We start from the raw sequence: 72089 nt of genomic DNA on the forward strand, positions 1-72089 counted from the left end.
AGGGGTGGCTTATGCAGCCGTCGGACCATCCTTTTCGGAATCCGGCGTGCTGCACCCAGAAACAAGTATATTTACGGCTGAGGGTTATGCACTATTGTCCGCTGTGAAGCATATACGGAAATCAAACATACAAAAATCAATTATATTCACAGACTCGTTAAGCGTCGTAAATGCATTAAGATCCCTTTTCAGATTCAGAAATCCGATAATAATTGAGCTATATTCCGTTCTGTGTACAGCGTATATGTCCAACCAGCATATTACTATTTGCTGGGTACCTGGCCATAGAAGTATCGAGGGCAATGTGTTAGCTGACCAAATGGCCACGTCAATTATAATGCGCGCTATTAACCCCACCGCTACTGTCCCTGCAACAGATCTAAAACCCTTTCTACGAAAGAAACTGCGAAACCACTGGCAACGCTTGTGGGACACAGAAACAAATAATAAGCTTCATTTGATTAAGCCGCGGTTGGGTTACTGGCCCTCCGCTACAAGAACACGGCGAACTGATGTCATTCTGTCGCCCCAGAATAGGACACACTTATGGTACTCATAACTTTCTTCTGACTGGCGATGAACCTCCTACTTGTGGTAGATGTGGTGACAGGCTAACCGTCCTCCACGTCCTCCTGGAGTGTGCGGAAGCTGAAAGGGAGAGAAAGAAATATTTTGCTTTAGCATACCGCTATAATCTTCCTTTACATCCGATTATGTTTCTCGGTGAAGAGCCGCTTTTTAATACAAAATCAGTTTTAAGCTTTTTAAAGGAAGTAGTACTGAATGTGTTTAGTCCAACATTGAATGTTTTTAGCCCAACAGGTTCATAGCACATCCTCTGTTCAGAGGATGCTGCTGTGATAGCAGATTTCAATGAGCCCAGGCCTACATGCTCTTGTTTTAAGGGCTCTGTCGAGGCACTGGTGCTCCATGCCAAGTTTTTATTTGACATACTTATCACTTTTAAATCATTTTATGTCTCCATAGCTCACATCATTTGTCATTGCCATAATTTTACCATATGTATATTTTTACACACCTACAGCGACTGTTTTTTTAGGCCCATTTACAGCCACGTCACATTTGTTTTATCTACACTGCACATCCAACAATTCATTATCATTGCTCTGGCGCTCTTTGGCCATATCTGGCCCTTGCGCCAATAAACACCACTAATCATCAATCATCACAAATAGAGATTGCTCGCCACAGACGACAATATGCGGCTCTACTAACCCTTGATTTAGCCAAGGCATATGATAGTGTTGAACATGCTATTCTTATCAATGCATGCCCTAAAAGACTTAAACTTCCCACAACCCGCGTGTACACGATTGTATGACAAGGGTATGGAGTAGACAACACCGGTGATACATGATACATAATCATAAATATGACCAACATTGCATGTATTTTGCTGGACATATATGTGATTCGCGACTTGTCTATGTACTTTGGCATATGAAGTGGATAACTAGTTCCTGGCAGAAATAACCAGTCGGACGTCATATCTTGATGTCACCTTTTTTAGGCCGTGGGTAAAACCGTGAACATATGGAAGAACAGCAAATTTCTTATTCTTCGCCTTCTCATCCTAGAGCCAACCAACACCAGGGCCTCCTTTTATTTATTTATTTATTTATTTATTTATTTGTACCCTCAAGGCCTACAGGCATTTCAGAGGGGAGTGGGTTATAAGGTTATACAAAAAACTAAAAAGCAGCAACAAAAGTAGTAAGCAGATAAGTACAAACATACATGGGCCCTAATCATACAATGTTAGCTAGTGCTGCACGAAACTGATGGTTGTCTTCGATTGCGGCGGTCAGTCCGGGAAGGCGGTTCCAATCTTGTGACGTCCGAGGAATAAATGACTGATAGAAGGCATTGGTGTTGCATGGTATTGTTCCTACTTTGTGTCGGTGATCCATACGAGAAAGAATATATGAAGGAGGAGTAATTAACTCACTGAATAGGGGCGAATTATGGTAGTAGATTTTGTGAAAGAGAGAGAGGCGAGAGTGTTTGCGGCGCGAAGTTAGAGTGGGTAATTGAAGCAAGTTTTTCATGGACGTGACACTTGCCGCACGGGTGAAATTACCGAGAATGAAACGTGCTGCGTTGTTCTGCACGAGCTCGAATGATGTCACCAGATAGTCGTGGCTCGGGTCTCAAATGGATGATGCATATTCGAGTTTAGAACGAACCAATGATTTATACAAAAGTGTTTTTAAAGAGGTAGGGGCAGAAAAGAAGTTGCGGCGAAGGTAGCCAAGCAGGCGATTAGCATTATTAATAACGGTATTAATATGAAGCGACCAGGTAAGATCAGTTGTTATGTGAATTCCAAGGTATCGGTACGACGTCACAGGTTCAAGAAGTGTGTTGTTAAGGTAATAGGAACCCGTCGAAAGGGCTGTTCTTGAAATGCGTAAGACTTTGCATTTAGTTGTATTAAGTTCCATTAACCATTGCTCACACCAGTTAGAAATTGCATTAATGTCCGATTGCAGTGCCGTAACGTCGTTATCGTTGTTAATTTCTCGAAAAATAACGCAGTCATCTGCAAACAAGTGAATATTAGAGAGAACACAGCTAGGTAGGTCATTAACGTATATCAAAAACAAAAGTGGTCCCAAGACAGAGCCCTGGGGAACGCCGGAATGAACAGAACTGGGTGAAGAGTCATAGTTATTGGCTGTGACGAACTGGAAACGATTAGAAAGGAAATACTCAATCCATGCAAACAACTTAGGATCTAGATTTAACTTGCTTAGTTTGTAAAGGAGTAGTTTGTGAGACACTTTGTCAAAAGCCTTGGAGAAGTCGAGGAAGATACAATCAGCGGATGAACGGCGATCTAAAATTAAGTGTAGCTTGTGGGTTAATGAAAGCAATTGGGTCTCGCACGAGAACTTCTTTCGAAAACCATGTTGCGTGGGTGAGAAGAAAGAGTGAAATTCAAGAAATTTGACCAGATGGGAAAAAATTACATGTTCGAGAATTTTGCATGGAATGCTTGTTAGTGATATGGGTCGGAAATTGTTAGGCGTGTGTTTGTTACCGGACTTATGGAGTGGCACCACCTTCCCGACTTCCCAATCCGCCGGCAGGATGCTCGTGTCGAGGGTCTGCTGGAATATTTTGCACAAAATAATAGAGGAATACACAACAGTACATTTTAAGAACTTCTTATTAATAAGGTCAACACCGGGGCTCGATGAGGGTTTCAGTGACTGGATTATTTTACTTACACCACCTGGGTCAGTAACAATGGGGTCCATGGAGAGATAATTACAGTTCTGTAGTTCAGATATTGAGGGGTTAGAAGAAACAACAAAGTTCTGGCAAAAAACTGCATTGAGTAGGGAAGAACATTCGCTACTGGGTATAATGGAACCATCTGGCCCAGTCAATGTAATACTATTCGTTTTAGAAGGAGTGATCACACGCCAAAATTTTTTAGGGTCGTTAATAAGCATAGAAGGAAGGGTGCGCTGAAGAAAGTGTGATTTGGCAAGTTTTACTGCTGCAATGTATGCTTTGTTGGCGGTTGTGTATGCGTTCCATCGGTAATCACTCGGGGATTTTTTAGCCAGACGATAGCAGCGCTTTTTTCGATTAGACAGCCTGTTTAACTGCTTGTTGTACCAAGTCGCCTCCGGGTTAGAATTTATTGTGCGCAGAGAGATGTATTTGTCAGTTAGTTGGTGAACTTTATTTTTAAATAGGTTCAAGTTTTCTTGAACGGTACGCGTATCAAAATGCAACAAGAAAATGTCCAGAAAGCAAGCTAGTTCGTTGTTAATAGTTTCAAAGTCTGCTCTTGAGTAGTCACGAATTTGCTTAGTTGAGGTCGTAGCCCTGCTTAGTGGAACGTTTATATTAAATGAAAGGAGCGAGTGGTCGCTCAGACCGGGTAAGTATGAAATCGGGGAAGCAAAATTAGCGTGCGTAGTTAATATCAAATCTAGTTTGTTCGCGGTCTCTTGCGTGGTTCTAGTCGGTTCAGAAACGAGCTGGGAAAAAGAAAATAATGAACAAAGATTGAGAAATTCTGTTGTTTGAGATGAAAGTGGTTTAGATGCGGGGGTTTCCGAGGACCAAGAAATATGTGGGAAGTTAAAATCACCCATAAGGAATATAGGAGCAGTGGGGTGTCGTGTAGAAACAATATTCAGCGCATCGTGTAGTTCAGACACAAACGTTGGGGGATATGAAGGTGGACGGTAACAAACGCCCATAACAAATTTCCGGTGCCCAATGTCAACGCAAGACCATACAGATTCTAAATCAGTGTGAACGTGAATTAAGTGAGATGGATAAGACTTTTTGACAGCAAGTAATACGCCACCGCCTTGACGCAAGGTGCGATCGCAGCGATAAATGTTAAAACAGGACACGTCGAAGATTTCACTATCATGAATGTGTGTGTGCAACCATGTTTCAGTGAGTGCTACGATGTCTGCGCTAACGGTGTTAATGACAGAGTTAAGGGATTCCCGTTTGCTTGTTACACTGCGAGTATTTGCTAGAATTACGGAGACACATGGCATCGGTGCTCTAGCTCCCCTCGCGTGTTCCTAGCTGGTAGGCCTGCCGGACAACGCAGACGCACTCGCCAAAAGCGGTGCGGCAGACGTGGCATTGGGAAGTGGCGCAGTAGGTGGCGCCCGTTTTATTTCTTTTACGCTGTCAGACACGGTATCGTACATGAAGCACCGGTCATCTATTATTAGTTTGTTATAGCGCAATTGGAATTAGGGAGAGTGGGGTTGGCCTTTGCCGAATTCTACAAGTTTCTTTCTAGCCTGCCTAGTTGCGACTGAGTAATCTTCCGATACTGCAATGTCTTTAGCTTTTAAAACAGCGCGGTCGGAAAGAATCGCTTCCTTCATCTTGAAGCTGCGAAATTTAATGATGACCGGAAGAGTTTTGGAGCTGGAAAAGGTGCCTATGCGGTGAACGTGATCGACATCGTTTTCAGTAATGGCTTTTCCTGTCGCACTTGATAGTGCAGCTATCGTCTTCTCCTCTGTGTCTTGCCACGATTCCCGCGAGTCCGGGATGCCATGAACGAGCAGGTTACTTCTCCGTGACCTGTCCTCTAGGTCGTCCAGGTGAGATTGCAAGACGTCCTGCTGCGACATCAAGCGTTCTGCAGCGTCGCTGACAGCCGCCAGGTCACCACTCATCTGCTCTATCACTTCCGACTTTGATTCTAAGCATTCAAGACGGCCGAAAATGTCAACCAGCTTTGTTTCTATTGCCTGCTGGCCGGACTTGATTTCTCTGATATCTGTTTGAAGATCCGCTTGCCCCTTAGTTAATGCGATTGTCCGTTCGTTGATGTCTTTGAGTATCTGAAGCATTGTGTTCATTTGCTCCGAGTTCGCATCCTGAGGTTCGTCGGGAGCTGTGGATTGGTTTCGGGGTTTAGAAGGACCAGGGTTAGTCTCTATGTTGCCTGACAGAAGCAGCAACAGCGCGACATCAACGCAATCGAGCAATGTTTCACAAAGCACTTGTGGGCATGGGAGCAGTATCAAAAAGCGATTGTTAGATCGCTGTGCGAAAAGTGAGAATTGATTACGCACCTGCGGGGCGTAGAGAAGAATTTTCGGCATGGTTTCACGAACGCTGCTCCCATGCCCACTAAAGGCAAGTGTGCTGCGTGGCTTGTTTATATCCGTGCGCCACAGTGCTGCCGCCGTCACTTTGGCCGTGTTCCGGGTGAACGTCGAGTTGCTTAGTCGAAGGTTGATACCGTCGCAGCCACGATTGTAGATATCCAGCACGTCATCGCCAGTTGAAGCTTGAAAGGCCTGCCCAGGATCGATGCGCGTAGGACGAAATGGCCAGACGAAAAAGACGGTCAGCAAAACCTGCGGGGCGTAGAGAAGAATTTTCGGCATGGTTTCATGAACGCTGCTCCCATGCCCTTTATGAACTTTTCGCAGACCTTTAACCATACATCCCGTGGGAAGCCCGCTTGTCTCAGTTTTTACACCTGCCCCGTAAAACATTTTTCAACTAAGTGAGCGCAAAATTTCTTCAGTGCAAAGCTAAAACTAGAGAGCGCAATCACATTTTTAACCAGTTTCGTATGGCTCAATTTATAGTTCAGCCGAGGTTATTATGTATTCTATTTTTGGATCTTCACCTACAGTTCTCGCCCACGCACAAGTGTTGGTGCTATTCTGTGAACCCTGGGAAACCAAAACTTGCACAGTTCTTGTCTCAGGAACTGCGTCGTATAGTTTTCTTCCTCGTAAGGCTCGAGCTGTGTACGCATAGGAGAAGGCAAGCGGCAGCGTGGAGAGGGCGAGCAAAGACGTCCCGACCGAGAGTGTTGGTTGTTCTGGTAGCAGGCTGGCATTGGAGTGAAGAACCATAATGTGCATTGGTGTCAAGCGGGAAGAAGGGCTAACGGCAGTTTTCATCAGTGATATGCGTCCGCCGGCGGCAATACTTTGCGACGTGCCCGGGGTACCGACATATGTAACATATCGGGCGATTGTCAAGGGTGTGCCACGGGTAGGCGGTGTTAGTGCTGGTCCACTGAACTGGATGTGGGGGATAGCTCGCTTGAGGCTGGAACAGAGGTGCGGGCGCCTTGCGAGTTGGCATGGCTGCAGCTGCGGCGTAGGTGAGTGGAGCAGCCACAAGATTATGCTTGCGGGCAGCTAGTAGGGCCTCGGCGACCTCTTCTTGAATGGCGCCACGTAGAGACGACGCTAAAGTTGTGATAGGTTCTGGTTTGAAGGGCACCAAGGAAAGCTGTCATGCGACTTCTTTGCGGACAAACGCTTTTATTTCAGCTGTTAGTGACGCTTGGTCATGGCCATTAGTCAAACTAGACAGTGATACCAAATCGTGCACTGGAGGACATCTTGTCAGAGCTCGCTGCTTCCGCAATTCATCGTAGCTTTTGCACAAGCTAATTACGTCGTTAACTGTGGTCGGGTATTTTGCCAAGAGCAATTGAAAAGCGTCGTCGTCAATCCGTTTCAGGTTGTGCTTACATTTTTCAGCTTGCTTCATTGTGGCGTTCACTCGTCTGCACAAATCGACGACGTCTTCCATGTAGCTCGTGAAGTTTTCACCCCTTCCTTGTGCGCGTGTGCGTAAGCGCTGCTCGGCACGAAGTTTTCGGACGGCAGATCAATCGAAGAATGCTCCAATCGACGCTTTAAATTGTGGCCACGTTCGGACGTCTGCCTCGTGGTTTCTAAGCCAAAGGCTGGCTACACCCGCGAGGTAGAATGACAAGTGTGTCAACTTCTTCGCATCCGTACATCTGTTCAAAGCGCTCACCCGTTCAAAAGTCGGGAGCCAATCTTTAATGTCCTTGTCATCTGTTCCGCTGAAGATTGGAGGCTTCCGCTGAGGAACACTGCGTGGACAGGTGGACGGTGAGTATGGAAGCGTCTGCTGATGGGCGTCCGGCATAGCAGAAGGTAGCCGTTGAGAACAGAGTTTCAGGATGGTAGCGGGAAGGTATAGGGGACGGTACCCAGCGCGGCTCCACCAAATATAAAGGAGATTTATTGAGCGGAAAGGTTGTTGCTAGTAAGGCGATGCACCAGCCGCAGTTCACAAGCTTGAGCATCTGCTGCACGCTCGATGCTGCTGCCTCTGAGCCAGAGTACTTCCGCTTATATATATATATATATATATATATATATATATATATATATTGTTAGGGCATTTCTTAGCCGGCTCCCAGTGAGCATACACAATGGTGACAGTCACGGCCAAGCATGGACTCCCCGCCTAGCAGCGTCCTTTTTGGGTAGACCCACTAGAAACCACTTGAGAGATTGACTCTTTATTTCAGTGTTCGGATGATTCTCTACAATTACCCTGGGGTCGAAAAGGGAGCCGCTTGGTGACCTAACAGCTTGTCACTATGAGCAGCGGGTAAGCCTTCAGGCGCTCCACGTTGACTATGCCACAGCCGCAAAATATATATATATATATGTATATATATATATATATTGTTAGGGCATTTCTTAGCCGGCACCCAGTGAGCATACATAATGGCGACAGTAGTCACGGCCAAGCATGGACTCCCCGCCTAGCAGCGTCCTTTTTGGGTAGACCCACTAGAAAGCACTTGAGAGATCGACTCTTTATTTCAGTGTTCGGAGGCTTCTCTACAATTACCCTGGGGTCGAAAAGGGAGCCGCTTGGCGACCTAACAGCTTGTCACTATGAGCAGCGGGTAAGCCTTCAGGCGCTCCACGTTGACTATGCCACGCCCGCAATATATATATATATATATATATATATATATATATATATATATATATATATATATATATATATATATATATATATATATATTGTTAGGGCATTTCTTAGCCGGCCCCCAGTGAGCATACACAATGGCGACAGTAGTCACGGCCAAGCATGGACTCCCGCCTAGCAGCGTCCTTTTTGGGTAGACCCACTAGAAAGCACTTGAGAGATCGACTCATTATTTCAGTGTTCGGAGGCTTCTCTACAATTACCCTGGGGTCGAAAAGGGAGCCGCTTGGCGACCTAGCAGCTTGTCACTATGAGCAGCGAGTAAGCCTTCAGGCGCTCTACGTTGACTATGCCACGCCCACAATATATATATATATATATATATATATATATATATATATATTGTTAGGGCATTTCTTAGCCGGCGCCCAGTGAGCATACACAATGGCGACAGTAGTCACGGCCAAGCATGGACTCCCCGCCTAGCAGCGTCCTTTTTGGGTAGACCCACTAGAAAGCACTTGAGAGATCGACTCATTATTTCAGTGTTCGGAGGCTTCTCTACAATTACCCTGGGGTCGAAAAAGCAGCCGCCTGGCGACTTAACAGCTTGTCACTATGAATGGGTAAGCCTTCAGGCGCTCCACGTTGACTATGCGACGCCCGCAGTATTGCCACGCTCCATTTCTCAAGCTTTTGTTATCGTCCCAAAACACCACACGATTCTACGCGCAAACCGCGCCTGCAGTTTTCGAGAAGGTTCCGGACTGTAGTAGATCATTTCGATAAGAATAAGATCACGCCCACCGTGCGAACGGTACAGATTGTTCTGGAACCTACGCCACCGCCAGCGAGAACGCTAGACCATTCGACGGCAAGAGCATAACTGCCGACGCGCTTCGCCGCTTGTCAGTTGTTGATCGAAGGCCGACGCTCCGTTCGCCGCTATCAGTCCGAGACTGCTATCTGCGCGAGACTGCTGCTGTAATTGGACTTTACTTTTACCAGGCACAGGTTCGCCCAAATAAACAGTTAAATCCCAACACGAAGTCTCCTGTCTTCGGCCACGTCACGACTCCGTGACATCTGGTGGAGGTGCTGCTTCGTTCATGTACCGGACACCCCCGTCAAACCGTGAACCCAGCCCACGTCGCGGAGAACATACCGGCGCCAATCACGAGCAGCGAACAAGCCGCCGACAACAAGAGCTACCACCGGAGTACGGGCTTCTACAAGACAAGGCGCGGAAGACCAAGGCCATGACCGCGACTGCAGTGACAATGACAACCGCAGCGTCCCAGCCGACGATGGTCATTCATCAACCCAGGGAACCACCAATTTTCTATGGGTCATCGTTCGAAGACCCGGAGTCCTGGCTAGAAACATACGACCGTGTGGCCGCCCTCAACCACTGGGACCATGACGAAAAGCTGCGTCGTGTGCTCTTCTATTTGGAAGACATCGCAAGGACCTGGCTCGAAAATCGGGAGTCCACGCTCCGAACGTGGGATGTTTTCTGCGGCGCATTCCTGCAAACGTTCGCGAGCGTCGCTCGCAAAGAGAGGGCCGCTGCTTTATTAGAGACCCGGGTTCAGCTACCAAATGAAAATGTCGCCATTTTCACAGAAAAATGACCCGACTATTCCGTCACGCTGACCCAGACATGCCTGAGGAGAAAAAAGTTAGTTTCCTCATGCGAGGGGTCAAACAGGAGCTCTTCGCGAGACTGATGAGAAACCCACCGAAACCGTCCAAGAATTTGTAGCCGAAGCGACCACTATCGAAAAGACCCTGGACATGCGCACCAGACAGTATAATTGTCGCCTGACTGCAGACTGCGCTGCTGCTCAAGCCAGTAACTCCGGAGACCTGCGTGAAATGATCCGAGCGATCGTGCGGGAAGAGCTGCGCAAGCTGTTGTCTCCGGCGCAGCCTCAAGTGGATTCAATCACCGACATTGTGCGAGAAGAAGTTCGGCAATCGCTTCAAATTCCCCACGCACCGCTGCCAGAGCCGGAAGCTATGAGCTACGCCGCTGCACTGCGCCACAATGCTCCTCCCCGTCCACGCCAAAATGCCGCCCCATCGCACTTCCGTCGACAGACGCCACCACCGCCACCACCCCCACCGACGTCATACCGTTCGCCAGCGGCCCAGCGCAGTGCACCGAGGAAGACTGACGTCTGGCACACCCCTGATCATCGCCCGCTCTGCTACCATTGTGGCGAGGCCGGACACACATACCGCCGTTGCCAGTACCGACAGATGGGACTGCGTGGCTTCGCCGTCAATGCACCCCGTCCACAGCCAGGAGAACGACCGCGTGACATCGCCGACTATCTGACAGGAACTCGGTGGACACCACGAAGCCCTTCGCGTTCGCCGTCGCCCAGCCGCCGCACGTCACCGCACCACCGGCAGTACTCTGGCCCAACGCGGGGCCAGTCTCCCAGCCCGTATCCGGGAAACTAAGGGCAGGAACCGGTGGAGGTGCGGTTGCTGTGCGACGAACTACCGAAGATCCTCCGACGACGACGACGCCGCGACGGAGCTTTCCGAACACAACGCCAACCAGGCAAAGCCCTGACGGCGAAAGCTCACTTACCGAAGGTGGCCTGACGACGCAACATGGAAGCAGCAGAACAAGCCGACGCAGCCGTGACCCGACGCCACGCCCTAACTGTAATGCGAGACGGCGAACTAGCGACCTCGACGTTCTTATCGACGGCCACAGTGTGACCGCTCTCGTCGATACTGGAGCCGACTATTCTGTCATCAGTGGGTCGTTCGCCGCGAAGTTAAAGAAAGTTAGGACAGCTTGGAAAGGCCCTGAAATCCGCACAGCCAGAGGTCATCTCGTAACGCCTGCAGGAATGTGCACAGCGAGAGTCACCATTAACGGCCGTATTTATCCTACAAACTTCGTAGTCCTACAGCGTTGCTTGAGAGATGTCATCCTCAAGCAACGGCGGTTGATCCTTGGCAAGGACTTCTTATGCCTCCATGGTGCTGTCATCAACCTAAAAACAAAGTCGATAACGTTATCCACAGAAGAAGCACTACCGCCGCGCACGCCGTCATGACACCATGCCTTGAATGTGCTGGAAGAACAAGTCACCATTCCGCCTCGCTCAAGCGTCATTATTTCAGTCGGCGCTCCTAAATCACCTGACTTGGAAGGTGTCGTTGAAGGCAGTCAGCATCTGTTGGTCACCTGAAATATTTGCGTCGCAAGAGGAATTGCAGAGCTGCGGGGAGGCAAAGCAACGGTTATGCTCACGAATTTCAGCAATGAGTACAAACATGTGAACAAAGGAACAACGGTCGCATACATAGAAGAAATTGTCGAAGCCACCAGTGATTTCGCCCTCGCCGATTCTGCGGAACCTTCTCAGAGGAACCAAGCCCCTCCCATAGCTTTCGACGTCAATCCCAGACTTCTAAACCATCAGCAAGAACAGCTCAAGGCCCTGCTCCTGCAATACGAAGATTGCTTTTCATCGTCATCGAAAATTCGGCAGACCCCAATCACGAAACATCGCATCATAACCGAAGAAAATGCCAGACCACTCCGTCAGAGTCCGTACAGGGTTTCGACGCGAGAACGTGAGGCCATGAAGAGACAAGTTGATGAAATGCTGCGGGATGACATTATCCAGCCGTCCAAGAGTCCATGGGCATCACCCGTGGGGTTAGTGAAGAAAAAGGATGGGACCCTACGTTTCTGCGTCGATTACCGCCGCCTGAACAAAATCACAAGAAAGGACGTGTATCCTCTCCCACGAATAGACGACGCACTTGATCGGCTCCATAATGCCAAGTACTTTTCGTCAATGGACCTTAAGACTGGCTATTGGCAAATCAAAGTCGATGAAAGAGACTGAGAGAAGACGGCGTTTATAACACCGGACGGCCTCTTAGAGTTTAAGGTGATGCTCTTCGGCCTTTGCTCAGCGCCTGCAACTTTTGAACGCGTTATGGGTACAGTACTGGCAGGATTGAAGTGGCAGACTTGCCTTGTGTACTTGGACGACGTCGTCGTGTTTTCCTCGAGTTTCGACGAGCATCTTCGGCGCCTTGAAGCTGTACTTCAAGCCATCAAGACTTCCGGACTCACACTGAAGCCAGAAAAGTGCAGATTTGCGTATGAGGAGCTCTTGTTTCTGGGGCACGTTATCAGCAAGTCTGGGGTTCGTCCCAATCCACGGAACACAGCCACCATCGCCGACTTCCCGCCGCCCACTGACAAGAAAGCCGTGCGCCGATTTCTGGGCCTGTGCGCCTATCATAGGCGGTTCGTGAAAAACTTCGCCCGCATCGCCGATCCTCTCACTAACCTTACCAAGGCCGACGTGGAGTTCAAGTGGGAAACGCCACAGGAACACGCTTTCCAGGAGCTTAAACATCGCCTCCAAACGCCTCCGTTACTTGCCAATTTCGACGAATCCGCCGAGACAGAAATACATACTGACGCAAGTAGCCTAGGTCTTGGCGCCGTTCTTGTGCAGAGGGCTGACGGACTTGAAAGGGTTATTAGTTACGCCAGCCGATCGCTATCCAAAGCAGAAGCAAATTATTCCACAACAGAAAAGGAGTGCCTCGCCATCATCTGGGCTACGTCGAAATTTCGCCCCTACCTCTAGGACAGGCCCTTCAAAGTTGTGAGCGACCACCACGCCTTGTGTTGGCTAGCCACTTTGAAGGACCCTTCAGGTCGCCTCGCACGATGGAGCCTGAGACTTCAAGAATATGACATTACTGTCATTTACAAGTCCGGCAAAAAACACTCCGACGCCGGCTGTCTCTCTCGTGCGCCTGTCGACCAACCGCTACCCGACGACCCGGATGACGTCTACTTCTTGGGAACGATAACTACCGACGACTTCGCTGAACGAAAGCGGGCCGACCCAGAACCTAAGGCCCTAATATAATACTTCGAAGGCAGGACCACTGAAGTCTCGAAGGTATTCAAGCGCGCACTTGCGTCGTTCTCTCTACGAAACGGTCTTCTACAAAAGAAAAACTTTTCACCGCTTCGAGCTAAGTACCTCCTTGTGGTGCCTTCAGCTCTGCGACCAGAACTCCTGCAGGCCCTGCACGACGATCCGACGGCAGGGCACCTCGGTGTTTCTCGCACGCTCGCCAGGATACGACAAAGGTACTACTGGCCACGTCTTACCACCAACGTCACACGTTATGTGAGGACATGCCGGGACTGTCAGCGACGCAAGGTACCGCCGACAAGGCCAGCGGGACTTCTGCAGCCAATTGATCCACCTTGCAGACCTTTCCAGCAGATTGGTATGGACCTACTGGGGCCGTTCCCGACGTCGGCTTTCGGAAACATGTGGATCGTGGTAGCTACCGACTACCTCACCCGCTACGCCGAGACAAAAGCCCTGCCAAAAGGCAGTGCATCCGAGGAAGCTAAGTTTTTCGTCGAAAATATCGTCCTACGTCACGGCGCCCCGGAGGTCCTTATCACCGACAGAGGAACGGCATTCACTGCCGACTTAACTCAAGTGATCTTGGCATACAGCCAAACAAACCACCACCGGACGACAGCGTACCACCCACAGACCAACGGCCTCACCGAGCGGCTTAACTAGACGATCGCCGACATGCTGTAAATGTACGTCGATGTCGAACACAAGACGTGGGATGCCATTCTTCCGTATGTGACCTTCGCATACAACACGGCGGTGCAGGAGACGACGCAGATTCGCCATACAAATTGGTCTAAGGAAGGAGCCTGGCAACGACGCTCGATGCCATGTTACCCAACGTCACCGACGAAGAACACCTCGATGTGAGCGAATACCTTCAACGCGCCGAGGAATCCCGACAACTTGCGCGTCTCCGTATCAAGAATCATCAGACGACCGACAGCCACCGTTACAACATTTGACGACGCTTCGTGGAATACCAGCCCGGTGAACGTGTTTGGATGTGGACGCCGATACGCCGACGTGGACTAAGTGAAAAGCTTCTGCGACGGTACTTCGGACCGTACTGGGTGGTTCGACGTCTCAGCCCACTTGATTAAGAGGTTGTCACCGACAGCATCACGAACTCTCAACGACGCCGATCGCGACCTGAAGTCGTCCATGTCGCGTGCCTCAAGCCGTTTCATGTGCGTTAACAAACTGAAACAGTGTTTTTTGTATTATATTTGTATCATAATTTATTCAGTGTAGTTTCTTGCACTATTATTGTACTTTCAACATTAGTTAAAGCATCGGGACGATGCCTTTTTTCGGAGGGGGGCAATGCCACGCTCCATTTCCCAAGTTTTTGTTATCGTCCCAAAACACCACACGATTCTCAGCGCAAACCACGCCTGCAGTTTTCGAGAAGCTTCCGGACTGTAGTAGATCATTTCGATAAGATCACGCCCACCGTGCGAACGGTACAGATTGTTCTGGAACCTACGCCACCGCCAGCGATAACGCTAGAACATTCGACGGCAAGAGTATAAATGCCGACACGCTTCGCCGCTTGTCAGTTGTTGATCGAAGGCCGACGCTCCGTTCGCCGCTATCAGTCCGAGACTGCTACCTGTGCGAGACTGCTGCTGTAATTGGACTTTCCTTTTACCAGGCACAGGTTTGCCAAATAAACAGTTAAATCCCAACACGAAGTCTCTTGTCTTCGGCCACGTCACGACTCCGTGACATCTGGTGGGGGTGCTGGGTAGAACAAGTTACCATTCCGCCTCGCTCAAGCGTCGGCCTTCGATCAACAACTGACAAGCGGCGAAGCGCGTCGGCATTTATAGTCTTGCCGTCGAATGTTCTAGCGTTATCGCTGGCGGTGGCGTAGGTTCCAGAACAATCTGTACCGTTCACACGGTGGGCGTGATCTTATCGAAATGATCTACTACAGTCCGGAACCTTCTCGAAAACTGCAGGCGCGGTTTGCGCTGAGAATCGTGTGGTGTTTGGGGACGATAACAAAAACTTGGGAAATGGAGCGTGGCAATATATATATATATATATATATATATATATATATATATATATATATATATATATATATATATATATATATATATATATATATATATTTATATATATATATATATATATATATATATATATATTGTTAGGGTATTTCTTAGCCGGCACCCAGTGAGCGTACACAATGGCGACAGTCACGGCCAAGCATGGACTCCCCGCCTAGCAGCGTCCTTTTTGTGTAGACCCACTAGAAAGCACTTGAGAGATCGACTCATTATTTCAGTGTTCCCAGGCTTCTTTACGATTCCCTGGGGTCGAAAAAGGAGCCGCCTGGCGACCTAACAGCTTGTCACTATGAGTGGGTAAGCCTTCAGGCGCTCCACGTTGACTATGCCACGCCCGCAACGGCGCATGTCCGAAGATTGTTCAATTGGTTCGATAAGATAGTTGACTGGAGATACGCGCTCATACGACACGGTAGGGGTCTTCGTATTTTGGGAGTAGTTTGGGAAAAAGGCCAGTTAAGAGGTCCAAATTGAGAACCATACAAGGGCACAAGGAAGGAAGTTGGGCTGAGAATTGGCAGAGCTATTATGAATACTCTTCTGCCGCTCTTGCTCATGCGTCGTAAAAGTTTTGGCAAGCTCGCGACAGTCTTCAGCAAGCCTGGCTGTCTCAGAAATAGGTGCACACTCAGATGGATCCGGCGAGTACGGGAGTATCGTTTCAATGGTGTATGACGGTGCCTTCCGTGCAGCAAGAAGAAAGGTGAAAGACCAGTCGTGTTCTGAGTGGTGGTGTTGTAGGTGTAGGTGACGAATGGCAGTATAATATCTCAATTCATGTGGTTGGCGGCGACGTACATCGAAAGCATGTCACCGAGGGTAAGGGTAAAGCGTTCAGTGAGACCATTCGTCTGCGGGTGGTAAGCAGTAGTTTTGCGGTAAACAGAATGGCACTCCGTGAGAATGGCTTCGACGACTTCTGACAAGAAGACATGGCCTCGATTGCTGAGAAGCTCCTGGCGTGGACATAGGACGAGCAAAGGTGATTCATACGTGCGCAGTATGAATCGATGCAGTAGCAAGGACGCAACATCACGCGCAGTAGCCAGAAGGAGAGTGGCGGCTTCGGCGTATCGCGTTAAATGACCTACGACAACAGAGGCCCAGCGGTTACCAGCTGACGTCAGAGGAAGTGGTCCATAAAAATCAATACTTACGCGCCCAAACAAATGGTCAGGGCTAGGTAACGGTAGCAGACTGGCTGGCGACATGTTGTGCTGACGATTTGCAGCATTGGCAAGCGAGGCAGGAGCGAACGAACTGCTGCACGTACTGGTACATCCCGAGCCAGAAGTAGCGTTGTCGAATGCGATGGTAGGTTTTATATACCCCAGAGTGCGCGCATTGCGGATCAGAATGGAAGGATTCTCATATCTCCGACCGCAAACTGCGGGGTATCACGAGTAACCACTGCCTGCCTTCGGCGTCATAATTGCGTCGGTGTAGGAAGCCGTCACAAATGGCGAAATGGTGAGCTGAACGACGCAAGGAACGCGTGGATGGTGTTGCAGACAGATCAGAGAGCAAGTAGATCAGCGGGGCTATGCAATTATCTTTTCGCTGTTCGGTTGCGATGATGTCAACATCGATGGCAAAAACAGCAATCGAGGGTACTGAGCAGGGCACGTCGTCTTCAGGCAGAGGAGAGCGCGAGAGGGCGTCGGCGTCAGCATGCTGGCGTCCGTTGCGTTACAGCACATGGATGTCGTAGTCTTGTAAGCGAGAAGCCCAACGGGCGAGATGGCCTGAGGGATTTTTCAATGATGACAGCAGCATAGTGCATGATGGTCGGTGACGACATCGAATGGGTGACCATACACATAAGGTCGAAACCTTGTAAGGACCCAGACGATCGCCAAGCACTCTTTTTCAGTGACGGTGTAGTTTGTCTCGGCTTTCGTGAGCGTACGGCTTGCATATGCCACGACATACTCAGGGAATCTGAATTTGCGCTGCACCAGGACTTTGCCGAGACCTACACCGCTGGCGTCCGTGTGTACCTCCGTTGGGGCCGTAGGGTCGTAGTGGCCTAAAATGGGATTAGACGTCAACAAATGGTGTAGCTTGGCGAGTGCATCGTCGCACTCAGACGACCACGAATTGAGGGGCCCGTTACTTCCAAGGAGCTTCATCAGCGGTGACATGATCATGGCAAAGTTTCGTATGAAGCGTCCGAAGTATGAGCACAGGCCCACAAAACTACGCAGTTCTTTGACCGACGCAGGTTTGGGGAATTCCGCCACCGCCTGAAGCTTGGCTGGGTCAGAAATAATGCCATCCTTGGACACGACGTACCCTAGAATGGTGAGTGTCCGTGCTGCAAAGCGGCACTTCTTCAGATTTAGTTGCAAGACCAGATTCCTCATACGTGCAAAAACTTTTTTCAGATGTTAGAGATGTGTGCAGAAATCTGGAGTGAAGACAACAACGTCATCGAGGTAACACAAGCACGTGTGCCATTTCGAGTTTCGCAAAACGGTGTCCATCATGCGCTCAAAGGACACAAGTGCATTACATAGACCAAACGGCATGACGTTGAATTTGTACAAGCCGTCAGGTGTGATGAAGGCAGTCTTCGGTCGAGCGACATCAGCCATGGGTACTTGCCAGTACCCCGAGCGCAGATCGGCAGAAGAAAAAAAATTCGGCTCCTTGAAGGCTGTCAATTGCGTCATCGATGCGCGGCAGAGGGTAAACATCCTTGCGAGGGGTCTTATTGAGCCGTCTGTAGTCCACACAGAGCCGCACAGAACCATCTTTCTTCGCAACAAGAACAACAGGAGGCGCCCACAGACTGTCCAAGGGCCGAATAACGTCGTGTTGGAGCATATCGTCAACCTGTTCGTTAATTTCTCCGACGTTCAGCAGGCGACACGCGGTATGGACGTTGCCGTAATGGTAGATGGGCACCACCATTACGGCAACATTACGGATGGGTGTCAATACGATGCGCAACAGTGAATGCGTGATCGAGAGAACTTCGCCTAACATCGAAAGAACGATATTCTTGCAACATTTCTAGAAGCAGGGAAGGCTGTACCGACGTAAACTTTTGAGCAATGTAGGGGCCAAATACATCAGGAGAGACGTATCAGAAGTGGAAACAGCAGTGATGGTACGGAAATTGGGACAACGCGAGTCATCCGGTACGCCCAGGACTTGTGCGTCGTCGACTGGTTCCACTCTGCTGAGACATTCCGCTCGAACCAAGGTAACAGTGTACGGGGATGGGTTGGTTACAAGAATAGCGGTGTTGCCTTGGGTGATTTTCATGGCCGCAAAAGGTACTAGCAGCCCTTTCCTTCTGCAAGCACGGTCGCATGGCGAAACGAGTGCAATTGTGTTGGAGAGACTGGCGCAGTAGACTGATACAACCGTCGTCGAGCTTGGAGGCACTACGGTATCGTCTTTCAAGAGAATCTTCCGCAGAGTCGAGGGGCTTTCTTCTGGTGTCAAATGCGAGAAGGGTGAGATTTGAATTTCGGTGGTGGCACAATGAATGACGGTGTTGTGGCGGGAGAGAAAATCCTTTCCCAGGATGTCATGAGAGCATGCAGGAATGGTGACGAAGTGGGTGACATACAGAACGTCCTGAATGACAACGCGAGCTATGCACCCTGCTATAGGATGAATATCATGCGAACTAGCAGTACGAAGGGGCAACCCAGAAATTGGCGTCGTCACTTTTCGAAGCAAGCGGCAAAGGTTTTTGTCCATAACTGATACGGCAGCTCCAGTGTCAATAAGAGCAGATGCATGAACACCGTCTACAAGCACGTCAATAACATTAGGGCTTTCACAATGCGATAGCGTCGCAGTCCCCGAGGCAGGGACTGCGACGTATGTGACGAGAGTGCTGCAATCCTCTTCGATGCCCTTGAAGCTACGATCACGTACCCCGCACCTCCACCGATTCGTTATGGCGTTTATTAGCCAGTACACAGCGAGCATACACAATGGGGACAGTCACGGCCAAGCACGGACTCCCCGCACAAGCGGCGTCCTTTTTGGGTAGACCCACTAAAAAACACTTGAGAGTTCGACCTATTGCAGTGTTCAGAGGTTTTTCTCCAATATAAATAAATAAATAAATAAATAAATAAATATATATATATATATATATATATATATATATATCATCAGCACCAGCCTGACTACGTCCACTGCAGGACAAAGGCCTCTCCCATGTTGCGTTGCGCCAGTTAACCCGGTCCTGTGCTTGCTGCTGCCAATTTATACACGCAAACTTCTTAATCTCATCTGCCCACCTAACCTTCTGTCTCCCCCTAACTCGCTTGCCTTCTCTGGAAATCCAGTTAGTTACCCTTAGTGACCAGTGGTTATCCTGTCTACGCGCTACATGCCTGGCCCATGTCCTTTTTTTCTTGATTTCAACTATCATATTCTTAACCCCCGTTTGTTCCCTAATCCACTCTGCTCTCTTATTGTCTTTTAAGGTTACACCTACCATTTTTCTTTCCGTTGCTCGCTGCGTCGTCCTCAATTTAAGCTGAACCCTCTTTGTAAGATTCCAGGTTTCTGCTCCGTAGCTAAGTACCGGCAAGATACAGCTGTTATATACCTTCCTCTTGAGGGATAATGGCAATCTACCTGTCATAATTTGAGAGTGTTTGCCAAATGTGCTCCACCCCATTCTCATTCTTCTAGTTACTTCAATCTCGTGGTTCTGCTCCGCGGTTATTACCTGCCTTTAGTAGACATAGTCTTTTACAACTTGAAGTGCACTATTACCTTACTCGAAGCGCTGCTCTTTTCCGAGGTTGTTGTACATTACTTTAGTTTTCTGCAGATTCATTTTAAGACCCACCTTTCTGCTCTCTTTGTCTAACTCTGTAATCATGAGTGTCAAATCGTTCCTGAGTTACTCAGCAATGCAATGTCATCGGCGAATCGTAGGTTCCTAAGGTACTCTCCATTAACTGTTATCCCTAACTGTTCCCATTTTGGGCTTCTGGAAATTTCCTGTAAGCACGCGGTAAATAGCATTGGGGAGATTGTGTCGCCCTGCCTTACACCCTTCTTGATTGGTATTCTGCTGCTTTCCTTACGAAGGAGTATAGTAGCAGTTGATCCCCTGTAGATTTCTTCGAGGATGTTTATATATACTTCATCGACGCCCTGATTCCGCAGTATCTGCATGACGGCTGATATTTCTACTGGATCAAACGCCTTCTCGTAATCTATGAAGGCTCTCTAAAGTGGTTGGTTATATTCTGAGAATTTCTCTATTACTTGACTGATAGTATGAATGTGGTCGATTGTTGAGTAGCCTGTTCGAACTCTTTCTTGTTCCTTTGGTTGATTGAATTCTAAAGTTTTCTTTACTCTGTTAGCAATTACCTTTGTAAATAGCTTGTATACTACAGAGAGCAAGCTAATCGGTTTGTAAATCTTCAGGTCCTTGTCATCTCCTTTCTTATGTATTAAGATGATGTTAGCGTTCTTCCAAGAGTCTGGTACTCTTCCCGTCAGGAGACGCCTCGTAAACAGGGTGGCTAGTTTTTCCAACACAATCTGTCCTCCATCTTTCAGCTGATCTGATGTTACCTGATCCTCACCAGCAGCTTTGCCTCCTTGCATGCTCTCCAAAGCTTTTCTAATATCATTACTGGTTGGGTGTCATCTGGGTTACTGATACTTTTTATAGTATTAATGTCGTGGTTGTCCCGGCTACTGTACAGATCTCTGTAAAACTCCTCCGCTATTTTAACCACCCCATCCATATTGGTAGTTATTTTGCCTTCTTTGTACTTTAGTGCATACATCCGATTTTTGCCTATCCCAAGTTTCCTCTTCACTGCTTTGACGCTTCCTGCGTTTTTCAGAGCGTGTTCAATTCTCTCCATGTTATACCTTCTTACATCGGACACCTTACGCCTATTATTCAACTTCGGAAGCACAGCTAGTTCTATTTTGTCTGTTGTACTTGAGAATTTCATGATTTGACGCTTTTTAATGAGATTCTTCGTTTCCTAGGAAAGCTTGCCAGTGTCCTGTTTAACTACCCTGCCTCCAACTTTCACTGCACACTCCGTAATGATACTCGTCAGATTATCATTCATTGTATGTATGCTAAGGTTGGTTTCCTCACTAAGAGCCGAGTACCTGTTCTGAAGCGAGACTCTGAATTCCTGTACTTCCCCTCTCAGTGCTAGCTCATTCATTGGCTTCTTGCGTATCAGTTTCTGTCGTTCCTTCCTCAAGTCTAGGCGAATTCCAGACCGTACCATTCTATGGTCACTACATCGTACCTTGCCAACCACTTCCACGTCTTACACGATGCCTGGGTGTGCACTCTTTATACAGTCTATTTCGTTCTTATTTTCGCCATTAGGGCTCCTCCATGCCCACTTGCGGTTTCCTCGTTTTCGGTAGAAGGTATTAAAAATCCGTAAATTATTGCGTTCTGCGAATTCTACTAGTAGCTCTCCTCTGGCGTTTCTAGTACCGATGCCATAATCTCCTACTGCCTGGTCTCCAGCCTGCTTCTTCCCTACCTTTGCATTAAAGTCTCCCATCAGTATAGTATACTGTGTTTTTACCTTACTCATTGCCGATTCCACGTCTTGGAACTGAAGCGTCATCACGGCTGGATGTAGGAGCATAAGCCTGTACCATTTTTATCTTGTATCTTTCATTAAGTTTAATTACGATACCTACCACGCTTTCATTAATGCTATAGTATTCCTCCATGTTGCCAGCTATGTTTCTGTGAATTAGGAACCCCACTCCCAGTTCTCGTTTGTTAGTCAAGCCCCGATAACAAAGGACGTGCCCATTCTGTAGCACGTCCTCATCTGTCCTCCTAACCTCACTGAGCCCTATTATAGCCCATTTAACACCCTCTAGCTCCTCGAATAGTACAGCTAGACTTCCCTCACTAGATAAGGTTCTAGCGTTAAACGTTGCCAAGTTCAGGTTAAAATGGCGGCCTGTCCGGATCCAGAGATTCTTAGCACCCTCTGCGGCGTTGCAGACCTGACCACCGCCGTGGTCAGTTGCTTCGCAGCTGCTGGGGACTGAGGGCCGTGAGTTGTTTGACGTATGCATGTGGGAGGTAGTGGCCACATACTGCACCGGGGTGGCCAATCCTTCTCTGGTGAGCTCTGGTGAGGAAGTGCGTTCCCGGTGGTGGTTACCGGTGAGGCCGCAGCCCAGGCCTCGTAATGCAGTTCCATCACCACGCGGATTTTTTTTATCTGGTTGCGAGCTGCGCGGCACCGGGATTTAAACCACGGGCCTTTTGCATGCGAGGCGGATGCTCGAACCCCTACGCCATCGCTTCCCGGGACAACCACGACCTTAATATAAGAACTAGCAGTAAGCCAGATGACACCCCAACACTACTGATAGAAGAAGTTATAAAAACCTTGGAGAGGAGAGCACGCAAAAAGGCAAAGCTGCTCGTTTGGATGAGGTAACATCAGATCTGATGAAAAATGGAGGACAGATTGTGTTAGAAAAACTAGCGACCCTGTTTACGAGGTGTCTCTTGACGGGAAGAGTACCAGAATCTTGGAACAATGCTAACATCATCCTAATACATAAGAAAGGAGATGACAAGGACCTGAAGAATTACAGGCCCATCAACTTGCTCTCTGTAGTATACAAGCTATTTACAAAGTAATTGCTAGGCCCATCAACTTGCTCTCTGTAATATACAAGCTATTTGCAAAGGTAATTGCTAACAGTATTAAGACAACAGAAATAAATCAACGAAAGGAACAAACACGACTTCGGACAGGCTATACTCAACAATTGACCACATTTATACTATCAATGAGGTAATAGAGAAATGGTCAGAATATAGCCAACCACTATACATGCCTTTCATAGATTACGAGAAGGCGTTTGATTAAGTAGAAATATCAGCAGTCCTGCAGACCCTGCGGAATCAGGGCGTCAACGAAGCATATATAAACATCCTAGAGGAAATCTTCAGGGGATTGACTCCCACTATAGTGCTTCCTAAAGAAAGTGACAAAATACCAATCAAGAAGGGTATGAGGCAAGGGGATACAATCTCCCCAATGCTATTTACCGCCTGCTTACAGGTGGTTTTCAGAGGCTTAGAATTGGAACAGTTAGGCATAGGATTTAATGAAGAGTACCTTAGTAACCTGCGCTTCGCCGATGACATTGCATTGCTGAGTAACTCAGGGGACGAATTGCAACTCATGATTACGGAGATAGACAAGAAAAGCAGAAAAGTAGGTCTTAAATTTAATCTGTAGAAACGAAAGTAATGTACAACAACCTCGGAAGAGAACAGCGCTTCGAGATAGGTAATAGTGCACTTGAAGTTGTAAAAGACCATGTCTACTTAGGACAGGATATAACTGGGGAGCCGAGTCACGAGATTGAAGTAACTAGTAGTATAAGAATGGGGTGAAGCACATTTGGCAAGCACTCTCAAATCATGACGGGTAGATTGCCACTACCCTCAAGTGTAAGGTGCATCTTGCTGGTATTTAGCTATGGAACAGAAACATGGAGACTTACAAAGAGGGTTCAGCTTAAATGGAGGACGACGCAGCGAGCAATGGAAAGGAAAATGACAAGTGTAACCGTAAGAGGCAAGAAGAGAGCAGAGTGGATCAGGGAGCAAACCGTGGTTAAGGATGCCATAGTTGAAATCAAGAAAAGTAGATGGACATGGGCCAGAAATGAAGCGCGTTGGCAGGATAACCGCTGCTCAATAAAAGAAACTCACTGAATTCCCAGAGAAGGCAAGCGGGTAAGGAGGAGACAGAAAGTTTGGTGGGAAGATGAGATCATGAAGTCTGCCGGTATAAAGTGGCAGCAGGAAGCACAGGACTGAAGTGACTAGTGGAACCTAGGAGAGGCCTTTGTCCTGCAGTGGACATAGTCAGGCTAATGATGATGATGATGAACATGCGAAAACCATGATATGACTGCGAGAGGTGCCATAGTGGGGTTTCCAGAAATTTGACCACTTTGATTTTTTAAGATGCACCTAAATCAAAGCGCATGGGCCTCAAGCATTTTCACCTACATTAAAAATACGACAGGGATTAGATCCTGCTACCTGCGGGTCAGCAATAGAGCATTATAGCCACTGGACGACCCTGGCAGGTAGTAAAAAAGACGATTTTGGTAAAGTCAGCATGCGCTACTTTTCGTCCAGCTGCAAGGAAGCAACTTCAACTATATAAGTCATATTGCTGAAAATCTGACAGCATGGTAGAGTGATTCCGTTTTCTCACTTTGCCTACTCCTTGCTTATATATATATATATATATATATATATATATATATATATATATATATATATATATATATATATATATATATATATATATATATATATATTATATATATATATATACGTTGTGACGGGGCGAGGTTTAGGTTTACAGGATAGCGTCCACCGAGAATCGGCAGCCGAACAAGATGTCCGAGTTGCCTCTCGCGCAAGCGCCTAACGCACAGGCATCTTCTTCATCTTCGCCAAGTGGCACGCTTGCTCCTGTCGATGATGCACCGTAACATCACTCCCCTGCGGCGGAGGCGCCGTCACGGCGCTTAGTACGGCGGCGACGAACGAGGAGGGTGATACGGCTTGAGTCTGGAAACGTGTAAAACGTATGCCTGGAGTGGGGTGGTCGAAGAGGCACTGTTTAGGGGTGCGATCTCGTAGCTCACGTCACTAAGTTATCGTAACACTTTGTAGGGGCCATTGTAGTGTGATAGTAGCTTCTCTGATAAGCCGACTTGGCGGTTTGGTGTTCAGAGAAGTACCAGAGACCCCGGCGAGAAGTGATGCGCCGTGATGAAGAATGACTTCATACAAGAGAAAGTCAGTGACGTCAGTGGAACAGCTTGTCGGCAGTTCTTTAGTGATGGCAAAGCGTGTGGCGTAGTCTGTGGCAACTGCAACCCATTTATTTCCGGAGGTGGACGTAAGAAACGGGCCCAACAGGTCAAGGCCAACACGGAAGAATGGTTCCGTCGGTATGTCAATGGGCTGTAGGAGGCCAGACGGTAGCACAGAGGGACGCTTGCGGCGTTGGCAGCGGTCGCAAGCAGTGACGTAGCGAACCACAGAATGATACAGTCCGGGCCAGAGAAAGCGACGTCGCACACAATCATAGGTACGAAAGACGCCTAGGTGACCGGCTGTAGGTACGTCATGTAGTTGTTCGAGAACGCTGGTACGCAGGTGATGGGGAAGCACGAGTAGTAACTCCGGGCCATCAGCATTGAAGCAGCGATGGTACAGAATGTTGTCGTGCAGTTCGAACAGGCGAACGGAAGGGTCTGTTGGAGCAGAGGTCAGACGCTCAATGATGGAGAGTAACGATGGGTCACGTCGTTGTTCGGTGGAGATATTACCCAAAGCGTGGATGAAGAGAACGCAGGGGTCTGAATCAAGGTCTGTCAAGTCGGGCGTTTCAACCGGATAACGTGACAAACAGTCTGCGTCTGTGTGCAGGCGTCCCGACTTGTAGTGGGCCACGAATGAGTATTCTTGCAGACGGAGCGCCCAGCGACCAAGACGTCCAGATGGGTCCTTTAGCGATGACAGCCAGCAAAGAGCGTGATGGTCCGTAACTACGGAAAACGTTCGGCCATACAGGTAAGGCCTGAATTTCGCCATGGCCCACACTAAAGCTAGGCATTCACGATCAGTGATGGAGAACTTCCGTTCGGCAGGTGAAAGAAGACGACTGGCGTAAGCAATCACGCGGTCCTTCCCGTGCTGTCGTTGGCCAAGGACCGCTCCAATTCCATGGCCACTGGCATCGGTCAGAAGCTCTGTAGGTGATGCAGGGTCGAAATGGGCCAGTATTGGTGGCGTAGTCAGCAGATGGATAAGAGAAAAGGCGTCCGCTTGCTCTATGCCCCATGCGCAGGAAACGTCCTTCTTTAAGAGATCAGTAAGCGGTCGAGCGATGTCGGCGAAGTTGCGGACAAATCGACAAATATAGGAACATAGCCCTACAAAACTTCGGACGTCCTTGGTTGAGCGTGGTTCAGTAAATTGTTGTACTGCTCGCACCTTTTCGGGATCTGGTTGAACACCATCGGCACTGACAAGGTGGCCGAGTATGGTGATTCGGCGACGTCCGAAATGGCATTTTGCAGAATTGAGCTGGAGAGCAGCTCTTCGAAAAACATCCATAATGGCTGACAGACGTGTTATATGGCTGTCAAAAGTAGGCGAAAAGACGATGACATCGTCCAAGTAACATAAGAAGATGGACCGCTTATATCCTCGGAGAAGGGAGTTTATCATGCGCTCGAAAGTTGCCGGCGCATTACACAGTCGAAACGGCATGACTTTGAACTGGCAGAGGCCGTTGGGCGTAACGAAAGCGGTTTTTTCACGATCCATTGAGTCGACGGAAATTTGCTAATAGCCGGACCGAAGGTTGATAGACGAAAAGTATTGGGCACCATGGAGGCAATCGAGGGCGTCATCAATCCGAGGCAAAGGGTAGACATCTTTGTGGGTCACTTTGTTTAAATGGCGATAGTCCACGCAAAAGCGCCGACTGCCATCCTTCTTCTCAACGAGCCCGACTGGGGAGGCCCAGGGGCTGGATGAGGGTTCTATTACGTCTTTAGTAATCATTTTGTCCACTTTATTCTGAATTACTTGGCGTTTCTTGTGAGATACGCGATATGGACGCCGCCGTATAGGACTGGCATCACCAGTGTTGATCCGGTGAGTCACTGCAGTTGTTTGGCTGAGAGGGCGGTGGTCAAAGTCGAAAACGTCTGTATATGATGTTAGCAGACTACGGAGGCTGGCAGCTTGCACTGCAGTGAGGTCGGGAGCAATCATCTTGTTAATGTCATCTGCAGGCAGAGTGTAATTGCGGCCAATACAGGGGGGTGTAGTATCGGTGTCCAAACCAGTAACGTTGCAGCTGTTGAGTGGAGATAGGGTGGCTAAATACATGTCTTGCGAAATAACTTGAGTCAAAAGACTCACGTTGAGTAGTAGTATAACCACTGTATTTATAGCGACGGCGACAACAGTGTGAGCAAAGACAACGTCTCGGGCCATCAGTACGTCGACTATAGGAGTGACGAGGTAGTCACCATCGGGCACATGACGTGAGCACGACAAAGTGACATATGTAGCAGCTTGCCGAGGCAAGCGAACGTGGCGACGAGAGTATAATCGGGGAGAATAGTCAGCTGGAAAATCGGCAAACTGCGGCAGTTCAAGCTGAAGAGCACCAGTGGCACAATCGATGAGCACAGAATGACGTGACAGGAAGCCCAAACCAAGTATTGGGTCATGAGGACACATTTCAATGATGGCAAACTGAACTAATGTAGGATGACCGGCAATGAACACACGGGCCATGCACATCCCTTGAACGTCAGGGGTCCTCCCATCAGCGACACGAAGTTTGTGGGAAGCGGCAGGCGTGAGCACTTTATGTAGGCGTCGGCGAAGGTTCGTGCTCATTACAGAAATGTGCGCTCCACTATCTATAAGGGTAGAAATAGCCACACCGTCAACGTCAACGTCTAACAAATTTTGTCTTTTCGGAAGCGTCAAGAGAGGATTTGTGGAGGGAGTCGAAAATGCAGTGACACCTCCGGGCGCGGCATCGTTTAGTTTTCCGTGTAAGCAGGAGCCGGGTTGAATGGGGACGACGGCCTTTGAGTCTGCGGTGAGCGAGACGACTCGCGACGTCCTGGAGGCGAACGCGACTGACGATCATGCGGTGACGGAGATCGGCTATGAACGTTCTGTAATTGTTTGGCGGAGAAGGCTGCGCGGCAGACGCGAAGCGGGTGCTGTCCTGTCGGTAGTGAGGTTGAGATGAAGTCCAAGGTGGCGAGGACCAGCGGTAATTGCAGTAACGGACAACATGACCGATACGGTGGCAATGAAAACAAATTGGTCGATTGTCGACGGTTCTCCACGCAGCAGGGTCGCGAGATCGGGCCGTAAACTGCTGCTCGTGATAGGACGAGGGTGGACGTCATGAAACTCGCTGCGGGCTGGGCAAAGCGCACACCGAGGGAATACCTATGCTGGCGAGTTCTTGGCGGAAGATGGCTTGAACCATGTTAGCATTGAGTGGGGTGGTGTCACTTGCACCGGTGTGAGCCGGAGCAGAGGCAATGGCTTCAAGTTCGCGCCGTACAATTCGGGTCACCTGATCCGATGAATCTAGAGGTGGTGGCTGTCTCCTTGCACGGTCTTCGCAAGATGATGTTGCAGCCGTATTCGTAAGGCGGGTAAACACGCTGTTAATTCGCCGGCTCTCCACTTGCTCAAAGCGCCGACATTCTTTTATAATGGCGTCCACCCAAGAAAAATTTTTGCAGATGAGGAGGTTGAATGCGTCATCCGCAATCCCCTTAAGAATATGTCCGACCTTTTCAGCCTCCGGCATCTCGGCATTGGCTTTGCGACCCAACGATAACACATCTTCTATATATGAGACGTAAGACTCGGTCGAGGTCTGCGCCCGAGACGCGAGCATTTCGTTCATGGCCATTTTTCTTCCAATCGGCTTTCCGAAGAGGTCCAACATTTTCCGAAGAGGTCCAACATATAATTACATGCCCATGGATCCAGTAATTATTGAGGTACCTGGAATATTGAAACTAATAGATAAGTTACCGTTCCACTCCGCTCCTGGCTATGATGGCATTAATAGCAAATTTCTTAAAAGCACTAACGTAGCTAGTTCAATGATACTAAGTCAAATATTTCAACAATCATTGAGTACTTGTCAACTTCCAAAGGAATGGAAAATAGGGAAGGTGGTTCCAATCTATAAATCTGGCCCCAGAAACTCGCCTCTTAATTACCGACCCATATCACTAACAAGTAATTGCTGCAAATTATTAGAAAATGTAATCTTCTGGAACCTTGCTAACTTTCTAGAGTCTAACTCATACTTTGCTAAAGCGCAACATGGTTTTAGAAAACAGTATTCCTGCGAGACACAGCTTGCTTCGTTTACTCATAATCTGCATCAAATTCTGGATCGATCATCTTGCGCTGACAGTATTTTTTTGGATTTTAGCAAAGCATTTGACAAGGTTTGCCATAAATTACTGCTCTTAAAACTAAGCTTGCTAAATATTGACACTAACCTTCTTAAATGGATAGAACATTTTCTCTCTAATCGTTTCCATTTCGTAACTGCTAACGACCATCATTCACCGCTCACTGAAGTACAATCCGGTATGCCTCAAGGTTCAGTGTTGGGACCTTTATTATCTCTTGTATATATTAATGATCTAACTTCTTAAATAACTTCTAACATACATCTGTTCGCAGATGACTGTGTTATTTACCGCGAAATCAGCAATGTTGATGATACTAAAACACTTCAAACTGACCTAAATAATATAGCTAATTGGTGTAATATCTGGTTAATGGAACTTAATATTAAGAAATGTAAGATAATGCACGTATCAAGAACTAACTCGAATCATAACACCTACCACCTAAACAACGTTCCTTTAGATTCCGTCCTGTCTTATAAATATCTTGGCGTGCACATCACAAATAACTTAAGTTGGACAACTCATGTAGAGTACGTGATTAACAATGCTAATCGCATGCTCGGCTACTTACGACGTAACTTCTCCAAAGCACCCTTTTCCTTGAAACTAGTACTCTATAAGTCTCTCATACGCCCCAAACTCGAATATGCACCCGCCATATGGGATCCCAGTCATGCTAATCTCATCACATCTCTTGAACTAGTACAAAATAACTCTGCTAGGTTCATCCTCTCTAACTACAACCGCACTGCAAGTATGACTTTAATGAAAAATAATTTATCACTTATTCCATTGGCTCACCGACGAAAAATTGCCCGTCTTTCACTGTTTCATAAAATTTTCTATCACCCTACACTTCATAATGACCTGATACTCCAGCTTCTGTACATCTCAAACCGTGTTGATCATCGCAATAAGGTAGGAATCGCATCATGTCACACTAGGTCTTTCTTTCAGTCATTTATTCCCCGCACATCTCATGATTGGAACCGCCTTCCCCCGAATGTCGCAACCATTACTGACTTCAAACTTTTCCACGAAACATTAGCTAACATTGTATAACCAAGAAAATCTGTTACCTATGCTTATTGCTTCTGTTTTTGTATATTTAGTAATAACTATTTTTTATACACTCTGCAGAAATGTTAATAATATCTGTCTTTTATTGTATTGTTTTATTTGTAATTATTGTATAGTTTTTTTGTATTTATTGCACTGTTTTATTTGTATTTTTTATGCATTTACCCACTCCCCTCTTAAATGCCTTCTTGGCCCTGAGGGTATTATAAATAAATAAATAAATAAATAAATAAATAAATAAAATAAAACATTTTCTCCCTGCACACTGCCACACTCTCAAGTTTTGTTTCATGGTTCTCATACCACGATTTGGCGGTTCCCCTAAGATAGAATAACAGGTTTGCCAGCATAAGACTCGGGCCCCATCGGTTTCGAGTACTCACACGTTCGTACTCTGCCAGCCAATCTTCAACGTCAACTTCATCTGGATCGCCAGAACCGCTGAACGTGCCAGGATCCCGCGGGGGCTCGAGCACGAAGGTTGTGGTCGCAGAAGGAGATGTAGTTACCGCATCATCTCCGGCCGCAGGAACACCAGGAGCAGATGCAGACGCTGTACTCTCCGTCATCGTTGTGGAATGACCCTTCAAACGTCGGCCGCTGCGAAGTTTCGTTGCGAGGCGGTTGCCCAGCACTTCCACCAAATGTGACGGGGCGAGGTCTTGGCTTACAGGACAGCGTCCACCGAGAATCGGCAGCCGAACAAGATGTCTGAGTTGCCTCTCGCGCAAACGCCTAACGCACAGGCGTCTTCTTCATCTTCGCTAAGTGCCACGCTTGCTCTTGTCGATGATGCACCGTAACAATATATATATTTACATATATATATATATATATATATATATATATATATATATATATATATATATATATATATATATATATATATATATATATATATATATATATATATATATATATATATATTTATTTATTTATTTATTTATTTATTTATTTATTTATATATTATGCTTTGCTGATGTTGCCCAGGTTTTGTTGATTTGGCCCCTCGTGCCTTTTTCTCCTCCCTCCTCGCCCTTCTTTACTTTTTATTGTTTTTTGTATATATTGCCTAGGTCTTGAAACAAAGCTTCAGTTGATAGTCTGGGCCTGTCTGTCCTTTTTCTCTTCTTTGTCTTTCCGTGTTTTCTTTTTTTGCCCTGTACACTTATTTATTTATTTTATACAATACTGCAGACCAATTTAATGGTCCAAGCAGGACGGGCAGAAAAAAGAATGTTCACGCACATACAATGCAATGCAATGTAACAAAAACAATGAAGCAACAAAACGCAGAATTCACTTGGAACTACAAAATAAACACGCCACGGTGAAACCAACTTTTCGCACAAACATGGCAGGGTTTCCAATAATAATAATAATAATAATGGTTTTTATTTCCACCAATACACAGTTGATGGAGGGGGTGAGAATAAAAGCGATTATCCGCTTGACTAAGTTCTCACCCCCCAATGTACATAAGGCAGTGGCGGTGGCGGCAACAGAACACCACAGCTGACAAGAATACACAACATTAACAAAATTAGAATTGATAAAGCCTTCAAACTAAAAAAGAAGAAAAAAAAAAAAACCCACACAGACACAGTGCAATAAACATATATAGTAATATAAATCAAAAGTCGCAATATGTAAAGCACGAATACATTAAACATATTATTTACATGCAGCGGTGACTGCATTTTCATCCTTTGTGTTTTTGTTTATTGTTTTCCCTAATTGTTATCTACGAACTTTGAAGATAAGGTCTTAATTGTCAGGAGTGTTAATAAGATATTGGCGAAGTTGAGAAAGGGTGATATCTGCTATGTTAACACCTGATGAATATAACCTGTTTAATTGTAACGGTAGCTGATAAGTAATTTTTTGTTGTCCATAGTTAGTTCTTATGCGAGGAAGCATCCAAGGTGGTTGATGACGGTGAGGGTACTTTGATTGATAACGTATCATGGAAGCGATATCTGTAATAGTAAATGAACGTTTTTTTTGTTCGATCTTATAGCGGCGTAAAAGCCTGTAAATGTATAGGTGGTAAACATTGATGATTTCATGTTCACTAAACAAGTGATCTGTTGTATGTCTGTGAGGAAGGTTGTAAATTAGACGGAGGATTTTATTATGGAGTGATGAAATTTTTCTTAAATTAGTTTTAGTCGTTGTCGCCCACACTAACGTGCAGTAGTTCAAGTGTGAAAGGAATAAAGCGTGGTATATAGCAAGCTTTGCCTTTAAAGGTAAAACAGATTTATGTCGCCAAAGTATACCAACCGCTCTCGATGCTTTTAATAAAATGTTGTGGACATGATCATTCCATTGCAAATGTAGTGTGAAATAAACTCCTAGTGATTTTATTGACCTGACAATTTCAACTGGCTGGGATTTATACAGCAAATGTACTAAAGTATCAGATTTTTTATTAATAGAATTAAAAATTATAGCTTTAGTTTTATTTACATTAACTGACAGTGCATTTTCCTTTGTCCAAACTTCTAGCTTACCTAATACATTGTTACCACGGGAAGATAGCTCATTGTGTGTATCAGCTGACAAAAGGATTGTAGTGTCATCCGCATAAATAATAAACCTGGATTGATCATCAATGTTCGCAATATCATTAATATAAATGTTAAAGAGAAGAGGCCCAAGTATACTGCCCTGTGGCACACCGGCTGTAATATCACGCGTTTTGGACTGAAAATTGCTGATTTGAACGTACTGCTTCCGATGAGATAAATAAGATTTTATTAAATCTAAAGCGTGCCCTCTAATACCACATAAATCCAATTTTCTAAATAAGATACTGTGTACTATGCAGTCAAATGCTTTGGTAAAATCTACAAAAATGCCTAACACGAACTTATTTTTTTCTAATTTATCAAGAATATATTCTTTTTGATGAATCAAAGCAATTTCCGTAGAACGGTTTTTTCTAAATCCATACTGAGAATCATTGATAATATTGTTAGATTGTAAAAACTTGTCCATGCGTTTCAGTATGATTTTTTCCAGACATTTAGAAAAAACAGGAAGGATACTAATTGGCCTATAATTGCTAAAGTCATTTTTGTCTCCCTTTTTGTAAAGCACAATTACTTTTGCTATTTGCATAGCCGAAGGAAATGTAGCGGTTTGCAGGCACAAATTAAAGATATGTGTAAGCGGCACACAGATTAATTCAATGACATATTTTACTGGACGAATTTGTATGTTGTTTAAATCACATGACGTACTGTTTGAAAGCTCAAGAAACGTTTGCGTTACTTCACTCTCACCTACTGGTTCAAGAAAAAGAGTAGATGAACATCTGGCAGTAGGGGTGTCTTGTGAGTTATGTGGTGTAGAATGATCCCTTGCGAAGTACAAACTAAATGCCTCAGCTAATTTTTCCCCTGTGTAATCTTCTCCTTTATGAGTGATCTTGTCGAAATGCGTATCCTCAATGAAATTAGCGTCCAGAGAACGGATTTGTTTCCATAGTTTATCAGGATGCCGAAATGAATTTTCGAATTGTTTTTCATAATATCGCTTTTTGGCATTTCGGATGTCACTGGTCAACTTGTTTCTGTAGCTTTTAAACTCTTGAAACAGCTGTGTGCTTTTGGAGGCAATGTATGTGTTATAGAGTTTATTCTTCTGTTTAATGCGTGTATGAAGTTCATTACATATCCAAGGTTTTCTTATCTTTTTCATAGTACGTTTCTTTTTTAGCGGAAAGTGCCTATTATAAACACCGCAGAATTTACTAAGAAACTTTTCATAAGCTGCCTCTGCATTAGTTTCATTGAACACATCACTCCATGACATAAGTGACATTTCACTGTGAAAATTTTCAAGAGCATTAGGTGTGACGTACTGAACCATTGGGGTACATGTGTGTTTAGATCTAGGCTGCTTTTTCTGAAAAAACAAATAAATGCCCATGTGGTCACTTAAATCGCAACAGATTACCCCTGAATGTATAACAGAATTGTTAATATTAGTAATAAACAGGTCAATCAGTGTTTCTGAGTTAGTAGTTATACGAGTAGGAAGCTTAGTAACAATACTGAAGCCAAAACTTCTTAACAGCACATCAAAATCAATTGCATGGGCAGAATTAGACATCATGTCTATATTAAAATCACCGCCCATAATGACATCATAGTGATGCGCAGAAGTAAAAAAATATATGATTCAATGTACTCAAAAAATACGTCAACATCTCCACTGGGTGGTCGGTAGAACACTGAATAAACGGTATTATTTGCCAATACAGAAACAACCTCAACAGCAGATGACATGCAACAAAGTTCCGGGATCAATTCACATTCGATTTTCTTATTAACGAAAATGCAAACACCTCCACCACGACCCACATTACGATTGACGGCAAATGTGGAAAATGATGGCAAACAAAAGCTACTGCTCAGCCATGACTCAGATACCATGACGAAATCAAAAGACAGGTTAAAACTGTCTAACAAAATTTGCAGTTCATCAGCCTTATTGTTCAGTGATCGTACATTCAAATGAAAACATTTCACTGATGAGCCCAACCAATCGGTAGGCATGACGCTGCGAATGTTGCAAGGCAACACGAATCTATTGTTAGCCATTTTGACGTGATGTTCACATATTATGTGCTGACGTGCCTAACCACAGTAAAATTAGCCAGCTGACTCGCGTCCCTGACAACATGGGACGGTTCGCCATCTTTCCTGCGGATGAAGATTTTCCCGTTTGCATACCACACGTAACGGAAGCCATTATCGCGAGCCCATTGCTTCACAGTCCACAATAGTGTTCTTGCCCTGCGCGTTAGGTTTTCCGAAAAGTATATGTTTGCATCCTTTTCCTTTAGTAATCGCCTTTTCTGCAGCCACATATCCCTCAGCTTTTGGCTTTGAAAACGTATGATAATGGCGGGGGTCTTATTTGCCTTCGCCGGAAGGCGATGATAAGCTTCAAGGTCGTGATCGCTGACCTCAGGAACTTGGATCATCCTGGCTATCTCGTTTATCTTTTGAAGTAGATTCTCGTGCTCGTTGAAAAGTTTCCCATGAATTTCCAAGTTTCGGCTCCTGCTACGCATTTCCAGGTCATTCAAGTCAGAGTTTATCTGGTGTAGTTCCTCGTCAGGCCTTGCTCGTTCCAACTGTTCAGTTCTCTTACGGAGCTGCTCAATTTGTTTATCTTGGCTGTCCAATCGCTTCAGAATGGTATCGAAATGATCAGACATTGTTTGCACTGCCTGTTCAATGCTGTTCATCTTTTCATTTAGTGGCATTAGAAAATCAAGTTTTTGACTTAACTCCGCAAAAGCAACAGCAAAGTTAAAATCCTGACGAGCCGCAGCAGCGGCACCTGCACCGACGCATGGCGCACCAGTTTTACACGTGGAACACACATAGTTTTTGCGAGAATTGGTGCCACTTCTCGTCTTATCAAGCGGCTCAGTCAGTCCAGAGCACTGTTCGATGTGATAAGAATTACCACACTTTTTGCATTTCACTTTAGCATCAGTAGTTTCTAGGGTAAGCATGCAAGCAAGGCATATGTCCTCCCCAGAAACACTCATCTCTCATACACCTCGAAAAGCATGACTACGACGACAAGTTTGGCAGCAGCAGCAACCAGCAGAAAAATAGGAAAAGGAAAACACTGTGTGAATGTGTGAAGACAAACCTGTGAAAAATGCAGATGAACACGTCAGAACGGGCGTCTATCGCCGGTCACCGCTACTGCCAAACTGCCGATAACAGGTGGGGCAGGGGCGTCTCAGATCATGACGCAATCCCAATGTTTGCGATGCCAGATTCCGTCGGCCGCCGAGTCCTGGACATCCAAAAGAAGAATAATGTAGCAGTTGCCGGCGTTGCAAGGTACCACGCTCGTCAGTGCGGCAGAACCAGCTATCCAGAGAATAGGACCACCGGTATCAGCGGCAGGACAGGGACGAACCTGTGAAAAATGCAGATGAACACGTCAGAACGGGCGTCTATCGCCGGTCAGCGCTACTGCCAAACTGCCGATAACAGGTGGGGCAGGGGCGTCTCAGATCATGACGCAATCCCAATGTTTGCGATGCCAGATTCCGTCGGCCGCCGAGTCCTGTGAAAAATGCAGATGAACACGTCAGAACGGGCGTCTATCGCCGGTCACCGCTACTCCAATTGGATTGGACCAATTAAATTGGTCCAATCCAAATAAAACTAGAAAATCACGCACAACTTCAAGAAACATTGCTAAAAACCCGAACGTCAGTAATTAAAAGTTTCTAAAATGATCGTGTAGGGCTGTTATAAAATTTCCACTAAAAATTCTTTCTGGCAATTTATTCCAGTCATCTACCTTGCGTGGAAAATATGAAAACTTAAAGGTATTTGTTCGGGCAAAGAATGGGGATAAACTGTGGCTATGTGTGTGTCGTGTTTTCCTCGTGGTGTACGGACTAATGAATGGAGTGGGTGATAATCCAGTCTTACACTTAATTAGAGATTCCATAAAAGCTAAGCGGGCAATTTGGCGTCTAATGTGTAGTGGTTGGATTTTATTGAGTGCCATGATACCTGACGGAGAATCACTTCTTTTATATTTATTATAAATAAAACGAACAGCCCTCCTCTGAACCTTCTCCAATTCGTTAATGTTTTTGTTCGTGTGCGGGTCCCAAACAACCACTGCATACTCCAGTTTAGGCCTAATTATGAAATTATACGCTAAAAGCTTAACGTTACTAGGTGTACCTCGAAGTTTATGCCGTAAAAGACCAAGTTTTTTTAGCGCTGAAGAAGTTACCTGCTGAACGTGGTCGTTCCAATCTAATCTGGAGTTCAATACGATACCTAGGTATTTACCTAGGTTACCTACAGTAATTTACCTAGTATACCTATAGTACTTATGGATCAGTACCACTTGCCCAAGTAGCCATTCTTCTGAAGTTCATTTCTTGTACATCGGGCTCTTTCCCTTGTGTTAATTTTACTATTAATGATCTGGTCGTCCTGACTTCGCTCATCGCTGTCGGTGTTGTGAAGGCTCGCATGGCTTCTTGACACATCAGGCATGACACATGCCCTACCGAGCTACAAGCCTTGTGTGGGTGGATGCAGCCGTCTCCTGGCCACTCGAGGTGGTTATGCCGCATCTTCAGAATCAGAATCATTTTATTTTTCCCGGTAAACAAGGGAGAGCATACATGATTAGTATATACAGAAAGCGGTCCAATAGTAAGAACTAAATTGGGACCCCTCGGAGTGGTGGCGTCTGGTCCAGTACTATAAGAATTGCCTGAGTGTATGGTGTAGTGTGAGGAGTGGTACACCGACCCACTAGTTCCACAGGAATCGACTCCACAGACATTGACGTGCTACGGCTGACCTATTTACCGAGGTGCTCTGGAATATTGTCCGCTCGACATTGCTTACACATGAAAGGGCTTCTGCTTCAAACGGACATGTTGTCACGTTGGGGAATGTGCTTCTTGCGGACAATCACAGGCAGGTTTTTGAGCTAGGACCCAAGTTTTCTTTTGAGCCTCGTCTGTTCAATGAAGAAAAGGCCAGTCTTTTGCGTGATATTTCTCACCATGTACCACCACTGAGCTATCACTGCGGCCTTTGATAGCTCAATGGCTAGAGCATCGAACGCGTTATTCGAAGGTCGTAGGTTCGATTCCTGCTCATGGCTGGTTATTTTTTCAGCCACTTTTCTTTCTTCTTATAGACATTCTATTTGTTCTAATAACTTCCCCTATACATTCCTTGGCATTACTTTCTATTAGCTCCCATTCATATTGTGTCAAAACACGAAAAAAACGAGCCCTTAGGTGTACACTTCTTTCCCTTATATATATATATATATATATATATATATATATATATATATATATATATATATATATATATATATATATATATATATATATATTTAGGAATGAAGGAGCACACTTACGAAAATTTGATAATTGTTTACTCTACGTTTCGGCCGTGGCACGGCCTTCGTCAGGATTGACGAGCGCGTATCCTGACGAAGGCTGTGCCACGGCCGAAACGTAGAGTAAACAATTATCAAATTTTCGTAAGTGTGTTCCTTTATTCCTAAGTAGATTTGCTCCGGACCCACAGAATTTCTTTTTTGAATCATATATATATATATATATATATATATATATATATATATTGTAGGGAAGCTGCCGAACACTGAAATGAACTCTCAAGTGCTTTCTAGTGGGCCTACCCAAAAAGGACCCCACTCGCGCTGAGGGTTCGTGCTTAGCTGTTACTGTCGCCATTGTCTATGCTCGCTGTGTGCCAGCTAATAAACGCCCTAACAAACTGGTGGAGAGTGCTACGAATCCTTTCCATGCCATCGGAACAACAATCACGTACCCTGCCATCTACCATGTCCCACAACGCTTCTCAGCAAACGCCTCCTCCCATGCCATTCCCATGTCCCGGTGTCCCCAGGATCCGTGATCCACCCATCTTCACGGGCGCCGATGGCACTGACGTGGAGGGCTGGCTCGCCATTTACGAGCGCGTGAGCGTCCCCAACAAATGGGACGAGGACGGTGAGTTGACAAACTTGGTGTTCTACCTTGCGGGAGTTGCAAGTTTGTGGCACAAGAACCACGCGTCCGATTTCGCAACCTGGTCCGATTTCAAGACCGCTATCACCAACGTTTCTGGCCGCCCTGAAGTTCGTAAGCTGCAAGCCGAGCAGCGCTTACGCGAACGCGCTCAGCAGGCCCGTGAATTATTCACCAGTTGCTTCGAACATGTCCTGGACTTGTGCAAGAAATCCAACAGCAGCATGTCCGAATCTGACAAGATCCGGAACGCCATGAAAGGTATTGACGATGATGCCTTCACGATGCTGCTTGCTAAAAACCCAGGCACAGTGGCTGAGGTCAACACGCTGTGCCAAAGCTACGAGGAGCTCCGCCGGCAGCGTTTGATGACCCGTCGCTTCACACCACGAGATGCAAGGCTTGCTGGAGAATGTCACGAGCTTGCCAAGACTTTTATGACGCGTGAGCAAGAGCGGCAAAATGGTATTCGTGATGGCTCCGCCACTTCTGAGCCCATGTTTCTTCCTGGTTCTCTTGTATGGCTCTCATGCCCGACTTCTGTAGCTGACCTTTCTTCCAAACCACTCCCGAAATACGAAGGTCCCTACCGTGTGGTCGAGCGCACATCTCCGGTCAACTATGTGATCGAACCAATTGAAGAATCTTCGGACATGCGCCGTCGCGGGCGCGACATAGGTAACGTTAAGCGCCTGAAGGCTTACTATGACCCGCTCATAGTGACAAGCTGTTAGGTCGCCAGGCGGCTCCCTCTTCGACCCCGGGGTTATTGTAGAGTAGCCGCCAAACACTGAAATGGGTCGAACTCTTAAGTGCTTTCTAATGGGTCTACCCAAAAAGGACGCCGCTCGCGCTGAGAGTCCATGCTAGGCTGTTACTGTCGCCATTGTGTATGCTCTCTGGGTGCCGGCTAATGAACGCCGTAACAATATATATATATATATATATATATATATATATATATATATATATATATATATATATATATATATTCATATATATAATAAAGGTGATTTATTGAGCAGAAATGTTGATGCTTGGAAGGCGATGCACCAGCCGCAATTTCCGAGCGCTAGCTGCTGCTGCTGCCTCTGCGCCGGAGTACTTCTTCTTATTTACAATAGCCCCACGGAAAAAAAAAAGAGCCATATTGGCGACTTAGTCCTGTGCAGGCGGCGTTGAACCGTGGTACTGCTTGAGCCTCTGGACGTGTACAACCTCGCGGTTGCGACGTCGCATGTCTGACGGTGGCGTAAGAGGCTCAATGAGGTAACTTACTGGCGAAGTTTGTTCGAGAATACGATGTGGCCCATCGTACTTTGGCAGAAGTTTGGAAGAGAGCCCAGGTGTGCGATGCGGCACTGACAGCCACACAAGAGCACCCGGAAGAAAAGCGGGAGTTGAGGTCTGGGCATCATGAATTGCTTTTTGCCTGTTTTGGTCATCACAGGTAAAGCGACAAGCTAACTGGCGACATTCTTTTGCGTGTCTGGCGGCGTCCAAGATTGGTAGGCACACGGACGCGTCCAGTCGATAGGGCCGAATGGTGTCAATGGTGTGGGAGGGGTGACGGCCGTAGAAGAGGTAAAAAGTGGAGAAGCCTGTTGTCGCTTGCGTTGCCGTATTATAGGCGTATGTAATGAATGGGAGGACTAAGTCCCAGTTAGAGTGATCAGGCGTCACACACATAGATAGCATGTATCCGAGAGTACGATTAAAGCGCTCGGTAGCCCCATCGGTTTGAGGGTGGTAAGCGGTACATGTGCGATGTACAATAGCACACTCAGCAAGCAATTTTTCAATGACCTCGGACAAGAAGGCGCGGCCGTGGTCACTGAGGAGTTCTTGAGGGCCTCCATGACACAACACAAAATGACGCAGTAGGAAAGTGGCAACCTCCTGTGCTGTAGCCGTTTGAAGAGCAGTGGTCTCAGCATAGCGCGTTAGGTGATCGATAGCAACTATTATCCACCTTTTGCCAGTCGGAGTCAATAAAAGTGGCCCATAAATATCCATTAAAACCCGTTCGCAGGGTTGGGAAGGGCATGGTAAAGGCTGCAGCTCACCGGTGGAGGTGTGTGGTAAAGATTTTCGGCGCTGACATTCGGCACAAGAGCGGACGAAGTTGTGAACGAAGGTATACATACCACGCCAGTAGTAGCGATGTCGAAGCCTTTCGTAGGTCTTGAAGACTCCTGCGTGGCCACATTGTGGGTCAGCGTGGAAAGAGGAACAATTCTGCGACTTCGGGGTGCGTGGAACGACGAGCAGCCGCTTGCGTCCCTCTGGTGCGTAGTTGCGTCGATAGGGAAGCGTGTCACGTATCGAGAAGTGTGGAGCTTGGCGCTGGAGCGTTCGCGTCTTTGGGAGTTCAGAAGTGTCGGATAGATGATTGAGAAGAGACGCAGTCCACGGGTCATTGCGTTGTTCGATAGCAATGGTGTCAAAGTCAAGCGATTACAATGTGGAATTGCAAGCGGAGTCAGCTGTGGCATTCTGGGACAGGGGGGAACGGGAAAAGGCGTCGGTGTCAGCATGTTTCCGTCCTGACTGATAAACCACGCGTATGTCATAATCTTGAATTTTCAACGCCCAGCGAGCGAGGCGGCCAGATGGGTCTTTTAACGTCGAAAGCGAGCACAGCGCGTGGTGGTCGGTCACGACGTCAAAAGAACGACCATACAGATATGGGCGAAACTTTCCAAGGGCCCACACAATGGCCAACCACTCCTTTTCTGTGACGCTGTAGTTGCTCTCAGCCTTGGTAAGTGTGCGGCTAGCGTATGCCACGACGTATTCCTGATGCTCCGGTTTACGCTGTGCGAGCACAGCACTCAGTCCTACACCACTTCCGTCGGTGTGGATTTCAGTTGGAGCTTCAGGATCGAAATGGCGTAGAATGGGTGGCGTCGTGCGAAGCCGTCGCAAGGTGGTGAAAGCCTCGTCGCAGGCAGGGGACCACGATAAGAGGTCTTTACAGTTGCTGAGAAGTTGCGTGAGATGTGATATAATAGACGCGAAGTTTCGGACGAATCGCCGGAAATACGAACACAAGCCGATGAAATTTCGAAGTTCTTTGATGATGGCAGGTTTAGGAAACGCCGTAACAGCTTGAAATTTCTCGGGATCCGGGAGGATGCCTTCCTTGGAAACAACGTGGCTCAAAATGTTCAGTGGACGCATGGCAAACCGACATTTTTTGTGGTTTAATTGCAAACCGGCGTTAGTCAAGCAAGTAAGGACGTGCTGAAGGCGACGTAAGTGTGTGTCAAAGTTAGGGGCGAAGACCACGATATCATCGAGGTAACACAAGCATATCTTCCATTTTAGTCCACGCAGGGTGTTGTCCGTCATTCGTTCGAACGTTGCAGTTGCATTGCAAAGTCTGAAGGGCATGACGGTGGATTCATATAAGTCGTCTGGCGTGACAAAAGCGGTTCTGGGGCGATCGGCCTCCGCCATAGGCACCTGCCAGTAGCCTGACCGCAAGTCTAACGAGGAAAAGAACTCGGCACCCTGTAAACTATCCAAAGCATCGTCAATGCGTGGTAGCGGATAGACATTCTTCAGCGTGATCTTGTTCAATCGCCGGAAATCGACACAGAAACGAATAGAACCGTCTTTCCTTTTGACGAGGATCACCGGAGACGCCCATGGGCTCTGTGAAGGTCGAATGACGCCTCTGCGAAACATGTCGTCTACTTGGTCAGCAATGACGTGGCGTTCTGTAGCGGACACGCGATATGGTCGTTGTCGCAGCGGTAAGTGGGGCCCAGTGTCGATGTGGTGTTCTACTGCTAAGGCACGGCCGAGAGATGTTTGTTCAACGTCGAAAGAATGGCGGTAGCACTCAAGAATGGTTAGGAGTTGCGAACGCTGTGAAGATGTCAAATATACAGCTATGAATGGTTGAAATAGGTTCGCCGACGTTCAGTCAGCCGCTGAGACGACAGCCAGTTCACAGACGGAGGTGGAAGGCAGCTCATTGGGGACGGATATAATTCTGGAAGAACTGATTGTCTCGGCGTGGCCAAGGCACTCGTGACAAAGTAGGACTAAAGACGACGACTCATGATTATAAATTGGCATTGTGGTTGAGGCTTCTACAAGGTCGAGAGGAGCAAAAGGCAGTGGGAGGGCTCTTCGGGCGACGAATATTGTAGATGGTGTGAAGAAGACCGTGCCGTCTGATAAGGCGCTGCATGAAAGTGGCACGAACGCAAAAGAGCATGGAGGGATGTAGGTGTCATCGCTAACGACAAGTTTAGCGTCATCGCTAACGACAAGTCAACTCGAACGAGTACATCAAGAAAGTTTATTTCAGTGTTAGAGTAGGTGTGTGTAAAATAAATGCTGAGGTGTACCTGGTTGAATGCCTGTATGAATTTAAGGAGCTCGTTTTCCGAATGTGTCCAAATTATGAATATATCATCTATAACACTGAAATAAACTTTCTTAATGTACTCGTTCGAGTTGACGATGGTGCGTTGGTAACTAACGTATACAGAAAACCTACGCACAGGCAACAATACCTGCACTTCAAAAGCTGCCACCCGCGACATTGCAAGACCAGCATTCCCTATTCCCAAGCACACAGATTCCGACGAATCTGTTCCCGCACCGAGGACTTCCACAAAAACAGCACACATATGCGCGAAGTACTCCTTAATCAAGAATACCCGCCAGCTATCATTGATGACGCCATCAAAAAAGCTGAAAATCTGGACCGCCAGATTCTTCTCAACCACCAGAGAAACGCCGACCAACACCACAACAAAAACTTGCTATTAACTTTCACGAGCAACCCACCGAACATAAACAAGGTCCTAAGAAAACACTTTAACATATTGGAACAGAGCGTGCGACTATCCAAAATTTTCACTTCTCCTCTTTGTGTTGTATACAGAAGGCCGAAAAATATAAAGGATCATTTAATAAATTCAAAGATAGGTGTGAAACCTCAAATTGGGTGTCACCCTTGCGGAAAAAGCAGATGCAAGGTATGCAAACACATGCAGACAACGACAGTGGCGAAAAGCACCCACTCGGATTTTAAGCACAGGATAAGAGGTGCACTGGACTGTGACTCAGACAACGTCATATACCTCCTGTAATGTGGGGTATGTAACAAGCAATACGCGGGCCAGACAGACACTCCGTTTAGAATTAGATTCAACAACCATCGGGCACATGTACGATCTCTGCCAGGCCTTCCACTTTCAAAACACTGCACAATAAAAGACCACAGCTTTGATGACATCAGGGTTACACTACTAGAAAACAACTTTCGAACAATCAGAGAACGGGAACAACGGGAATCTTATGTTATCTACAAATTTAACACGATAAAATACGGAATAAATGAACACCCAGGCACTCTGTCTGCGTTACGACCGCTAAAAGACGCAAACGCTTCTCTCTAATCAGTCCAGTTTCATTACGACAATAATATTACCCGCTAACAAAGCTTTTGGCCTATGCATCTGACAACATAGAAATGATTTGCCTCATCAAGCACAGCCAGAACGCACAGAAAAGTGGTCCCGGATGTCGTACGGTCCCCCCCCCCCCCTTTTTTTTTTCTTCGTCAAGTTTCAACGCACATTTTGTTCCTTCACTGACAAGGAGCTGACAGCTAGGTGGTTTCGTTAACTTTTTCCTACATGCGCGCATATCTTCCCAGTGCGCCACAACTGTGTGGTGACTGTCCCGGAGTCGTACAGTCTCCCCCCCCCCCCCCTGTTCTTTTTTTTCTTCTTTAATTCTTTAACGCACATTCTGTTCCTTCACTGACAAGGAGCCAATGCATATAATGAATATCGATGGCGGTTCCTCAATCACCGGCTTTTTCGTTCCTCCCGACGCCACCAGCACGCACTCCAAGCGCTTAAGCTCTCCCCATTAACTTGTCATACACTTCAAAGAGGAACGAGCCGCCAGCGGACTACACGGAAAGGTGAAATATAAGAACGGCGGCTCCCTGCCCACTTAGCGAAGAGTGGCTGCGGGGGAGGTATTGTTGACAATGATGACAATGCTCATCTACCTCGGCCCTACTCTGTTGAAATGCTGCCCCTTTCTAATTACGCCGTGTCGGTCTTGCTTCTTCTCCTAGACTTTCTATATTTTATTTAATGTTTGTCCTCCCAATTCGCTTTTTTCCCTCTCTCTCTCTCTTTTGACCCCTTCCCTCCTGTCTCGACAGGCTATAAAAGGACAAGGAACATGTGTAAATAGTATTATGCCTTGAAAAAGAGGCGGTTCTCGTCCAAACGTCGGCACAATAAACAGTTGTTATGGGAAAGCGCATCTACTTACACACACACACACACACACACACACACACACACACACACACACATATATATATATATATATATATATATATATATATATATATATATATATATATATATATATATATATATATATATATATATATATATTGTATTGATGTTGAAGGACTAGGGGTATAACAAAACGTATTTATTAAAGGGCGAACCTGTGCCCACAACTCAAAGGGACTATGGTCGTAGCACGTTACAGCAGAACGGCAAGATGTCTTCCTCTTCTACTTCTTCAAGAAGAGTCCCAAGCGCGTGGCACACATCAGCAGGGGCCAGCTGGGTTCTCGTGCTATCATCATCGTCTCTGCGCAACACTAGACGGCGCCCATGTATGTCTCTGTGCGCGTGGTGATGGGCGCGTTATTTGAATGCAGTCACTATGTCGTGGCATAATCCCCCTCCTCACACGCATCGTCCCGATGCGTCAGGCAATGAATAGATTCGTGGTAGGCGTAGGCGTCACTGGTCTTCCGGTGATCTCTCATAGTACGGCTTCATCCGGACTACATGTACAACCTCTGTAGGGTTGCGGCGTTTTGAGCTCCCGTGTATAGCGGATCTGACTTGGTAAGTTACATCGCTTACACGATGGAGTACTTCGTAAGGCCCGAAGTAGTGGCTAAAAAGTTTTTCAGAAAGTCCGCGGCGACGCACTGGGGTCCATATTCATACTTTGTCACCTGGTTGAAAATGCGCTTCGGTACGACGCTGATTGTACTGATAGGAGTCGATACGTTGTTGGCGGCGTATTCTGTATCTCGCCATCTGTCGTGCTTCCTCGGCTCTTTGCAGAAAGTCGTCTAGGCCAGGTGGATTGCTGCTTTCATCATTCAGTGGTAACATGGCATCCAGTGGAGTGGTGACTCTTCGGCCGAATACAAGTTCAAATGGTGTCACTCGCGTTGTTTCTTGAACGGCTGTATTATATGCGAACGTGATGTAGGGCAATATTTCATCCCACAGTTTATGTTCGACGTCGATATACATTGAAAGCATATCAGTCAGAGTTCTGTTCAAGCGCTCCGTTAGGCCATTTGTTTGAGAATGGTATGCTGTAGTTCTTCTCTGGTATGTGTGGGTCATTCGCATCAGACATTTCATTAGGTCTGCAGTAAAAGCTGGGCCACGATCTGTAATTACCACGCTGGGTGCACCATGTCTGAGGACTATGTTGTTGATGAAGAACTTGGCAACTTCAAGAGATGTTGCAGTGTACAGCGAGTCAGTCTCAGCATAGCGAGTGAGATAGTCTGTGGCAACGACTATCCACTTCTTGTGTGCAGTCGATGTCGGAAACGGGCCTAGGAGATCCATACCAACTTGTTGGAATGGGGCATGCGGTGGTTCTATTGGCTGGAGGAGGCCTGCAGGTTTCACGGATGGAGTTTTGCGTCTTTGACACTCACGGCAAGTTTTCACATAGCGCTGAACTGATGATAACAGTTTTGGCCAGTAGTATTTTAGGTGAATTCTGGCGAATGTACGGCTGACACCCATGTGCCCAGATGTTGGCTCATCGTGACATGCGTGCAGAATCTCGTTTCGTAAAGGTGCAGGTACAACGAGTAAAAACTTGTCACCATGAGGCTTGAAGTTCCTCTTGTAAAGGACCCCTTCCCGAAGACAGAACGAAGGGAGCCCTCTGGATGAAGTGCGCGGGATTTTAACGTTGAGTCCTTGGAGACGCTGTATAAGCGGCAGCAAATCGGGGTCATTTTGTTGTTGTTCAGCGATTTCTGATGCCTGGACGACGCCTAGAAACGGGAAGTCTTCTTCCTCCGGCTCACTCGTCTCCACTGGTGCGCGTGACAGGCAGTCGGCATCGCTGTGCTTTTTCCCAGATTTGTATACCACAGTAACATCGTTTTCTTGTAGCCTAAGGCTCCATCTTGCTAGTCGGCCAGAGGGATCCTTAAGATTCGCCAGCCAATACAGGCAATGGTGGTCACTTACTGCTCGGAATGGTCTACCGTAGAGGTACGGCCGAAATTTACTTATGGCCCAAATGACCGCGAGACACTCTTTTTCGGTTGCAGAGTAATTTGTCTCAGCTTTCGAAAGCTTGCGGCTGGCATACGCTAGCACTTTTTCTTGGCCGTTTCGCCGCTGGACTAGAATGGCCCCGAGGCCGACGTTACTCGCATCGGTGTGAACTTCAGTTTCGGCAGTATCATCGAAGTGGGCGAGGATTGGAGAGGCTTGCAGGCGTGTTCCTAACTCATCAAATGCTTCCTGTTGTTCACTTTCCCACCTAAAGGGCACCTCGTCTTTTGTCAGATTAGTAAGTGGTTCAGCAATGTTCGAAAAATTTTCCACAAATCGCCGATAGTACGCGCATAAACCCAGGAAGCGACGTACTGACTTCCTGTCTTTGGGTGTCGGAAACTTCGCGATGGCAGCTGTCTTTTCGGGATCTGGCCGAACGCCGTCGGAGCTGACGACGTGTCCGAGGAATCGAAGCTCTTCAAAAGCGAAGTGGCATTTTTCTGGCTTGATAGTCAAGTCTGCTAAACGAATGGCTTCTAATACTGTGCGGAGTCGCTCTAGATGTTGGTCGAATGTAGCGGAAAATACGACAACGTCATCCAAGTACACCAAGCAGGACTGCCATTTCAGTCCCGCGAGGACAGCGTCCATCATTCTCTGAAACGTAGCTGGCGCTGTGCACAGGCCGAATGGAAGCGCTTTAAATTCGTAGAGTCCGTCTGGGGTTATGAATGCCGTCTTTTCACGGTCGCGCTCATCCACCTCAATTTGCCAATATCCGCTCTTGAGATCAAGGGAGGAGAAGTATTTCGCACTCCGTAGTCGATCGAGTGTATCATCGATACGTGGCAGAGGGTATACATCCCGTTTCGTTACGCTGTTCAGTTTCCGATAGTCGACGCAGAATCGAAGGCTGTTATCTTTCTTTTTAACAAGCACTACGGGAGACGCCCATGGACTGCTGGAAGGCTGGATCACGTCATCTGAAAGCATCTCCTCCACTTGTTTCTTGATGACGTCTCTTTCCTTTTGCGATACTCGATATGGGTGTTGGTAAATCGGTCTCGTGGCTTCTTCTGTTATAATCCTGTGTTTTGCAATAGCCGTTCGTCGCACCTTAGAGGACGTTGAAAAGCAGTCCGAAAACTCTTTTATAAGGGCAAACAATCGTTTCTTTTGATATTCTGGGAGCCTATGGTTGACGTTAACTGATGCGTCGACGTTGCAGGTCTCTTGTGGAGTGGTTGGCGTTGTCGCTAAACTGCATAATTCAGTCGCCATGCAGAACTCGTGGAAATAGGCGATAGCCATACCTTGCGCGATGTGCTGACATTCATTCCCAAAATTCGTAAGGAGGACAACTGAGCGGCCATTCGTTAAGTGAACAACGCCCCTTGCCATGCAAATTCCTTTGTTTAAAAATAGCTCTACGTTTCCATCCGCTATTCCTTCGTGGTCACAAAATGCCTTATTTTCAACAAGCACCATTACACTACAGCGAGGTGGCACTGTGACGTCATCATCAACAACGCGCAGAGCAGTAAGACGTCGCTTTTCCGATTCCTCCACCGACATAGCTTGTTCTGTCGAAAACGTTACACTGGATCTGCGCAGATTAATTATGGCTCCATTGGCTTGCAGAAAATCCATTCCTAGTATAAGCTCCCTTGAACAGTCCGGCAGCACGATGAAGTCAGCAACGTAAGTAAAGCCTCTTATTTCGAGCCTTGAGGTGCATCTGCCGAGCGGTGTAATAGTGTGGCCACCTGCCGTGCGTATCTGTGCCCCACTCCATTTTGTTACAACCTTTTTCAGTTTCTTTGCCAATTTGTGACTCATTACCGAATAATCAGTGCCGGTGTCAACTAAAGCATTCAGCTCGTATCCGTCTATTTTCAACCGCAAATCTGAAGTAATCTTCGCACTGCTGCGCTTATCCTCTGTAAACATAGCATCGTCACCTTGAAACCGCAATGGAGGATCTTCGCAACTGTCGTTATCAGCGGCCTCACCTCCACAGGTCGCTTGCTTCAGTTTTCCTGGTGTGGGCTTGTAGAACGGTGCCCAGACCGTGCGGAAGAAGCACGTGGGCTGGGTGATCGGTAACGCCTGGGCGACGGCGATCTTGGCTGATGTTGGCGTGGAGTGAGTGGGCTCTGGCGCGCGGACAAGTACTCTTCGATCTCCGTTGGCCGTTCACCATTTCGAGGGCATGGTGCGTACAACGGAAAGCCCCTTAATCCTGCCTGTCGGTAAGGGCAGAACCTATACAGGTGACCTGCTTCCCCACAATGGAAACACAAAGGCCTGCGCTCATGGTCACGCCAGATGTCACTTTTCCGGGGCCTTTGATCCACGTAGCGAGCTACACCACGGGCTCGTGGCAGGTAGGTAGCCGTCGGTTCCAGTGGACGAGGTGCGCTGCGTACCGTTTGTGGGCAAGGAGAGGCCATCGTAACTGCTGCATTGGTGTGCGCCGCGGGTTGTCTGAGTACTTCAGAGTACGTTGGGATGCGTTAGATCGGCTGTGGCGCACACTCCGGCTCACGTATCATCTGCCTCAGTTCATCTCGTACTACGTCGACTACAGACAGTGTTGCTGTAGTGTGAGGCGCTTGCAACTTGCTGAGCTCTTCCCTGATCACCGGCCTGATGAGTTCTCGCAGAGCGTCCATGTCACTTCGCTGGCGTCCAGAGAAGACATTGGCAGGTGCATAGTTTATGTCTCGATTGTACTGTCGAGCCCGCTGTTCTAGCGTTTTCTCTATGGCTGTCGCTTCCGTATGAAACTCCGCAACTGTTCGTGGTGGGTTGCGGACGAGAACAGCGAATAGCTCTTGCTTCACCCCACGCATGAGGTGGCGTAGCTTCTTGTCTTCGGTCATATGGGTATCTGCGCGCTTGAACAGGCGGATCATGTCCTCGATATACATTGCGACACTTTCGTTGGTGAGTTGGTTCCTGGATTCGAGCGCAGCCTGCGGCTTTTCTTTGCGATCCGCGCTGGCATAAGTCGCCAGAGCTTGTCGCCGAAATTCATCCCAGGTCGTAAAGGAGGTTTCATGGTTTTCATACCACGTCTTTGCGAAGTCCTCCAAAGCAAAGTATACGCGGCGGAGCTTCTCTCTCTTGTCCCAACCGTTCAAACGTGCCACTCTCTCAAAGAGGTTCAGCCAATCTTCTACGTCTTCATACGAGTCGCCATGAAATACTGGTGGCTGGTGAGGCTGATTTATCACCACTTGGGCTGGTGTTTCATGACTTGTCATGGTGGCGGCGTCCATTGACTGGGTTCCCCTTGGCGCAAAATGGAGTGGGCTGAATTCTGGTGAATCACCTCGAAGACGGCGACTGGTCCTCTGATGCACAGGTGTCGGCTCCGCAGTATCAACTGGCTGGTGGTCGGGGCTACGCTGTCTTGCGTTCGTAGGGCTTTGATTCATTACCCAGCACCTCCACCAGAAATGTAACGATGTTGAAGGACTAGGGGTATAACAAAACGTATTTATTAAAGGGCGAACCTGTGCCCACAACTCAAAGGGACTATGGTCGTAGCACGTTACAGCAGAACGGCAAGATGTCTTCCTCTTCTACTTCTTCAAGAAGAGTCCCAAGCGCGTGGCACACATGAGCAGGTGCCAGCTGGGTTCTCGTGCTATCATCATCGTCTCTGCGCAACACTAGACGGCGCCCATGTATGTCTCTGTGCGCGTGGTGATGGGCGCGTTATTTGAATGCAGTCACTATGTCGTGGCAATATATATATATATATATATATATATATATATATATATATATATATATATATATATATATATATATATATATATATATATATATTTATATGTATAAATAAATAAATAAATATATATATATATATATATATATATATATATATATATATATATATATATATATATATATAGTCCAGTAGATTCTCCGTGAGCGGTCACAACGTGGTTTATTTCGACGTTTCGGCCTAGAGTCTGGCCTTCCTCAGGATTAAAGATACAGTTTGTTGGTGCTCAGCTTTATAAATTCTCAAATCAGAAAGCAAGGAAAGAGGAAATAAAGACAGAAAAGAAAGAAGAAAAAAAAGAAAAAAAGAGAAAAAAGAAAAAAGGAAAGAAAAAAGAAGAAAAAAGAGAAGAAGAAGAGAAAAATAATATACGGTGGACGCCTCTCGGGTGCCCCCCTTCCACTCTTCCTTCCACTTCCTTCCTCCACTCTTCCCTCCACTTCCCCCTTCATCTCTCTCCCCCTTCTCCCCTTCACCTTTCTGATGTTAGCGGTCTGTGTATGTTTCGGTTCACTAACGCATGCCTCCCGATCTTTGCACAAAGTTCCTTGAAACCAATGTTATACAGAAGATACATACACGACATCTTTCTTATTTGGACCTACAGCGAGGGCGAACTTCTCAGCTTTATCGACACTTACAATGCTGTACATCCGAACATACACTTCAAACACACATACTCGCAAGTTACCGTAAATTTTCTTGATGTTACTATAACGATAGAAGAAGAGAAGCTCTCTACAACCCTATATCGCAAACCAACGGATCGACAACAATACCTCCATTACCAAAGCGATCACCCACGCCACTGTAAAAACAGTATTTCATACAGCCAGGCTCACCGGTTTAAGCGAATCTGCTCTAGAGACGCTGACTTTGACACGAGCTCACAGAGGCTAAAACTTATGCTCGAGAAACAAAAATACCCCTCACATGTAATTAATGACGCTGTTCAAAAAGCGAGAAAACTAAAGCGTGAAGACATACTTATGAAGCGGCCACCACGAGAAGACCCACAACAAACAAACCTCTGCTTGACTTACAGCACAAACTTCCCCAATGTAAACAAAATCCTTAAACGACATTACAACATTCTGGAACAAAGTGAACGTCTGAAACGCGCATTCCCATCCGCTCCAGGCGTCGTTTACCGACGACCACGTAACCTCAAAGACACCCTTGTCCACTCCCAAATTAACACATCACCCCCCAATAATTCATGCCGCCCTTGTTTAAAGCCACGATGCGAGAAACAGACAAACCAACCAGCACGCAATCCAAGTTTTCGATTAACATACGAGGAAACCTAACATGCAATTTTTCTAATGTGGTATACCTACTCGAATGCAACGTGTGTGGTATGCAGTACATCGGACAAACAGAAACACCATTTAGAATTCGCTTCAATAATCACAGAGCCCATGCGACATCATCCCCAAGTCTACCTCTATCAAAACATCTCAATCTTCTCGACCATGCATTCGACAAACTATCAGTAACGCTCTTAGAGACGGGATTTAAATCAAATCGAGAACGTGAACAACGAGAGTCATACCTTATCCACCGATTTAACACCCTCAATAGAGGAATAAATGAGAATCCTGGTACACTTGCAACAATTAAAGCACTAGAAAACAATACCGGCAACAATGAAAATAGTAACTGAGTTCACGGCACTGCAGCTGCGAAGGGCACTGGACAACCCAAAACAATTCCAAGTGTAACTACTCTTCCTAAGTGCAGCTGTCGTCTGTTTTCTGTTTTATTTTACTACCCAATCAATTGTGCCATACATGACATGCCCAACAGCAACCCTGTGCACAGCCGGGAGGCCCCCACTACACGCGTAATTTAGAAGCGGGCAAGGAATTCGCATTGCACCCGCTTGCACAGCCTACCGCAATACGGGGCACCCTTATTTTTACGACGAAATCTTGACAGGGCGCGGAGTATTTAAAGGCTTAGAACTTCCTAAAATGCCCGCTTACCAGCCTCTGCCACAATACGCGGCACCCCTCCTTCTACGACGAATTGTTTACGGGACCCCGAGTAGTTAAAGGCTTAGGACTTCCTGAAAAGCTCTTTTTTGCCCCACACTGAATTGCCAGTGCCAGGAGGGGCCGTCTGATCGGGAGGAATGCGTTAGTGAACCGAAACATACACAGACCGCTAACATCAGAAAGGTGAAGGGGAGAAGGGGGAGAGAGATGAAGGGGGAAGTGGAGGGAAGAGTGGAGGAAGGAAGTGGAAGGAAGAGTGGAAGGGGGGCACCCGAGAGGCGTCCACCGTATATTATTTTTCTCTTCTTCTTCTCTTTTTTCTTCTTTTTTCTTTCCTTTTTTCTTTTTTCTCTTTTTTTCTTTTTTTTTCTTCTTTCTTTTCTGTCTTTATTTCCTCTTTCCTTGCCCTCTGATTTGAGAATTTATAAAGCTGAGCACCAACAAACTGTATCTTTAATCCTGAGGAAGGCCAGACTCTAGGCCGAAACGTCGAAATAAACCACGTTGTGACCGCTCACGGAGAATCTACTGGACTATATATATATATATATATATATATATATATATATATATATATATATATATATATATATATATATATATATATATATATATATATATATACAGTTTAGGTTGGGATTATAAATTACTCCCAAATATTTAAGAGATTCCACCTGCGGAATGGGATCGTGTTTATGACATATTGAACGTGATACGATATCTCATAACGGGAATATCAATACTGCACTCTTATTTACATTTAAGGTCATGCAGACTGCATCTAGCCATCTCTCCAGCATATTCACATATCTCTGTAGATTTTGATATAAAGAATAAATGGAACTATCTGCCGTAAAAATGCAATATCATCAGCATAAACAAACACCTTCACGTCCTGGCAATGTGGTATAGTGCTCATTGGGATGTTAAATAGAACTGGCGATAATACAGTGCCTTGGGGGACACCGCGTGTTTGTTTGGACTTTGACGATGCGCATCCATCCTTAAAACAATAGAACTCTCTTCCTCTAAAAAATTCCCTAACCCATGCCATTATATATTTTAGGAGATTGTGGCTCTCTTATATGTCTAATAAAACTAAATGTTCTACACTATTGTATGCCTTAGCTATAACCAATATCAATAGTGCCGAATGTTGTCTTTTTTGCGAACAAGCTGAATGCGGCTTTCTAAATATGCGTGTGCACACCAGACTGAACAATCTGTTTTGAAGCCAATTTGATTTGGGTTTAATATCAAATTTTTTCTCATCCATTGTATAATTCTTTTATGGAGCACTCTTTCAATGAGCTTCACCATATTAGGTGTAAGAGAAATGGGTCGAATGTTTTCTATGACATATCCGAATCCTTGTCCTTTTTGTATCGGCACAATTTTAGCTAATTTCCACTCAACCGGAATCCAGGCATATTTTAACAAATAATTTACAGTGTTTAGTAGGTCACATAATGATAATTTGAATAATATTTTTATCATAGCAGCTGTGACTCTATCCGGATTAGGAGCTGACGAGGGCAAACCTTGTATCACTTGTGCTAACTCTTCCTCTGTAACTTCAGTAACTTCAATCGTTTACGCTTGTTTTTGTAGACCGTAAGGCTTAGTTGATGTAAATCTACACTCCAGGACTTTATCCATAATTTCTAACGATTTCTTTCTTTATTCCCAGGACATAATCTTAAACATTATATTATTTGGAGATAACATCATTTTACGTGATCTCATGAACCTGAACAGCGCCTTTTTGTTACAAGCTTTTGAAAGGTGATCATAATGTTTCCTACCATATTGTTCCTTAGCTAAAAAGACTGTGCGTTTATAACTTGCAGCGTGATACTTGTAATCAGACCAGTTTTGGCGGCACTGGTTATACATAATTTTTTCTAAGCTGCCATTCTTCGTTGGAAATCTCGAGCACAGTCCGAGTTCCACCACGGACTATGGGTTGAGGTCTTGGCGGATTCCACAACGAATTCTGCCTTTTTATATATTCTTTCGATCAGTTCACTTAGTCTTGTGGCTTTTGTATCTTCTGGCTCTTCAGAACGAGTTGTCAAAGCAGATTCTAAATTTTTCCTGAATTTGGTGTAATTATTAAATACTCGAGTCTGAGAGCCTGACATTATAAGGCTATAAAGCGTGGAAGCTTGGGCAAGTTGGTAGGACATAACTGAATGCAGGAACAGCGCAACCTAGAAGTAGTTACTTCGTAACTACGGAAGCGAAAAAACAAGGACAGAAAAGAGCGCTGTTTTCTGTCCTTGTTTTTTACCTTCCGTAGTTACGAAGTAACTACTTCTAAGTTGCGCTGTTCCTGCATTCAGCACTGGCATTATAACTTGGCAAGCAATCTCGAATAATATAGGCAAATTATCGCTGTTAGTTGCACAATCACACGTACTCCAGGACAAACTAGTGAGTGATGAACTCACAAAACTTAAATCTAAGGCCGAACGAGACCTATCACTGATGTAAGTGGGTGTTCTTGAATTCAGGCAACACAGGTTATTATCCGCCGTTCCCTCCTACAATCTCTTACCACATTGATCAGTTCGGAAACTCAAGCACGTATGATGAGAATTGAAATCACAGATTAAAATTTTATTTTTATAACTATAAGTCACTCCAGCATCTAAACATCGAGTATCTTTTACACCTTTAAAAAGTATGCATTCACCACCAAAAAAAGGCATGTAGCCTGGTGAAGTTATTTCTAATGCGAGAATTTCAATGTCAGGTGACATGAACTTCTACGCAATTTTCGCCTTGAGACTTAATCTATTATTAATAAAAATGCCAAACCTCCACCTGTCGATGGACGGTCTAGACGGAAAGATCTGATTCTATTTAATTGAAAAGACTGATGCACTGAAATCCAAGTTTCTTGTAGTGCAATAATATCTGGAGAAAATTTCGATACCAAATATATAAGATCAGTTGCTGCAGAGTGAATTGATCGGCACTTCCAATGAAGGATTTTAAGTGACCCTATTGTTGCTCTAAAATAGCCTCAGTGATGCCCTTATTTAGAATATTTTCTTTAAGAAAATCAGCTTTAGACAGGGAGATCTTTTTGGTTTTTGAATTGACAGGTGCGATGCCTTTTTTGTACGAAGGGGATCTCGAGCGCTTTAGCGATCGGGGATCCGTCTCCATTTCATCTGAGTCCTCCACTTTCCTGGTAAGCTCGCATTGAGATACGCTACCTTCTTCTACTGAATCTGCAGCTACCACAGGTTGCTTTGCCGTATCGGAGCCATACTCCTTTGAAATCTCAGGGGAGTCGCGAATGTGAAGGGCTTCCGTAGCCTGCTGTGGCGTATCAGAGTCATACTCCATTGCAAACTCCGAGGAGTCACTAATGTTAGGTGGTGCACTGAGGTTGTTTTCCGCTATACCCAACATTTGAGCCATCTGGTTCGATAGAATCTGGGCCAAGGACTCACAAAGATTCCCAGTGCTGCGCTCTATTGCCTTCTCTACTGCCTTCTCAATTGCTTCCGCAATAGGGACAGGGAGAGCTTCCATTGTTGCCATGTTACGAGCTGTAACACCGGCGTAGCCTTGTGTTTTTGCTTGTATTTCAAGTGCTGCTTCCATCCGTGAACACCATCTTCGTTCTACTATATCTAGCGTTTGCAGTTCACGTACCTTTGCCGAACAACTAGAGCTATCGGCAGCATTAGCTTCGTTACAAAGGCAACACTTTTCTTCATTACTCTGACAGTCGCTACAATTGTGACCTTCCCCGAACACCTTACACCTGACCGCTGACCTACAACTTTTCATTGTGTGACCATAACGCCAACACTTCATGCATTGGAATGGACAAGCAGAAAGCGGCTCTACTCGGTAAATTATAGGCCAAGCCTTAATATCTGATGGTCGGACTTATCCCGCAAAGGTCACAATTACAGACTCAGTTGGTATTTTGTTCTTATCAACCACCCGTCCACACCAATAGACTGCAATAGCACCTGCTGGCAAAAACAGCTCTAGTACTTCGAAGGGTGGCATGTTGGCGTCGACGCGACGCACTAGGCTTCGAGTACATGCTAAATGTGTAGGATTCCAGTCAATCCTCAACGTCTTCCTCGTGTGTGCCGCTGAAGATGTTGGGTTCACGCAGGAGCTGGGCACCGAGATAGCCCCTGGGTGGCCAAGCCCGGGGGGCAGTGAAGACAGCGTCGTCAGGCATGACGGACGGCAGCTTTCAGCCACGCAATTCAAGGGTCGGATAAGCCGCAGCAGCCTTCACCGAAATGTAATGTAAATACAAGGCGATAAGAGGTAGCAGTGTCAGGACAGAAGCAGCAAGAGCTGGCCGGATATACGGGGTTCGTCGCAGCAGCAACCAGGCAGTCCCAGCTCGCGCCTGGTGCGAACGTGTCGATGTCGCTTGGGTAGTGGGCATTCCTCTTCACTACACTTGCTTTGATGCGCCATCTAAAAAGTCCACATGAGGCATGTCGTATGACAAAACATGGCTGTTGCAGTGTATACTCATGCATATGAAGAGCCCCAAGCTCTATGAACATGTGAGGAGGCATGAAATACTTGCACTCCTTCTCAAGTCTTGCCTGGACAAACACATTGCTGGATTCAAAAGCTCATTTGGATTCAAAATTGCTGTCTTTGATGCAACGAAAAAGAAAACTGAGGAAATGGATGGATGGAGTTGCCACGAGGGCCTCGTCTTGGATGAGATGAAGCTCTCAGAAAGCATTAGTGTGAGAGCCTCTGGAGTGATAAGCGGCTTCGTGGACCTCGGCCCATTTATGTATACTTATAGCTACAGCGCCCTCTTGGGGCATTTTTGTAGGGGAGCTTACATATTCAAAGTACCGTTTAAATCAGTGGGGAGAAGTTGAGTTGCATGGCACAAAAAAAAAAATAAAAACAAATTAAAAATACCTAAATCACAGCATACAATATCATTTGTCACCACATGCTCTTTTTAAAGGGAAGGAAACGCTGTGGAAGGGGCGGTCACAATGTTTTTTGGAAGGCTGTTCATTTCGTGTATCGTTTCGGGAAAAATAGTATTTGCATACGTTGATGTTCGGCACATATATTCACACACTTCTAAAGGATGGTCCCGTCGTAATGAGATGTATGTTGGTGGTCTGATGTATTTGTTTTATCAATCTCAGTTTTGTAATTTATTAGGTTGTAGAAAAGACATAGCCTGATATATTTACGCCTTGAGGAGAGTAACGGCCAACCAAGTGTACTAACAATTTCGCTAGGACTTCTGGTGAAGTCGTCATCACCCGTCACAAACCGGGCAGCACGTTTCTGAATGCACTCCAATGCATCAATATTTAACTTTGTGGCCGGGTCCCCGGCAGTGAAAGCATATTCTAAAATCAGGCGTACATTTGACACGTGAAGATCTTGTTTAGGAACAGAGGGGGCGGTTCTGAAATTGCGGCGTAGGAAGTTCAACACGCGACTGGCTTTAACTGATACCATGCGAACATGATCATTCCATGATAGTGTGCTGTTGATGACAACGCCAAGAAACTTGTATTCATTTACCATGGATAATGGTATCCTTTTCTTAAAGTAATTTGTGATAAAAGGCTGCTTTTTCTTGGTAAACCTAACGATACAGCACTTTTATACGTTAAGCTGCATTTTCACACGTAATGCACCTTGCTATTACTAAGTCAAGGTCTTTCTGTTCGGAATCTTGAGTGCACTTAATTTCACGATATATGCAGCAGTCATCTGCGTACAACCTCACTTGACTGACCAAGCATTCAGCAAGATCATTGATATAAATCGTAAGAGAAGCGGCCCGGCGACTTCATGTGTAAATTCTACGAGTTGCGTATCGAAGGAAAACGCTTTCCGGGAACCGTGCTGTGTGGACAGAAAAAATTGTTAGTCTGAAGATGCTTTGCCAAGTTCGAGTATATAATATGCTCAAGTGTCTAACAAGACCCACATGTTTACGAAATGGGCCGATAGTTACAAGTACTTGATTTGTCACCACTCTTGAAAATAGGAATTACATTTGCTCGTTTCCAGTCATCAGGTAATGCACCCTGCAATAAAGAATTTCTGAACACAGCTGTAAGAAATGGGCTTATTGACAGGGCACAGTTCGTTAAAACGAAGTTTTAGATTTCATCTGGCCCTGATGCCGAGTTCGCACTAAGGTTTTTTAAAAAAGATGCAACACCTTCTTCCGCCATTTCAAACACCGCCATTTCCGATAACGCTACTGTGTTGCACATTGTAGTTTGAAGCGCTGACGAAACCGAAAACACAGACTGAAAGTACCGGTTAAAGCATTCAGCTTTACTTGTACTGTCCGACAAGTATTTAGTATCATTGTTTATATCAGGAATACCACCAGGAACCTTTGTCGTTCCTTTAGTGTATTTCTAGACGAGTTTCAAGTTAGTTTTCACTTTATACATACATCACTCAAGTATGCTCTCTCTGTTTTTCTCAGATCTTTGGTTATCTTTTTACTTAGAAGTTTCATCTGTTTGTAGGTTGCAAGGTCTGACGTGTGACAATATTTGCAATAGAGGTGATTTCTTCTCTTTATGAGCACTCGGAGTTCCTTATTTAGCCATGGTTTATCATTTCGTTGCTTGGCTTTTATGACTCGCGATGGTACGAAATTTTGAGTTTGAGATAACAGTTTTGTTTTTAGCTCATTTCACAAGCCATTCACGTCAGAACACGAGCATAGTTCTTAAAACTCAGGTGAATAATCGTCTAGTTTCGTTGAAATAGAAGCGTAGTATCTGTTTTCATATAAAAACGCCTTTCTGGGCCCCCAAGCTTGTTGTTGAGATACAGCTCAGCACATTTTAACAAGGAAAACCTCGTGATCACTAATACCTGGCACTATAACAACAGAGGAAGCAAGCGTTTGATCATTGCAAAAAAAAGGTCTTATACGTTTGCACTAATACTGCACAACCTCGTGGAGGCTGTCGCAAGCTGATATGACTGATGGGCATTCACGATTTCTTGAATAGCTCTATGTAGCAATGACTCACTGTGAATTATCGGTTTAAATAAGGACCATGCAACAATGGGTAGGTTAAAATCAGCGGCAACAATTATGCATGTTATATTTAGGGTTGACAAAATATTGCCTAAAGTAAATAAAGGCTGGGGTGCTGTATTACTAGGGGACCTGTAGAAGAAACCAACAGCCATAGTTGAGCCACCACTCAGCATAACGTTACAACACACAGATTCACACAAGTCACTAACACAATGAATACGAACGCTACTGATACTCATATGGATCATTAGGAATACACCACCTCCGTGCGCCGTGCAATCCCTTCGGTCTACTGCATAGGTCAACTGAAAAAATTCATGATCTGCGAAGGTGGTATCGAGCCAAGATTCCATGCCAAAAACTATGTGTGGTTTAGTCATATCTAATAATGAAATACATTATGTTCTTTTGTTTTTCAAACTGCGACAGTTAACTACGATGCACGTTAGTTCATTTTTTCTCAATTCTTTTGTCAATGAAACGGCATTTCGAGGTGATTGCTGTCTACGACTCGGCACAACTCTATCTTCAGCACTGTTATACAAGAATGTTTGGTCATTCATGAATAACTTATTGAAACGAAGTTTAACACCATCACCCTTTCCTTTAGCGTATTGTATCAATCTTTGCCTCTCTATCCTGACTTTAGGTGAATAGTCTTCACTAATCCCCAAGTTGGTTCCCTTTAGCTTGCCAGAAGACTTCATCACACGTTCTTTTTCTTTAAAAGATAGAAACTTTACTATGACAGGCATTTTTCTCGCCTCGGAATATCGGCCTAATCTGTGACTTCGTTCAATTGCGTCAGGGGCAATTTTGAGCTGTAAGTAGCTAGAACAAAAAGAAATAATTTTTTCCTCTGATTGTGCCCACGTTTCATGCTCATTATCTGGGAAACCATAAAATACCAGGTTATTTCGGCGATCCCTACGTTCGAGGTCGTCCTGACAATCTTTCATAGCCTGACATGCACGCGCAAGCACTTCACATTGGGCTGCAAGTTGTTCCATTTCTTTTTTTGCCCTTGTTACAAGGGATGCGTTATTTTCTACACGCGTTAATCTATTATTTACATCTGCCACTCGCTGGTCAAGCGCCTGTTGCTCTTTTCGCACTGAATATATTCCTTCTGTTATTTTTTGTGTAAACGCTTCGTGGTTAGCTCGTATGGAGCTAAGTTCATCAAGAGTGGCAGACTAAGAGATATGCATCGAAGGTGATGTCATGATGGTGTCGAACATCTGCTTTTCCTGTTGCGGTGCTAGAGAGCTTGGCTTTTGCTCTATATCCCCAGATAACAGCAAAATCGTTTTCATCATATGACCACACGCGACCGCATTCGCGTGCAAGGCCGACAGGTATCAAAGCCCCGAACAAAGAACAGCAATTGAATCTGGCGCCGATATCTTAAACGGCCTACCGTATACAGACAGGGCCATTTAAGACCCATTTAGTGAGGACAATGACTCATCTCTAAGCGACAATGCACTCGTCATAACGTACCAGCCTTTTCAGGGTGAGTGGCTCAGTTTTAGGCATAATTTATATTTTTATTTTACCTTGCAAACAGATTTTCGAGTTGCCTTTAAGCTGCAATGCTTAACAGAAACTTTTCTCACAAGTGCTCCGCGGCTAACAACTTTTTTTAAATTTTTCTAGAAAAGTGGACCCAGACCCTCGGAGTATTTGCTTCTAAGAAAGGTATTAAAAACCACCTAGGCAGATTGGAAAAAAGGCAAGCAAACACAAATTTCAAGCGTCGGGTGGCCAGAAAATTGCTTCAATTGTGAATTGAATGAAGCTCCTGTATTGTCGAAAATTCTTGTGGAGGCTACCACATTGGCCGAGAAGTCCGGTTTTTCTGTTCACTACTGGACCTGTGACGGTGCCCCTTGAATTCGGAGTCTTTGGAAGCTGTTTGGCATTAAAGGTAGACAACTTGAGTCGCCACACTTGTAATTCATTCTATAACGCTTTAAAGAGACAGGGCGTGCAAACATGGACACAAGGGAGAAGTCAAGACACCACAAACGCCATCTTCTCGCGGCCTTGACTTCTCTCGTGTGTCCATATTTGCACACTCTGTTTCTTTACCATTAATAGTTTCCAACTAGCTCAGCTCTCTGTTATTTTAAGCTTTAGAGCTTGTTGCGTCGCTCTCATTACTGCACTTTTTTTTTAATTCCACAGCTTCCATTACGGACATAACTTGCAAAGTATCCCATCCAGCTGACCCAGGAAGGAGCCTCCATTTCATTTCTCATTTTCTCAATTGATTAAGTGTGTACGGAATGATTTTGTGTCTAAAGGCGTCCGAATTCCAAGTGACCATGCAAATGCAGACGTAATCAAAAAAGCGTGGAAAAATGACATGGACTTACTAACTCTTAAAGTGATGCCGCATATAACCAGATCACACCTCTATCCTAATGCATTCGAAAAAAAATGCGCGTGAATTTAGCCTGACAGCTATTTAGCGAGGTAGTGTTAAAAGGGATCTTTTTTTTACAAAGATCATTTGGATAAACACTTTAGCCCAACAGAGTCAACAAAAGATATCGTGAAGCTTACGGAAAGGTTAATATATGTAATGACCTCAAGAATACCTTCTAAAGGCCTGCGCCCCAACTCGCCAAGTGTGAAGTTTCTAGAAGAATTTATTGAATTCCTTGCGGAATGGGAAGATTATTCTAGCAAGCATGGTGGCGGATTTCTTACTTAGCCCTGGAAATGTCCTTAGTCTGCGCATGACCATAAAGAGCACTTTGTCTCTTTTGGACTACTTAAGCATCTCACTAGGCTACAAGTTCTTGTTAACGGCTAATCTTAGTCAGGATAAGATAGAGAACATAATCGGTGTCGTAAGGTAATCATGTGGTTGTAATGACCACCCTTCACCTGAACAGTTTTTAATTATAATAAACAGCCTATCATTCTACAGTCTGGCAAGGCCTCCTGGAAATGGGAACTTGACAGGAGACTTCTCAACCTCGCTCCTAAAGCTAGCAGATGTTGACAAAAAAAGGCTGACCGCCTGATAGAAATAATTGATCAACTATTGAATGATGGCAATTTGCAATGTGCAGAATCTGTGTTAGAAATACAAAGCAAGCAGTCTGATCATGACAACTGTGTCGAGAAGCACAGCGACAGTAGGCTAGTGCATTACATAGCTGACTATGTTGTCAGAAAGTCGCTGAGAATATACGCATGTCCCGAGTGTGCCTCTTGCCTTTGTGTTTTGCCCCTACAGGCAGAACATGATAAGAATTCTGTGTTCACAAGGCAGTTCAATCACGGGCGTCTAATCTACACTTCTAATGCTGTTGAGGAGCTTGTCTCAAAAGTTGAAGACACATTTACTGAGTACTTTAGCTGGAATGAGCTTCACGCTGAAAGCTTGCTCTGCGTTTTGCATTTTTTACAGGGAGGAAGCTTAAAGAAGTGGGGTGCAAGGAGCATGGGTGGAAAATGACAACTAACAAAATGAATTCTATGCACTGACTCGGCAAAACTTCTTCGCTAAAGCAAAGAACATAGACCGAAAAACGCGCAAGAAAAGCAAAAGCTCCTGAAAATGAGGCGATGCCAGTAGAATAATATTTTTTCTAACGCAGTTGCTACTTGCATTTTTATGTACACTTCTTCGTCATGATATAAATAATGATAATAATGTCTCGGCTTTAAGTCCTAAAACCACCATATTATTCAGAGAGACGCCGTAGTGGAGGGCTCCGGACATTTCGACCACCTGTAGTTCTTTGACGTGCACCTAAATATAAGTACATGGGCATCAAGCATTTTCGCCTCCATCTAAAATGCAGCCGCCACGGCCGGAATTCGATCCCGCGACCCTCGGGTCAGCAGTCGAGTGCCATAACCACTAGACCACCATGGCGGAGCGAGACATAAATAGCCCTATTAACAGGTTTTGAAAAGTTCTCAATATATACTGTTAGTCTAGAGCATAATGTGGATTTCGTAAGACATCAATAAGCTGTGTGCACAAGGCGAACACATTGCATTCCTTTCCTCTTCTTACATTTGTGGGCATTTTGGTGTCACTTTTCCCGTTGAAGAAAAAAAAAACATCTTATTGTGGCTGCTCGCGTAGCCTTATTCCCTTTGGGTCAAACAGCAGCGCAGGAGGTCGAAGTCTAGATATTGTAAAGAAGAGAAGTACTCTGGCGCAGAGGCAGCAGATTCGAAAGTGCAGCAATGGCTCGAGCTCATGAATTGTGGCTGGTGCATCGCCTTTCAAGCATCATTCTTTCTACTTAATAAATCTTCTTTATAATTGGTTGACATGCTGGGTACTGTGCCCTATATCTTCCCACTACCATCCTGGAACTCCGTTCTCGACGGCTACCGTCTGCTATACTGGACGCCGATCAGCAGACGCTTCTATCTCCCCCGGCCACCTGTCCAGGCAGGGTTCTTCAGCGGGAGCCTCCAATCTTCAGTGGAACAGATGACAACGACGTTGAAGATTGGCTCTCGACTTTCGAATGGGTGAGTGCTCTAAACATATGGATGGACGCGGACAAGTTGACGCGCGTGTCGTTCTACCTCGCGGGTGTAGCCAGCCTTTGGCTAAGAAACCACGAGGCAGACGTCCGAACGTGGCCACAATTTAAAGCGTCGATTGTAGCATTCTTCGATTGACCTGCCGTCCGAAAACTTCGTGTTGAGCAGCGTTTACGCACACGCGCACAAGTAACGGGTGAACCCTTCACTAGTTACATAGAAGACGTCGTCGGTTTGTGCAGACGCGTGAACGCCGCAATGACGGAAGCAGAAAAATGTAAGCACATCCTCAAAGGGATTGAGCAAGATGGAAAACTGGGCTAGTTGGTGAGCATTCATCGTGGTTAACAGCGCGATAGAAGGACACAGCGCTGTACCGTGTCCTTCTATCGCTCCTGTCCGGGTGTTTCGCGCTGTTAACCACGATGAATGCTCAAAGGGATTGACGACGACGCTTTTCAAATGCTCTTGGCGAAAGTCCCGACCACTGTTAACGACGTAATTAGCCTCTGCCAAAGCTACGATGAATTGCGGAAGCAGCGAGCTCTGACAAGACGTCCTCCAGCACACGATTTGGCATCACTGTCTAGTGTGATCAATGGTCATGACCAAGCGTCACTAAGGGCTGAAATAAAAGCATTTGTCCGTGAAGAAGTCGCACGACAGCTTTCCTTGGTGCCCTTCACACAAGGACCTGCCACAACTTTACCGTCGTCTCTTCGAGGCGTCACTCAAGGAGAGGTCGCCGAGGCCTTACCAGCTGCTCCCGAGCATAATCTTGTGGCTGCTCCTCTCACCTACACCGCGGCTGCAGCCATGCCAACTCGCTAGGCGCCTGCACCTCCGTTCCAGTCTCGCGCGAGCTATCCGCCACCTCCAGTTCACCGGACCAGCACTAACACCGCCAACCCGTAGCGCACCCTCGACAATCGCCCGATATGTTACGCTTGTCGATACCCCGGACACGTCGCAAGGTATTACCGCCGCCGGACGCATATAACTAATTAAAACCGCCGTGAGCCTTTCTTTCCGCTTGACTCCAACGCGCAATACGGTTCCTCCACTCCAATGCCAGCCCGCTACCAGGACGATCACTGCCCTCGGCCGCGACGTCTTCGCTCGCCCTCTCCAGGCCGCCGCTCGCCTTCTCCTATGCGTCGACGGCCCGCGTCTAACGAGGAGAAAGACTAGACGACGCAGTTCCCGAGGCAAGAACTCCGCAAGTTTCGGTTTTCTCAAGTCCTCATTTGTGACGTACGAATGTTATTGATGTGTTATTGAAGAGCAGCCATCTCAGCATAGCGCGTTAGGTGGTTGATACCAACTATTATCCACCTGTTGCCAGTCGGAGTCAATAGAAGGGGCCAATAAATATCTATTCCAACCCGTTCGAAGGGTAGGGAGGGGAAAGGTAAAAGCTGCAGTTCACCGGCGGAGGCGTGTGGTGGAGATTTTCGGTGCTTACATTCGGCACTAGAGCGGACGAAGTTGCGGACGACGGTATACATACCACGCCAGTAGTAACAATGTCGAAGCCTTTCGTGGGTCTTGAAGACTCCTGCGTGACCACATTGTGGGTCAGCGTGGAAAGAGGAACAAATTTGTGATCTCTGGGTTCGTGGAACGACGAGCAGCCACTTGCGTCCGTCTGGTGCGTAGTTGCGTCGACAGAGAAGCGTAACACGTATCGAGAAGTGTGGAACTTGGTGCCGGAGCGTTCGCGTTTTTTGGGAGTTCAGAACTGTCGGAGAGATGATTGAGAAGAGACGCAGTCCACGAGTGATTGCGTTGTTCGATGGCAATGGTGTCTAAATCAAGAGATGACAATGTGGAATCGCAAGCGGAGTCAACTGTGGCATTCTGGAACACGGGGGAACGGGAAAGGGCATCAGCGCCAGCATGCTTCCGTCCTGACCGATAAACTACGCGTATCTCATGATCTTGAATTTTCAACGCCCAGCGAGCGAGGCAGCCAGATGGGTACGTCGAAATTCAGCAGAGCGCGTGGTGGTCGGTCACAACGTCCAAAGAACGACCATATTGATATGGGCGAAACTTTCCAAGGGCCCACACAATCGCCAAGCATTCCTTTTCTGTGACGCTGTAGTTGCTCTAGGCATTGGTAAGTGTGCGACTAGCGTATGCCACGACGTATTCCTGATGCTCCGGTTTACGCTGTGCGAGCACAGCACCCAGACCTACACCACTGGCGTCGGTGTATATTTCAGTTGGAGCTTCAGGATCGAAATGGCATAGAATGGGTGGCATCGTGTGAAGCCGCCGCAAGGTGGTGAAAGCCTCGTCGCAGTCAGGGGACCACGATAAGAGGTCTTTACAGATGCTGAGGAGTTGCGTGAGAGGTGACATAATAGACGCGAAGTTTCGGACGAATCGCCGGAAATACGAACACAAGCCGATGAAATTTCGAAGTTCTTTGATGATGGCAGGTTTAGAAAACGCCGTAACAGCTTGAAATTTCTCGGGATCCGGGAGGATGCCTTCCTTGGAAACAACGTGTCCCAAAATGTTCAGTTGATGCATGGCAAATCGACATTTTTTAAAGTTTAACTGGAAACCGGCGTTAGTCAAGCAAGTAAGGACGTCCTGAAGGCGACGTAAGTGGGTGTCAAAGTTAGGGGCAAAGACCACGATATCATCGAGGTAGCACAAGCATATCTTTCATTTTAGTCCACGCAGGATGTTGTACATCATTTTTTCGAACGTTGAAGGTGCATTGCAAAGTCCGAAGGGCATGACGGTGAATTCATATAAACCGACTAGCGTGACAAAAGCGGTTTTGGGGCGATCGGCCTCGCCCATCGGCACCTGCCAGTAGCCTGACCGCAAGTCTAACGAGGAAAAGAACTCGGCACCCTGTAAACTATCCAAAGCATCGTCAATGCGCAGTAGTGGATAGACGTCCTTCAGCGTGAACTTGTTCAATCGCCGGAAATCGACAGAAACGAATAGAACCATCTTTCTTTTTGACGAGGACCACCGGAGACGCCCATGGGCTCTGTGAAGGTCGAATGACACATCTGCGAAGCATGTCGTCTACTTGGTCAGCGATGACGCCACGTTCTGTAGCGGACACGCGATATGGTCGTTGTCGCAGTGGTGAGTCAGACCTAGGGTCGATGTGGTGTTCTACTGCTAAGGCACGGCCGAGAGATGTTTGTGCAACGTCGAAAGAATGGCGGTAGCACTCAAAGATGGTGAGGAGTTGCGAACGCTGCGAAGATGTCACATCTTCAGCGATGAATGGTTGAAATATGTTTTCCGACGTTGAGTCAGCCGCTGAGATGACAGCCAGTTCACAGACGCAGGTAGAAGGCACCTCATCGGGGACGGATGTAATTCTGGTAGAACTGATTGTCTCGACGTGGCCAAGGCACTCGTGACAAAGTAGGGATAAAGACAAAGGGTAGGGATAAAGACGACGACTCATGATTATAAATTGACATTGTGGTTGAGCCTTCTACAAGGTCGAGAGCAGCAAAAGGCAAGGGGAAGGCTCTTCGGGCGACGAATATTGGAAATGGTGTGAAGAAGACCGTGCCGTCTGATATGGCGCTGCGTGAAACTGGTACGAACGCAAAAGAGCATGGAGGGATGCAGGTGTCATCGTTAACGACAAGTTTAGCGGCAGACTGGGTGTCGATGAACGCTCGGTCATCCAGTGAGCAAAATTCTACCCCAGCCCTAGCACAGTCGATTACGGCGTTATGACGCGACAAAAAGTCCCATCCCAAGATAATAGTATGGGAGCACGACGAAAGAACCATGAAATCTATCGTATACAGAACGTCCTGAATCGTCACGCGGGCTGTACATACTGCGGTCGGTTGAACAAGTTAAGCACTGGCTGTGCGAAGCGATAATCCGGAGAAAGGCGTCATAACCTTACGAATCGAGCGGCAAAATCCAGCATCGATAACAGAAACAGCTGCACTGGTATCTGCAAGAGCGACAGTAGGGATATTTTCGACGAACACATCAATAACATTGGTAGATGACAAATGAGGACTTGGGAAAACCAAAACTTGAACAGTTCTTGCCTCGGGAACTGCGTCGTCTAGTTTTCCTCCTAGTTAGACGCGGGCCGTCGACGCATAGGAGAAGGCGAGCGGCGGTTTGGAGAGGGCGAGCGAAGACGTCCCGGCAGAGGGCGGTGGTCGTCGTGGTAGCGGGCTGGCATTGGAGTGGAGGAACCGTATTGCGCGTTAGAGTCAAGCGGGAATAAAAGACTCACGGCGGTTTTAATCAGTTATATGCGTCCGGCGGTGGCAATACCTTGTGACGTGTCCGGGGTATCGACAAGCGTAAAATATCGGGCGATTGTCGAGGCCGCGCTACGGGTGGGCGGTGTTAGTGCTGGTCCGGTGAACTGGAGGTGGCGGATAGCTCGCGCGAGGCTGGAACGGAGGTGCAGGCGCCTAGCGAGTTGGCATGGCTGCAGCCGCGGTGTAGGTGAGAGGAGCAGCCACAAGATTATGCTCGGGAGCAGCTCGTAAGGCCTCGGCGACCTCTCCTTGAATGACGCCTCGAAGAGACGACGGTAAAGTTGTGGTAGGTTCTTGTGTGAAGGGCACCAAGGAAAGCTGTCGTGCGACTTCTTCACGGACAAATGCTTTTATTTCGGCTCTTAGTGACGCTTGGTGATGACCATTGATCACACTAGACAGTGATGCCAAATCATGTGCTGGAGGACGTCTTGTCAGAGCTCGCTGCTTCCGCAATTCATCGTAGCTTTGGCAGAGGCTAATTACGTCGTTAACATTGGTCGGGCTTTTCGCCAAGGGAATTTGAAAAGCGTCGTCGTCAATCCCTTTGAGGATGTGTTTGCATTTTTCTGCTTCCGTCATTGCGGCGTTCACGCGTCTGCACAAACCGACGACGTCTTCTATGTAACTAGTGAAAACTTCTCCCGTTTCTTGTGCGCGTGTGCGTAAGTGCTGCTCGGCACGAAGTTTTCGGACGGCAGGTCAATCGAAAAATGCTACAATCGACGCTTTAAATTGTGGCCACGTTCGGACGTCTGCCTCTTGGTTTCTAAGCGAAAGGCTGGCTACACCCGCGAGGTAGAACGACACGCATGTCAACTTGTCCGCGTCCGTCCATCTGTTTAAAGCGCTCACCCGTTCGAAAGTTGAGAGCCAATCTTCAACGTCGCTGACATCTGTTCCACTGAGTATTGGAGGCTCCCGCTGAGGAACACTGCCTCGACAGGTGGCCGGAGGAGATAGAAGCGTCTGCTGATTGGCATCCGGCATAGCAGAAGGTAGCCGTCGAGGACGGAGTTCCAGGATGGTAGCGGGAAGATATAGGGCACAGTACCAAGCATCTCAACCAATTATAAAGAAGACTTATTGAGCAGAAAGGTTGATGCTTGGAAGGCGATGCACCAGCCACAATTCAAGAGCTCGAGCTGCTGCTGCACTCTCGATGCTGCTGCCTCTGCGCCGGAGTACTTCCTCTTCTTTACAATATCTAGGCTTTGTTCCTCCTGCGATGCTGTTTGACCCAAAGTGAATAAGGCTACGCGAGCCCTCACAATAAGATATTTTTTCTTTCTTCAACGGGGAAGGTGACACCAAAAAGCCCACAAATGTAAGAAAAGAAAATGAATGCAATGTGTTCGTCTTGTGCACACAGTTTAATGATGTGTTACAAAATCGCACATAATGCTCTAGACTAAAAGTATATAACGAGCACTTTTCAAAACCTGTTACGAGGGCTATTTATGTCCCGCCCCGCCACGGTGGTCTAGTGGTTATGGCACTCGACTGCTGACCCGAGGGTCGCGGGATCGAATTCCGGCCGTGGTGGCTGCATTCTAGATGGAGGCGAAAATGCTTGATGCCCGTGTACTTATATTTAGGAACACGTTAAAGAACTCCAGGTGGTCGAAATTACCGGAGCCCTCCACTACGGCGTCTCTCATAATCATGTGGTGGTTTTAGGACTTAAACCCAATATATTATTATCATTATTTATATCACGACGAAGGAGTGTACATAAAATTACAAGTAGCAACTGCGCTAGACAAAATATTATTCTACTGGCATCGCCTCAATTCCAGGAGCTTTTGCTTTTCATTGTGCGTAATTCGGTCGATGTTCTTTGCTTTAGCGAAGAAGTTTTGCCGAATCAAGTCATAGAATTTATTTTGTTAGTTGTCGTTTTCATCCCATGCTCCTTGCACCCCACTTCTTTAGGCTTCACTCCCTGTAAAAAATGCAAAACGCAGAGCAAGCTTTCAGCGTGAAGCTCATTCCTGCTAAAGTACACAGTAAATTTCTCTTCAACTTTAGAGACAAGCTCCTCAACAGCATTAGAAGTGTAGCTTAGACGCCCGTGATTGAACTGCCTTGTGAACACAGAATTCTTATCATGTTCTGCCTGTAGGGGCAAAACACAAAGGCAAGAGGCACACTCGGGACATGCGTATATTCTCAGCGACTTTCTGCCAACATAGTCAGCTATGTAATGCACTAGCCTACTGTCGCTGTGCTTCTCGACACAGTTGTCATGATCAGACTGCTTGCTTTGTATTTCTAACACAGATTCTGCACATTGCAAATTGCCATCATTCAATAGTTGATCAATTATTTCTATCAGGCGGTCAGCCTTTTTTTTCAACATCTGCTACCTTTAGGAGCGAGGTTGAGAAGTCTCTTGTAAAGTTCCCATTACCAGGAGGCCTTGCCAGACTGCAGAATGACAGGCTGCTTATTATAACTAAAAACTGTTCCTGTGAAGGGTGGTCATTATAACCAAATGGTTGCCTTACGACACCGAACATGTTCTCTATCTTATCCTGACTAAGATTAGCCGTTAACAAGTATTGTAGCCTTGCGAGCTGCTTAAGTAGTCCAAAAGGGACAAAGTGCTCTTTATGGTCATGCGCAGACCAAGGACAGTTCCAGGGCTAAGTAAGAAATCCGCCACCATGCTTGCTAGAATAATCTTCCCATTCCGCAAGGAATTCAATGAATTGTTCTAGAAACTTCGCACTTGGCGAGATTGGGCGCAGGCCTTTAGAAGGTATTCTTGAGGTCATTACATATATTAACCTTTCCGTAAGCTTCACGATATCTTTTGTTGACTCTGTTGGGCTAAAGTGTCTATCCAAATGATCTTTGTAGAAAAAGATCCCTTTTAACACTTCCTCGCTAAATAGCTGAAAGGTTAAATTCACGCGCATTTATTTCAAATGCGTTAGGATAGAGGTGTGATCTGGTTATATGCGGCATCACTTTAAGAGTTAGTAAGTCCATGTCATTCTTCCACGCTCCATTTGCATGACCACTTGGAATTTGGACGCCTTCAGACACAGAAGCATGCCCTACACACTTAATCAAGTGAGAAAATCAGATATAAAATGGCGACTCC

General features: G+C 46.3%; 1 protein-coding gene across 2 annotated transcripts; it reads right to left on the reverse strand.

Moving 5' to 3' along the window:
* Positions 1–436: 436 nt before the first annotated feature.
* LOC142783842 (uncharacterized) lies at positions 437–36606 on the reverse strand. Of its 2 annotated transcripts, XM_075882521.1 has the most exons (5): positions 36350–36567; positions 36074–36223; positions 30775–30991; positions 5598–5885; positions 437–648 (listed from the first exon to the last, which is right to left on the reverse strand). In XM_075882521.1, the coding sequence occupies exons 3-5, from the start codon at positions 30958–30960 to the stop codon at positions 586–588; spliced, it is 537 nt and encodes a 178-aa protein (XP_075738636.1). In that variant the 5' UTR covers positions 30961–30991; positions 36074–36223; positions 36350–36567; the 3' UTR covers positions 437–585. The 2 variants fall into 2 exon arrangements, 1 of the variants encoding a protein (XP_075738636.1); XR_012888513.1 differs by lacking the exons at positions 437–648; positions 30775–30991 and having other exon boundaries at positions 5755–5885; positions 36074–36606.
* Positions 36607–72089: the final 35483 nt, after the last annotated feature.

Source organism: Rhipicephalus microplus, unplaced genomic scaffold (assembly GCF_043290135.1).
Source record: "Rhipicephalus microplus isolate Deutch F79 unplaced genomic scaffold, USDA_Rmic scaffold_12, whole genome shotgun sequence".
NCBI lineage: Eukaryota > Metazoa > Arthropoda > Arachnida > Ixodida > Ixodidae > Rhipicephalus > Rhipicephalus microplus.

Excerpts from the sequence above, each read along its gene's own strand:
- LOC142783842 (XM_075882521.1), bottom strand. The coding sequence starts at position 30,960 with ATGACGGAGAGTACAGCGTCTGCATCTGCTCCTGGTGTTCCTGCGGCC. Across the intron at positions 5,886-30,774 it reads GGCTGGCAGAGTACGAACGT|GTTTTGCTGACCGTCTTTTT; the intron begins GTGAGTACTCGA and ends TACGCCCCGCAG. Across the intron at positions 649-5,597 it reads TTCTTCTCTACGCCCCGCAG|CTTCCGCACACTCCAGGAGG; the intron begins GTGCGTAATCAA and ends TCTCCCTTTCAG.